The 72,089-nt window shown below is 35.6% G+C and overlaps 4 protein-coding genes and 3 long non-coding RNA genes across 7 annotated transcripts; 3 read left to right on the forward strand and 4 right to left on the reverse strand.

The window, feature by feature from the left end:
• Window positions 1-6,117: 6,117 nt before the first annotated feature.
• LOC120069761 lies at window positions 6,118-8,658 on the reverse strand. The gene is made up of 2 exons (XM_039021556.1): window positions 8,290-8,658; window positions 6,118-6,639 (listed from the first exon to the last, which is right to left on the reverse strand). Exons 1-2 carry the CDS (start codon window positions 8,510-8,512, stop codon window positions 6,500-6,502), a joined length of 363 nt encoding a protein of 120 aa, XP_038877484.1. The 5' UTR covers window positions 8,513-8,658; the 3' UTR covers window positions 6,118-6,499.
• Window positions 8,659-9,610: 952 nt separating this feature from the next.
• On the forward strand, window positions 9,611-10,576 carry LOC120069774. The gene is made up of 2 exons (XR_005479691.1): window positions 9,611-10,335; window positions 10,408-10,576. It is a non-coding gene; the product is annotated as an uncharacterized LOC120069774 (long non-coding RNA).
• Window positions 10,577-14,996: 4,420 nt separating this feature from the next.
• LOC120069784 lies at window positions 14,997-16,129 on the forward strand. Its single transcript, XR_005479693.1, has 2 exons — window positions 14,997-15,303; window positions 15,402-16,129. It is a non-coding gene; the product is annotated as an uncharacterized LOC120069784 (long non-coding RNA).
• A 1,603-nt stretch (window positions 16,130-17,732) lies between these two features.
• LOC120069768 (secreted RxLR effector protein 161-like) lies at window positions 17,733-18,523 on the reverse strand. The gene is made up of 2 exons (XM_039021567.1): window positions 18,010-18,523; window positions 17,733-17,764 (listed from the first exon to the last, which is right to left on the reverse strand). Exons 1-2 carry the CDS (start codon window positions 18,521-18,523, stop codon window positions 17,733-17,735), a joined length of 546 nt encoding a protein of 181 aa, XP_038877495.1.
• A 4,925-nt stretch (window positions 18,524-23,448) lies between these two features.
• Window positions 23,449-24,847, forward strand: LOC120069785. The gene is made up of 2 exons (XR_005479694.1): window positions 23,449-24,430; window positions 24,624-24,847. It is a non-coding gene; the product is annotated as an uncharacterized LOC120069785 (long non-coding RNA).
• A 38,113-nt stretch (window positions 24,848-62,960) lies between these two features.
• Window positions 62,961-64,423, reverse strand: LOC120069781 (peptidyl-prolyl cis-trans isomerase FKBP13, chloroplastic). Its single transcript, XM_039021594.1, has 5 exons — window positions 63,954-64,423; window positions 63,696-63,788; window positions 63,545-63,605; window positions 63,397-63,465; window positions 62,961-63,302 (listed from the first exon to the last, which is right to left on the reverse strand). The coding sequence occupies exons 1-5, from the start codon at window positions 64,308-64,310 to the stop codon at window positions 63,238-63,240; spliced, it is 645 nt and encodes a 214-aa protein (XP_038877522.1). The 5' UTR covers window positions 64,311-64,423; the 3' UTR covers window positions 62,961-63,237.
• A 458-nt stretch (window positions 64,424-64,881) lies between these two features.
• On the reverse strand, window positions 64,882-67,033 carry LOC120069780 (pentatricopeptide repeat-containing protein At5g66520-like). Its single transcript, XM_039021593.1, has one exon. The coding sequence runs from the start codon at window positions 66,935-66,937 to the stop codon at window positions 65,627-65,629; it is 1,311 nt and encodes a 436-aa protein (XP_038877521.1). The 5' UTR covers window positions 66,938-67,033; the 3' UTR covers window positions 64,882-65,626.
• Between the last annotated feature and the right edge of the window lie 5,056 nt (window positions 67,034-72,089).

Genomic DNA, 72,089 nt, shown 5'->3' on the forward strand with positions numbered 1-72,089 from the left:
TTTGAACAATTCAAATTATCCAAAATCAATTCTCAATAATCCCTGTTGAGCTACAGAGGGGACCTTATGGACTTATAGATTGAAGTTCGAATGGTATTTGGATAATTAATTAAAATTTTTAATTAAATACTCAACATCCATTACCTGTCGGTCACTAAAGACCGACAACTGCACTCTTCGCACTACAGATATATTTTTGTGTCCATTGAATATAACCAGGTGCTATGACCATTCGCAAATTACTCGTAAGTACAACTAAGCCAGATTTATGGTTTTGCCCTTGTAGTTACATATAACTCCTTAAGTACCACTGATCAATCTAATGAACAATAGGTCATAGTCCAACTATGACCAAGTCTCTCTCGGGTCAAGAGAGAATGTGGTCACATCGTTCAAGCCCCGGAATCAGCTGTTAAGGGAGTAATTTATCTACTTATCCCAACATCAAGGAATAAGTGAAATTCGTCTTGTGTGGTTGTGTTCCCATCTCCCCAATCAGATGAATCACCAAAATGGTAGACATATTAAGTTGGCAATCTGGCCACTCTCACCCATACAAATCAAATGACCGCCTTCATAGGCAGAAGTTCATAACTCACTCAGGATTCAGGTCATGTCACTTATGGTCATCCTGGTGAAATATAAGTTTTTACTATTAACGGCGTTATATAATGAGACTAATCATTTCGTGGTTCGGTCTTATACAAACTCTTTCTATAGGATACCCCGCTTACATGTCTCCATATGAATGATCAAGATCAGATCATTTGTAGCACTTTACAGCACTTGTAACCTCTACAAAGCAGATCGTATCCATAGGGTTACTAGGATAAGGTACCCAGTCTTATCCATCCACTACAAACCGTTAGGTTATCATTTAAACATGATCCACCCGTATGTCTCTACATACATGCTTAAATTACATAAAACAACATAGGATCTTAGTTTACTGGATTGAGTATATGCTCATAAAATAACAATTTATTTATACAATGTTTACAAACTACGAGAATAGAGGAGATTTATGACACCAATCCCAACACTGTATCGTCTATCGTGCATCGAGTATTGAGTATGATGGATCGAGTACAAAATAGAATGCTTACTTTCTGGGTTTTTTTTTTTTTTTTTGTCATTATATGTAATATGGCTAGACAATTCAATATTCATCCCCATGATCATTTCCTAGGCTGAGCGGCCAACCTATCCTCTTACATTGGGACAGCTAACAGGATAGTGAAAGACAAGCTAACCCCTATTCAACTTGCTTTCTTCAAGAAGACAATATCTGAGTTATTTGTGGATATGGACATTATCTTCAATAGTCCATTGGTCCACTCCATTCTATTGAAGGAGGTTGTAGACGATAGGAAGGATGCAATGACCTTCAACTTGAATGGTACAATTGTAAAATTCTCCAAAGAAAACTTCCTGTTGGTGACGGGATTGTGGCGATCACCTGATCCAATAGTTGCTAGTACTAGAGAATCAACACTATAGAGTGTGTTACGTAGAGTAAATGGACTGATGTTGCGCTCTTTAGTTGCAACAAGAGCGTACGGACACGGAATCTCCAAACACTGAAATTGTATGCAACTATATTCTCAAGTGTTAAGGCTGACAATACCATCTAATCCACCGTCCATGACATGAAATCTATAATAATCGATTGGATTTATTCGGTATCGCCTGCCTTTTGTCAAACTCTAACCCATTACTAGATTTACTAGCTCATTATACGTCAATATGCTCGAAACTAGCAACCCTTCAAACGACCTCCAGTATAGTGTTCTTTTTTGTTGTCCCATGTACCACCATAACGTATGAATAAATACTTTTCCATCCTTCAAGAAAAACAATACAGAAGTGAGTAGTTAGGAAAATAGGTTTATGTTAAATACCCGCTCTTCGCTACTCGATGCTCGATACTCGATGCTTGATACTCACCACTCGATACTCGATACTCTTAATTCGATTAGTTGGAAGACACGTGCGATGCACGTGACTACGATTTTTTTTATGATATAAAGTTTTAAGATATAATTTAAATTTGATAGAATATTCATTGAATTAAATTAGTAAATGTTTCACATGAAATTAAATAATTAAATATAAAATTATACAATTGGAATAAATTTTGTGAAGTAAAATTGGTAGAGATCGACATAAGAATATAAATTACTTTTATTATGGGGTAGTTCTTTGATAGTTACTTTTTGGGAAAAAAAAACAAAGAAAGAAGAATATATTTCATAAGAATTATATACCTCCATTAAAAAAAAAAAGTAAATAAAATGTTAATAATTTTGGCATTGAATAAAGAAAAATATATTTGTAATCAAAATTGAATGGTTTTTCCTATTATATTAAGATCCAATCTATCAAATAATTTGTAAAGAATATTATAAAAACTAAATCTTATCATGTTTTTAAGATTTCTTTTTTAACTATTACTAGGATTTACTTTTTTAGTTTGTTGAAATCTGATTTTGATGATTTTTTTTCGTATCCGACTAAGATATGAATTTTTGAAAAGAAAACTAAAAAAACAACAAAGTCAAAAACTATGATTAGACTAAAATGTCTATTTAGAAAAATAAAAAATTACCTTCGTATTTTAATTTATTTATTCTAAAATATGAAATTTCAAGAGCTTTTAACATTGAAATACAATTAATAAACATAAAAACTATTACAATAAATAAAGATACAAGAAGAGATAGATGAATCAAATTAAAATACACAATGTTTTAATAAAATCATTGAATTAGAATAAATTTTATGAAATATAATTGATATGGAAGTGACATGATAACATAAAATATTACTTAATTATGGGGTAGTTTTTTGATGATTACTTTTTAGAAGTACAAGAAGGAATATATATATATATATATTTCATAAGAGGTATATATCTCAATGTCTTGATTAAAGGAAAAATCTCATCGTAAACAAAATTGTTTATATGTAGAACACAGTTTTATGGTTCTTCTTGTTTTGACCCTTTTTTTCTTTGATGATATGGATAATTTTTGTGAATTTTATCTCAAAATTTGATAAGTGAAATTGTTTCTTATCGTTAAGATCCTAATCATATTTTTTTTAAAAGAAAATTATAATAACTAAATCTTCTCCAAAATTGTTTTAGGCTTTTTTTTTTTATTTTTTTTTATTTTATTGTTACTCAAAATTAACTTTTAAAGTTTATTGATACATGATTTTAACCGCTCTTTCTTTGAGTATGCCACCAAGTTAAGAATTTTAAAAAAGAAAAGTATAAACAACAATGTCAAAAACAATTATTAGGGGAAAATCTACCTTCATATTTTAATTTATTTTTCTTAAAATACAAAACTTCTTTTTTTAACATGTAAATAAAAACTAAAAAAAAGACTTCAATATTTCTTTAACAAGAAATAAATAATTTTATGCATCTTAATGAAAATGGTCAATTTAACCCAAATTTGAGCAACTAAATTAAACATTAAGATTAAAAAATCAATCAAATAATGCTCACAAAAAGAACGATGTATACGATAATAATAGAAAAATGAATTTGAAAAATTGAATTTACTAATTTTAAAAAATCAACAAAAAAAAAAGGACTAAATATATAGTGGTAGATTGAACTAAAATATCTACAATGATGGATTGGGAATTGAGAGTAGGAAGAATCTATAATGCCCATAGAAAGAACTATGTGTATAAAATAATAATTTGGAAATAAATTTGAAAATTTTAACGTACTAATTTTAAAAACTTTACAAAAAAAGACGGACTAATTTTATAATGGAAGATTGAACTTAAACATCTCTAATAATGGATTTAGAATTGAGAATGAGAAGAATTTGTAATGCTCGTAGAAAGAACCATGTATACAATAATAATAGGGATATAAATTTAGAAATTAGCCTTTACATAGAAAAATAAAGAAATAAAAATTGGATTTGGATTTATATTAGAGATTTCACAAACTATTCAATTTCAAATCACGAAAAGACAATTTACCAGGAAGTTTAGACAATATACAAAGGAGGCCAATGCTATGCTTCACCATCCTTACGATTCCTTTGAAGATATTTGAAGGAAAGGTTTGGAACATGTTGTAAATATGGAGAAATTAAGTGGGTTACCAATATATAACAAACACAATCGTAACAAATAATCACATGAAAGGGTGGGAGTAAATAAAATTTGTGATAAGTAAGAGATGGGAGGGTAGTAACTAAGAGATGAGAGGGTATAATAGAATTTTGCTTAAAGTTGAAGGGCAATATGGGAAGGTAAAAATCCTCCAATATGCCCTCATTTAATATAATATAGATGCTTACGGTTTCATAGTTTTCTCTCCCATCATCCTCGCTCCAGTGGGAGCTACTCGTTTGTATCACTGGGCACACACAAACTCACTCGTTCTCTTTGCTACGTTTGTATATCTCACACAATGTCGGAAATGTAATAAAACGTGAGCAAAAAATGAGCAAAAAATTAGCACATTTACTTACTTGAGGCGTGAAACTAGTTGTCTACAATGATATGAAAGCCTTTATAACTTGATTTCGGTCAACAAGATCAGGTTTTGTGAAGTGGATTTTTTGGATGGAAAGTGAGCTCGATTTTCTCTTTCGTGTTTCAATTTTGTTTTTTTCTTTGTTAATAAAAAAAGATATACTTCACTTTTCAAGAATTGATTTGAAAGAATTTTGAGAATTGTCAGAAAAATTTCCAATTTGTGTATGTTTGTACATGACCATTAATGGCACGAATCGAGTATGACGTGACATGATAAAGTATGATGGATATAGCATCATGCATCAGGTATCGAGTGACGAGCAATTGAAGACCGAGTACCTTAGTCGTGGCAGGTGCACAAGGTGCATCTTAGGGGCAAAGCAGTAAAATCACATATGAATGATGCAAGCAAAAGGCCACTTTTCATCTCTTTTTTCAACAGGTTACCATTTTTCATTTGGGCCTCCTAATCCAATTGAGGCCGTCCATACAAAAAAATCCTTTTCTCAAATGATTCCGATCGAGATTGCAGATCGGGATCTATAGGAGAAGTTACAACTTAAATTTGGAATCAAAGTGAAACGACAAAATTAGCTCGAAGGTTAAAACTGAAATGCTCCCTTATTTTTTAAGCGAATAGTTTCAATTTACCCCTACAACTAAAATCCTCGAGCGTTTTCCCTAAAATTTGAAGTCTCCAAGTTCCGTTGCTTTCATTCACTTCATTAGTACTTGTTGAGGTATTTCGAAAAGCTATGATTATTAATTTGATGACACAACAATTTCCTAATCAGTTTAAGCTATATGCCTCTGATGAAGAATAATACTTACCTCTCACCCTATCACTATTAAAAAAAAAAAGACTGGCTTAGTAGGAAGCTTCGCATGGACCACCATTAAAAAAATGGAAGTGTATACATGTATATTTTCTATTGCATTGATCTCTCTTAGTTGCAAAAACAAAATCATAATTTATAGTGGTAGGATGAGAGGTAAGTATTATTCTTCATCAGAGGCATATAGCTTAAACTTTGATCTTCAATCTTTCACAAGCCACAAGTGACTCTCACAATCACAACACAGTTGAATTAATTATTCTATACACACCCTCCTCACTCTTTATCTTTTCTTAATCTCTATAGCGTTGGGTTCCTGCCGCTGCCATAATCCACATCTACTATAGAATCCCTCTCCTTTCAAAGCCAATTTGTAAAAGGATTGACCAACTCAGAGCCGGAAAAGGTAGACCAAGACGTAAAGGATGGGATAATTTGACTATTTCACTTCCAAACCAAAGCTGAGACTTTCGTCATAAGAAAATTAGAAAGATCAAACATCAATGTGCTTTGAACAAGATAAGATGATGAGACTCATCCAAATCACCCTCTTCCCTACCTATTCCATACAAAATGCCAAAACATGATAGTTTACTTGTCCTATAAAATCATAATTTAAATCACAATGTCATTATCATGTCATGTATTAAACTATCATCGGAGTTGGTGTCTATTTTAATGGAAAAAAGGATAGTTAAAACTTTTTTTTATTAAATAATGAAACTTGAGTAAAGATGAAGGTTGTATCTGAATCAATACATCAACAATCTAATAAAATGGGACGTAGTTTTTATGCTCAAAAGGAATTATCCGCCACCATATAATTTCATATTTCACAGCAGGCCTCTAGCTCGCAATACATAAACAAGTTCCTAATCGTGGACTTGTAAGTCGGAGGTCAGTTTGCGTTAAATATTGGGCAACTAGTTGCTACCTTCTTTGACCAAGTTTCATCCTCGGAATTTCAACTATTTCGTCTACGCGAAAGCCAGATAGTACAACATTAGGTAAGCCTCTAACTCGGAATTTAGATCCAAAATTTCAAAATTTCAAGTGTGACAAATTAACTGAAATAATATAATATAGTACTATTCCAAGAGACTATCTATACTGGCCACGGGGGGAAATATTCCCCATACATCTATCAGGGCTTAAATGTGTCGATTCCTCTTGATCTTGCACTTACCCCGGCGCTTCGCCTTGCCAACCTTGAATTTTCTTTTGGATTTCTTGCCAATTCCACCTACAGGCTTCAGCGTGTTGCTTCGACTGCAATCATCCATCTCCACATCTGCAAATGACAAACAAAGAAATGAACCCCTGGATCAGTTTTATTATCAAATAAATCAAACAAAAGATAGAAAGGTCCAATGGGAATAAATACATCTGCACCACCAGAAGGCAGAAATAAGAACTGAACGTGTACACAATGAAGTCAGGTGATATTAAAATTCCACTTTTGCATGAAACTCATGCAAACAAACTTCGTTATATTCCCTTTTACCAGAAAGATGTCCATTTAGTAGTTCAAATTAATAGTTTCAACAAGTACAAAGGGTCAATCATAAATCATTTGTCAGTTTTCAGTAGGAGCCATTATTGGAATCGAAAGACCTTGTGCAGATTTCTTCTCAAAAAACCCCCGTCAATGAGTAAATGAAGGACACAATATTAGGACTGACAGCATCTACCTCTTCCAAAATTTTAAAATTGAAACCTAAACTCTCACACACAAGCACATAGGAAAGAACAATAGAACGATAGCATTGTGTCTTAGAATGGCACGTCATTTTTGTTTAAAAAGAAATAGATGGATCATAGTGAGAAAGAGAAAAGGCTAAAACAACTCCAACTTCTCGAGAGGAAATATTTTTATAGTTCATTCAGGACCTCTTGTTACACTTTAATATGCAATAGGAAAACATACGGTAACTTTCCCTTAAAAATTTTTAATTAACAAACTTGGATATTTCTTATAGGGAAAGTTTTAAAACATAAAAACAATTTTCCAATTATTTGTCACATAACTTAAACTCGCAGTCAAAAAACTGGAGGGGGGAATACTAATAACGAGAAAGAAGTAACTAGGCACTTGAATTAACTGAACAAATACTATGGCTCATACAAGATTAAAAAAAAAAAAAAACTGAATTCATCTGCCCCTATAGCATAAAATATGAGTTGAGTAACAAACAGGAAAAAACCAAGTTCAGACTGTCAAACGAAATTTCACAAAACATTTTGATCTTCATCAAAAAGGGAAAAGAACAATTGTATAGTGAAGTTGGGCAACAATCCTTCCATATTACGCCACTATGTTCTCTATTTGATCAAATTGAAGGAAATACAAGTTTAACATCTGAATCCTAATAATTATATGTATATTCAATCTGCTATTTCGGTCGCTTGCTTTCTGTTTAGTCCAGTCCAGTGATTCTGTTAACCTCATGGCTTAATGATTAGCTCAAATCTTCTGAGAGGCTCCCTGTGTCCTAAATATTCTTATTCGCGCACAATTAATACCATGAGGAACTACAACTTATCGCATTCAAGTTTTAAGGTTAGGCATGTAGACTAGTCCATGAAGTGGATCGAAGCAAAAGCCACAACATATCAGGCCAAAAACGTAGATTGCACGAACTTAATTCAGGGGTAGGCTCTCTACGCCTCTCTCCCTCTCACCCCTCTTTTAGCTATACAAAGAATTAAGAACAGACGAATGACAAAAAAATGTGCATTTAGGTAACAGAAATAATTTCTGTTACGAGATTCGAAGTCGATTAAGTGAACTAAGCAAAACGGGGCAAGAATGAAGTTTTTTTTTTCTTTTTTTTCATATAATGAGATGAAACCACAAAAATGAAATCCAAATAACCAAAAGAAGGAACATAGCGGAGCAAAAAGAAACATCTGCAAGTAATAGAAGGAACAAAGGGGGTACCCATAGCAGTGTCGGCGTCGGTAGAAGTAGAGGCTTGTGCGACGTCCATAGTAGAGACATTGGAGGTGAAAGGAGAGGAACGCACGGGAAGCTTAGGGGCAGCAAGGGCAGCCTCTTGAGCAGCGAGCTTCGCAGCGTCTTTCTTGTCGTAAAAAGGGTCAACCATCTCTCTCCTAATGGCCCTCAGCCTCTTCTCTCTTTTGGATCTCATGGATTTCGCCATTTTTCTTCTCTCCGATGAACTTCCTCGCGCTGAGTCTCGAGTTGCTTTGATTGCGTCGCCGACCAAGTTTAGGGTTCTGGGCGAATTAGGGTTTTCTTAAGAACCTTCACCCTCTTAGTGCCGAAAATGCCCCTCACTCCCGGACTTCACGTGTATTTGGGAAATTGCCAAATGTAGTTATTTTCTTTTCTCATTTTTTTCTTTTGACAAATATAATTGAATAAAAGATATTCGGGAAAAATATTCCAAACCAAGGGATTATTATTATTTTTTTCTCATTACTTGAGATTTTTTTTTTGTCTTTAAATATTCAATTGTCAAATTTAGTTTTTTAAATTCTGGTCACAGTTTACCAATCCATAATCAAATTCGATATAATTACAATGAGATTTCATTCATGGATTAATCATGATGGATCTCAATCGTAAATAAATTGGATTGCTTTTTATCATCTTTACCATTTTATAGATGTAATTTGATTACTATTGAACCTGTTTACTTTACATTATTTTTATACCGTTACATTTTTCCTTGGTTTTTCATAAAAGTAGTGTGATGCATGCTGTTAAAATTTTTCTGGCATGAATTTATATATTAAATTTTAAATTGCGATTTAACTGTTATTTAACATAAAATTTTGATTCAATTTTTACTAGTTGAATTAGTAAATACTTTATATGGAATGAAGTAATTTCAAAATAGTGTGAGAAACTATGTATTTCTTATTTCAAGTTAGTTTATCATGGATATGAAATATTTTTAGGGGGACTTTTTAAATATAAAAAAATATTTAAAAATATTAAGTACTTTTAAAACTTTTTGTTATAAAGTGTGAATATTTTTAGAATTTTTCTATTTATAAGAATTTTCCTACTTTTTTTAATGTGATTGAAAATTTGTGATATCTTTTCTAAGGAGAATAGTCTTTTTGAATGAATACTTATAAATGAATTTAAAATTTAAATGGTTGGTATGAAATTTAGAATTATAAAAAAAGAAAAATATATAAAAATATGTGGATGAATAAAATTAAAATATGATGTTGATAAAATTTGTGAAATAAAATCGACAAAAAGTAACATAATAATATATCTTAATTATTATTTAATGGAGTAATTCTTTTCTAGTTTTTCAAAGGCAGTGCTACTTTAGGAAGGGAAAAAGCAAAGAAACGCCAATTCTTTATACAAATTTTTAAATGTTTCTTGTTTAAAGGAAAAAAAATTATTGATTATGTAACGTCCCAAAGTTGTTTAAAAAAAAAAAAAGGAGGAAAATATTGGTTATTTTTAAGAAGAGGAAAGTAGGGTTTTTAATAGGCCTTGGATACGTGCAAATAGGACAAAAAAAAAAGTTTTTTTTTTCTCTTTTCCTTCTTCTTCTTCCTCCAGCCGCCCCCTGCTACTGTCGTCCGTTCGGCCTTGCTCCTCCGTGCCAGCCCTTCGTCGGTCGTCTCTCCGTGCGTCGACAGGGTGCATAGCCAAAGCCGCTCGCCTCCTCTTCCGATCCGCCCGCCGCTTGACCCGACGTAGCCGTCCGTCCCAGCCGCGCGAGCCCCTCCTTTCGCGCCGCCTGCTTCCGTTCCACGCGAGTCCCAGCTGCACCGAGCTTCTCTTCCGTGCCGCAGGCTTCTGTTCCGCGCCGAGCTTCTCGTCCGCGCGAGTCCTAGCTGCGTCGAGCTTCTCTTCCACGTTATTGTTCGTCCGCCGCACGTCGATAGTCGAAGCCCAACGCGCGTCAGAGCTCACCTCGTTCGTTTGCACACCAGAACAGTGTCGGTTGTTACCGATTCGCGGTTGGTTTCGCCTGATCCTACTGTTCGGGTAAGTTCCGGTCCCCTTTTGGCAGCTCACTGTATGTTGGGGTTCTTGGACCTAATTTGTTGTTGGTTTCAGGAAGGTGTGTCTGAAGGGAGTTCTCGAGTAGAGTAAGGTCTTGTTTTGGGACAGTGAGGTAGCTGGTTGCCCTAGGATGTTGTTAGGCCTGTTGAGAAATATTTTTTTTTCATATGTGAAACTGTGATGAAATCTTTTATGCTGAATTTGACGTGTTAAATTTGAAGTATTCTTGCTGTGATGAATTTGGATGTAAGGATTAAAGGATATTGTGATAAGATTGATGTGTTAAGTACTGATGTATGAGTTATGGGTACTGATGTATGAGTTATGGGTACTGATGTATGAGTTATGAGTAGACTGTGAAAGTATGGGGAACGGTGTGAAAGTTTGATGTTGAATCATAGCCTTGATTGCATGCTTATGTTTGAGATGTTTGTAAGCTTATGTCCATATGAGATTTTAGTGACCGTTAGTGTACCATTGGGCCATGCACATCGCATGTGTGAGCCTTCGGGCCACACCCTATGCTTATGTATGGTGTCCTTTGTGGGATCGCCACTTATAATTACTTATGAAAGCGTGCCTTCGGGTTCGCCCCTTATGCCTATGCCTATGCCTTTGTGCATTTTTGGTCCAATAGATAAACTAATAGGTCATTGAGTAAACTAATAGGTCATTGAGTGGGCCCAGTAGTGGGCCACTTATGAGTATATTTTTATACTCACCCTTTTCTCGAGTAATGACAGTGCATGATAAGAGAGATTCGTGACCTAGCCATTAATACGATTCACTGCTTCCGCATATAATATTATGTTTTGAAATCTGGGTTAGGAGTTAGGCGTCTTTCACTATTATGCAAAATATATCAATTTTATTATTTGACTATTTAGTTTCAAACATTTGTTTTGGTAGAAATTATGGGTACCCCGACTGGTATTTTATTTTATTTTGCTTTAGTTTATTTATTATTATTTAATTATGTTTTCCCATCCTTGCTCATTTGAGCATTATTAAATAAAATTTTTGGCTCTTTAATTTGATGATTTAAAAGAAATTGTACGATTGAGCCTATGCCTATGCATGCATGAAGTAGCATCCTAGAATGTTGTAGGAAACTAGGATCGATACAGATTATTTATTTATTTCTATAAAAATTTATATTTTATCCTCTAATTTCTCATTCACAAAATCGTAAAGAAACAAGAGGAATAATTAAAATATGAGAAAACATACTTTGTATTGGGGGATAATCATAAATTTATTTTATTTTATTAATTAAATAAAATGGAAAAAGAGTATAGTAACAAGGTATATTTAAATATTAGTTAAAACCATAAATTTATTCCGTCGGTAACAAATAAAAGAAAATTTACATTATAAAATGAGATCTTGAAAAATAAAGAAATTAGAGGATTAAATTAGTATTAATAATCTCTCGGTAAATATTTTCTAACTTCTCTATATATCTCAACTTTCCCCTAGTTATCTTGTCCATATATCTATTTTTAGAGTTTTCTCTATTTTATTTTGTATATGGAATATCTCTGATAGAGAATAATTGAAAAAAATATTAGTTTTTAAAGTACATGTCCATTCTTATTTTTTAAAAAAATAGAGTTTGTTTAATATGTTGATAAGACATTTTTACAACACATGCAAAAAATTCCTCGATTGTATTTGATTGAAAAAACCAATAATAAATTTTTAAGACGAATCATAAATTTCAAGGAAATATTTACAAAAATAAAATAAAGTAAAATAAATCTCAAGTGAACACTGAATAGTAGTTTATTTTTTTTGAAATGTAGATTATTGAAATCTTTAGATGTCCGAAATTATAAATGTCTGATATTTTTATATTACTATGTTTGTTTTATAGAATTTTTTTTTTCAGATATAAGGGAGTATTTTGATAACTGTGTTTGTTTTGAATTTTTACTCAGAAATGTCTTAAATTTATATAATGTTCCAATAATGTCCCTGCGACTATTTATTAATTTATAAGTAATTTAATATAATTTGAACTTATATAAATATTTGTTTTTATCTATTTGAATTTCTTTTTTAAAGTAATACAATTTTATAATTTTAATATTATTTTTATATGTTATTTTTCTCTCAACAAAATATTATATTATAATTTAAGTATTTGTTAGTAAAACAAATATTAATTTAAATTTGAATTCGAATATTTGCTTAAAAGTTAAGAACTAATGATATGACAAAAAAAAGTGATATATATGGTTGACAGTATTTATTTCAATTGTATAATACATATGAAGAGTGATGTGTGTGTGACAGTATATATAAAAGATAAAGGAAGGACAAAAAAGCAAATTGGAGTCTCCTCAACTTGAGAATATGGAAAACCCATATTTCAGGAGGGTATCCAAAACTTTTGAGATGCCCTCGGGTAAGGGCATCCTAAAATGCCAGAATCCCAAAATGCCCGGACATTTTAAATATCACAAAATAATGTGATAATCTAGATGCCACTACATAGAAATCTAAGACTGGCCCCTAAAAGGGAAAAGATTACAAAAGTATTCTATTTTATTTAATTTAAGAAAATGAGAAAATGGTTTATTGACATACCCTTATATTTGTCTGTAAACCCATAAATTATGTCAACAACCAATAGAAAGGAAATTTTATATGAATAAGTATGAATATACAATAAGATTTTGAAAAAGAAAACACTAGAATATTAAATTAATTTAATATATATTTATATCATATTTTCTAACTTATCACTCCATAATCTCCATCTTCCCCTAATTATCTTGTTCATTCTTTCAAGGTCCCGTCACTTCGGTGAATCACTTGAGTCCCGATACATTTTTGATGCCAATGATTACACTTTCTTAAAAGGATGGCTGCCTACAAGCCAACTCCTGGTTGTCGATCTCTCGCCTTAATTTCTTAATTTTTTCTTCATCTTGATTCTCACTTTGTCATTGTGATTGGAAGAGATAATTAATATATATATAATATATATATATATATATATATATATATATAATATTTTCATTATGCCAAAAATAAGAAATAGGGGAGAGAGAACTTACAACAAATACAGATAAAGTATATGAAGGATTTCCAAGAACTCACGGAAAATCAACTTACATAAGAAAATAATATTCCCTCTTTCAAGAGTGTGTTGCATTCCCATATCTTACCGTGCAATTCCTCGAATCTCTCCATCCTCACCTCTTTACTTATCAAAGTAGCAAGAAGGGAGAACAAATATAATAAACCATCTCAATCTCAACATCTATATTTTGGGTACCATCCATAATTGAAGCCTCCTTACCATAGAGTTACAAATAGAATAAATTTGAGAAGCAACCATCATAAACATATGTGGTGTTGCACAAAAAATATCAAAATGAAAATAAATACAAAAATTGGTGATTACCTTGATTATTAGAAGAGATATGACCTCTTTGTAGATTTGCACAAAAGTGTGTTTGTTGAAAATAATTTTGTAACATCCCGAAATTTTTAGGAAATTTTCATTAAAATATTTTGAATTATTTGGGCATTATTTTGTTAAAATTGAGGCTAAAAAGTTGAATTTGGGAGGTAAGATAATTAATTTAAATGATATTTGTAAAAAATTGAAAATTTGAATCTAAGTTAAGGAAAGTTGGATAAATTAATCTGGAGATTAGGAATTTTTTAAGGAATTTAAATTGATTGGAAGAAAAGAGGGAAAAGGAAATGTATGTGTGTGTGTATGAAAGAAATATGTGTGTGTGCGCGCGCGCATGTGTGCATGTAAAAGAAATATGTGTGTGTGTGAGAGAGAGAGACTAAAAATAAAATAAAAGAAGAAAAGGGTCTTCTACTTCGTGAAGTACCAACCCTAAATCCACGAACACGACCACAAACGTTAGCAAACACCTCTATTGCCATTCTATTGTCCAGTCGTCGCGGGGTGTGCCTCAGCCATCAGTCGTCGGCATCTTTGCGCAGCCCACGTCACTGTTTGAAACAGAAGCCCAGTGCCATCGGTCTCTCGTTCCAGTCTCAGTTGTCCAGATCTACGTGTGTGTCCACACATTTTCACGTCCGTTGGGCTTTTTGTTTCTGTTGCTTGTCGTTGGCCAACTCCGTCTAAATCTCATCCATGCGTCAACCAACGTTGTAGGTCTCATGCTCAATTCCTTTGGTCCACCGCCGAAATTGGTTCTTGTGTCTCACTGTAACACCCCAAAATTTTATTGTAATGTAATTTTGGTAATTTATATTAATTGAGGGTGTTTTTGAAATTTTGCAAATTTAAAATGTAGTTGCTGAAATTTAATTGTTGCAAAGAGAATGTTTCAATTTAATTGTTTATCGAATGCCTATTGTGGAAATTGGACTTTCTATGTCGCATAATTCAATTTGGAAATTAATGGCAGGAATTAATTCAATTTGGAAAAGAAAGAAATTTAATAGAATATCAAATGGAATAGGCAAAGAAGTAAAAAAAAAAAAAAATTATTTATTTAATTTTATTTTTATATTTTTCTTTATTTTTCTCCTCTTCCCCTAACCCATTCTCCCCTTCTCTTCTAGCCGCTGAGACCCCACCCCCAAATCTTAATCTTTCTTCATCTCAACCGCTGTAGGCCATATCCATCGCCGACCACCCCCCTCGCGTCGATGTCATCTGCCGCACGTCCAGCCCAGCCACACGCATCAGATCTGTTTGGTGTCGTAAGTTCTAGCCGCTGCGTGCTGAGCCGTTCGTTTAGGTCGCTGTTCGAGCCAGTCTTCAGCCTGATGTCGATGGTCTAGCCTCAGCCCTTCGCATGTCGTCTCACCCTCGTCTTCCTCTTCCTTGCCGTCAGTCCCGCCACATCGTCTAACCTGTTCTACCGTAGATCTCTTTGTCGCCGATTTTGGGTTGTCATCTGGCCACCATTCAACCCACCTACACTTCTCAGAAATCTTTATTTTGGAGTAAGATCATAGTTTAAATGGTGACATTTTGGCTTTTGGTTGAATGGCCACTTAACTTTTGGATTAAATCTTACTTGCCCACGATATTTTGATTGCAGATTTCAGTTGATGTAGAACTAGTTTGCTGTTTAGCGGGTCAATTTTTGGTGTTTTCGACACAGTTTGGGTAAGCATTTGGGCATTTAGAATTTTAGGGTTTTCATCAAAGGTTGTTATAAATTAGGTATTGTTTTTGTGTTAAGAACGTTATTTCAGGTTGTCGTTGGTGTTTGATTGCTTAAGTTAATTTTGGAACTTCGATTTGAGGTAAGTAATATTACTACTGGAACCGTCCTAGGACCAGACAATGATAATTATGATTTATTGAGGATTATTGGTTAGCATGATGTTTATGTATGTCTTCATTGACCAAGGTTTGAAAAGACTAGAGCCAGGTATTGATAATTATGGTTTATTGAGGATTATTAGTTAGTATGATGTTTATGTATGCCTTCATTGATTGAAGTTTGAAAAGACTAAATGCACATAAATATGTTTGATTGCTAGCATGATTAAAGTATATTTTATTTTATGAGATTATGCTTGATTTGAGGTTGATGAGTTTTACGTACATGTATGTTTTAGAACCATGTTATGATACTTGTGATGTTGAGATCGCGATGGTGTCCTCACTGATTAGTTAGATACCCACTGGAGGTTGTGTGTCCTTCGGGATTTACTAGAGGTGGTGTTGGGATTGGTGTCCTAATTTTTCCAGTGGTCTCGTAGTTTGTAAACTTTATGTATACACATTGTTATTAATAAAATAAGTGTTATTTTATATGCATTTACTCAAATCCAATAAACTAAGATCCATGGTTATTTCATGTAACTTAAGCATGTATGTGAGACATACAAGTGGATCATGCCTTAAATAATAACCTAAATGGTCTATAGTATAAGGATAAAGGGGATACCTTATCTTGATGACACCACGGATATGACCCGCTTTGTAGATGTTACAAGTGTGCTACAAATGGTCTGATCCTGACCATTCATGTGAAGACATGTGAGCGGGGGTATCCTATACAAAGGCTTTGTATAAGACCAGATCACGAGATGATTAGTCTCTTTATATAACGTCGTTGATAATTGAGACTTACATCTCACTAGGATGACCATAGGTGACATGACCTCAATCCTGAACAAGTTGGAAACTCCTACTCATGAGGGCGATCCTTTGATTAGTATGGGGGAGAGTGGTCAGATTGTTAACTCAACAAGCCTACCTTTTTGGGGATTCGTCTGATTGGAGACCTGGGAACTCAGCTACACAAAACGGAATTCACTCCTTCCCTGAAGCAGGGGTAAGTAGATAAATTGCTCCCTTAAGGACTGATTCCGGGTCTTGAACATAGTGGCCACACCCTCTCTTTGGAAAAGAGGACTCAGTCATTGTAGGACTATGACTTATTGTTCATTAGAGGAATCAATGGTACTTAAATACGAGTCCAAAGGCAGGGTAAGAAAGGGTTTAGCTAATGGAGATATTATCTCTTCCGGGAACCAGTAACGTATAAACCATGTCAAACCAGGACCGATCAATATCCGAACGAAACGGATTCGAACTTCTCCTAGAATAGTTTCCGGTGCGAAATGAAATTCATAGGATATAGTTGAGTAATTCAAAGGATATATATATAAAGATTTGATAGGTTTCGATTCATTTTCATAATAAACAAAAACAAATAGGATTGATTATGTATAAAAATTGCATCACTACATCGAAGGTTTTTTTGTAAATATATTGAATTGATAGCTTGGTACCCAAACTGTATCAATGATTATGATCCTCATTGTGTACATAATTCATGTTAGGATCTACCAAAGAAATTGTTGGGGTATAGGGCATATAACAATAAAAAGATTTTCCATTTCATTTCGATAAAAAAAAAAAAAAAAGAAAAAGCAGACAGGAACCGTTTTCTAAGCAAGCTGGTTTTGAGTTATTGTTTCAGCACCCTAATTCTCTTGTTGGAATCTCCTCCCTGGTAAACTGAGCTCACTAGCTACAAATTTATGCCCAGCTCTTAGTTTGAAAGGATTTATTCTATTACGAAATCGACAATTAAAGAATACAAAAATAACGTAGAGATAGAGAAGATCGACACACAGATATACGTGATTCACTAACAGTGTGTTAGCTACATCCACGGGCAGAGGGAGAACAATATTATTAGAGAGAATGTTTTCAGAAATTACATCAAAATGGCACCTCTTGGGTTAGAGAGTTAATATAGCGAGACCCCCGTACTTGGTTGTTCGAAGTGCCAACAAACAGATTCAAGGCATTTCAACAAATCTCCACCTTGACTTGAATTCTCTCCCAGATAACAGATGTACCAAATGCAACATAAATCAATATCGCCAGACGTACCCAGACTTCTCCCTCATGCCTCAAAGTGTCCCACAAAAGGGATCACTAACAATTCAAAACATTCAACAAGTCCAAACAATGTTGGAACTTGCCTTGTGGAATTGGTTTGGTGAACATATCAGCAGGGTTATCAGCAATACCAATTTTCATCACTTTAACTCTCTGCTCACCTCTTAAGAAGTGATATCTTACATCTATGTGCTTAGTTCTCTCATGATGAACTTGATCCTTGGCTAGGCATATTGCACTCAAACTATCACAATATACAATAGCTTGGTCATGATGCAAACCAAGATCACCAACTAACCCCCTCAACCATATTTCCTCTTTAGCAGCTTCTGTCAAGGCCATGTACTTTATTTCAGTAGTAGACAAAGTAACTGTAGGCTGTAAGGTTGCCTTCCAACTAACAACAGAACCACCCAGAGTGAACACATAGCCAGTCATAGACCTCCTACTGTCGACATCTTCAGCATAGCCAGAATCAGAATAACCGATCACCAAACACTCTGTACAATTCCCATAAATCAGACCAACATCAGATGTATCTCTAAGGTAACAAAAAATCCTTTTAACGGATTGGCAATGCTCCTTCCCAGGTTGACCCATGAACCTACTGACAACATTAACAGCATGGGCTAGATCAGGCCTAGTACAGACCATAGTATACATCAAACTTTCCACTGCACTAGCACAAGGAACTCGAGACATGTACTCCTTCTCAGCTTCAGACTGTGGTGAAAACACATATGACAAATGAGCATTTACAGCACTAGAAGTATCTATAGGCTTAACTGATGACATACCAAATCTGGACAATATTTTTTGAATATATCATTTCTGTGACAAGAAGAGCTTATTTTTATCTTTGTCCCTATAAATCTTTATACCCAGAATTTTCTAAGCAACACCCAAATCCTTCATATTAAACTCAACACTAAGAAGATTCTTCAATTTTAGAATATCAGACTTGGACTTTGCAACTATGAGTATACCATCTACAAATAAAAATAGATAAATCATCGAACCATCATCAACTTTGTTGTGATATACACAACAATCATACAGACTCCTGTTATAGCCAAGTCCAATCATATAGCTGTCAAATTGTTTGTACCACTACCTTGGAGACTGCTTTAACCCATACAAAGATTTCTTCAACTTGTAAACATAATCTTCTTTACCTGGACATTGGAACCCATCTGGTTGGGTCATATAAATCTCTTCCTCCAACTCTCCATGTAAGAAATTTGTCTTCACATCTAGTTGTTCAAGTTCCAAATTCTGATGTACTACTATAGCTAGTAACACCCTGATAGAAGTATGTCTGACTACTGGTGAGAAGATCTCATTATAATCAACTCCTTCCCTTTGTGTGAACCCTCTAGCAACAACTCGAGCTTTATATTTAATGCCCTCTGAAGGTGATATTCCCTCCTTTTTCTTGAAGACCCATTTACAAGTGACAATTTTTCTCTCCTTAGGTCGTTTAATTAATTCCCAAGTCTGATTTTTGTCAAGAGATTCCATCTCATCCCCCATAGCAGCAAGCTATTTAGCAGACTCACCACATGACACAACTTCTCTATAGGTGGATGGCTCATGAGGATCCACCTCTTCAGCAACCTGCAACGCAAAAGTTACCATATCTTCAAAACCATACCTCACAGGAGGTCCAACACCAACTCTTCTAGTTCTATCACGAGCTATACTCGATTGATCTACTCGTGATCTAGAATTCTTAGGCAAAGCAACTTCTGACGTTCTAGGCACATTAATTTCTGGTTGCACATCAGCTTCTGTAGTAACGTGTTGATCTTCTCCACCTTAATGTTGTAATTCATTCACAACTGAAGTGAATTTCATCTCCACCTGTTTATCAACACTACTACTTTCTCCCACATCAGTAGACGTCACAAAAGGCTTTGTAGTTGAGTTAAGCATGAAAATTTCATCCAATATCACAGTCTACTAAGTATGACTCTATTCTCAGAAGGTGACCAGACTCTATATCCCTTAACTCCATCCCCAAAACCCACAAATATACCCTTTTTAGCTCTCGGTTCTAATTTACCCTCATTAACATGATAGTAGACAGTATGACCAAAAACTTTTAATAAAGAATAATCTGCAGGCTTACCATACCACACCTCGTAAGGTGTTTTACAATTAATAGCTATGTGAGGTCCACGATTGATCAAATAACATGATGTATTTAGTACTTCTGCCCAAAACCTTCTAACCAACCCTGCATTAGAGAGCATGCATCTTGCTCTCTCCAACAACGTTTGATTCATACGTTTTGCAACCCCATTTTATTGTGGAGTATTCCTAACAGTGTGATAGCGAACAATCCCTTCAGCTTTACAGAACTCATTAAATTTGGATCCACAGAATTCTAGACCATTATCAGTTCGTAGCCTTTTGATCTTCTTCCCAGTTTGATTTTCAATCAATATCTTCCACTGCTTGAAATTCTTGAAGGCTTCACTTTTATGTTTCATCATAAAAACCCAAGTCATTCTTGAGTAATCATCAATTATAGACAAAAAAATACATACTACCTCCAATAGATTCAACTTTGGAAGGTCCCCAACAGTCTGAATGAATATAATCAGGTGTCCCTTTTGTACGATGAACACCTCTTAGAAACTTGCTGCGATGGAGCTTCCCAAATACACAATGTTCACAAAATTCAAAATCCTGCACCTTGTGCCCACAAAGAAGATCTCTTTTTTAAGGATTTTCATCGTTTTTTCACTTATATGACCAAGTCTCATATGCCATAACATAGTCATATCATCCTTGTGAACGACCGACGATGCAACAACAATACAACCTGTTATCGTGGAACCTAATAGAAAATACAGTGTTCCACGCTTTATGCCTTTCAGAACTACCTCAGAACCCTTATAGACATACATTGTTCCACTTTTACCTTCAAAACTGTAACCCTTGCTATCGAGTACACTAAAGGATATCAAACTCTTCTTCATTAGTGGAACATGCCTAACCTCTTTTAAAGTGTAGAAGGCACCATTATGTGTTCGTATCTTGGCTGAGCCGATTCCAACTATCTTCCACACAACACCATTAGCCATGCTAACATTCCCTCAATCTATTTGCTGATAAGTTGAGAACCACTCTCTATTTGGGCACATATGATAAGATGCCCCAGAATCAAGAACCCACACATCATCAGAATGTGAATGTTCATTCACAACTAAAGCTAGATCTCCTTTAGAATCGATCTCGACTTCTTCAGAATCTAACTCAAGTTGATCGCAACAGAGGTGGATGCTTCCCTTTTATCACTCTTTTCCTTCTTTTCCTGATTCCTTTTTATCTTAGGACATTCGGTTTTCCAATGCTCCTTTTCTTTATAGTAGTTACAAATATCATCTGACCTAGAACCCTTTGACTTCGAAGACTTTTTATTCTGGTTCGACTTCTACTTACCAGAATTCTTATGTCCCTTGCTTCCTGTAGCAGCTAACCCAGATGCCTGACTTTTTGTAATTAAACTTTCTACATTTTGACGATCCTCTCTCATAAGCAACGTGGACTTTGTATCTTCTAAGGTCATAGTTTCTTTTCCTCCAATATACGAGTCAACGAAGTTCTCATATGACGGGGGCAAAGATGTCAATAAAATTAGGGCAGCATCCTCATCGTCAACCTTAACCTCTACGTTACACATATCTAATAAAATTTTATTTAATTGATCAAGATGGTCTCGTAGAGACGTACCTTCCTGCATACGTAGATGATACAAACGTTTCTTCAGAAACAACTTCTTGGTTAAAGATTTCGTCATGTAAAGACTTTCCAACTTCAACCAAAGACCAGCGACAGTTTCTTCATCTGTGACCTCGATGATAACGTCATCAACCAAACATAGCATGATCGTCGAATAAGCCTTCTCCTCAAGAGTCTGCCACTGTTCGTCATCCATGGCAGCCTTTTTTGACTTACCTGTCAGTGGTGTCCACAGCCCTTGCTGCTTTAGCAGGGATCACATTTTGATCTGCCATAAACCAAAACTGTTCCTCCCGGTAAATTTGTCGATCTTTACATTCACGCCAGACATCTTTAATTGTCAAACAAATGCAGAATTTCGAAAAAACCCTAACAAGGCTCTAATACCAGTTTGTTACGAAATCGACAATTAAAAAAAAATACAAAAATAACGTAGAGATAGAGAAGATCGACACATAGATATACGTGGTTCACTAACAGTGTGTTAGCTACATCCACGGGCAGAGGGAGAACAATATTATTAGAGAGAATGTTTTCAGAAATTACATCAAAATGGTGCCTCTAGGGTTAGAGAGTTTATATAGCGAGACCCCCGTACTTGGTTGTTCGAAGCGCCAACACACAGATTTAAGACATTTCAACATATTCAATATGATAAGGTAACACCTGAAAATCTGTCAAGAATGAAAAAAGACTTGTTAGACTATATGAAGCAGGATATCCTGCTACTTGGAGGTGTAATGCAAAAAGCACAAGAGATATATTGGAAGGAAGCTGTACACTATTGACATAGAATGCAAGATAACCTTTTCTTCCCTTGTTCTAAGCATCTATCGTATGAAATACTACGATGTATCTAATTGGCCAATCCACATCCCAACCCAAAATGAAGACAACTTTATCAGGCGTGCATACTATGGTGGTCGTACAGATACATACATTCCTTATGGAGAGAACCTTTACTACTACGATGTGAACTCTCTCTATCCCTTTGTAATGAAGGAATTTCCAATACCTGGTGGTGTTCCTGTTTGGCATGGTAATCTGGAAGGCATGGAATTAGATAGCATCTTTGGGTTTATTGAGGCATATATGGTATGTCCGAAGACTCTGAAGAGGTCCTTTCTTTGCTATTGAGACAAGAATGAAACACTCATCTTTCCAACCGGGGAATTTGTTGGAGTCTACTATAGCGAGGAGTTAAAGTATGCAAGAGATCTAGGCTACACTGTTCTCCCAATCTTAGGCTACCTCTTTGAGAAAGAGGAAAGCCCATTCAAGAACTTTGTTAGTTCACTTTTTGAAAGCAGGTCAGAGGCATTCGAACTGGTCATATTTCTCTTTCGAGAAATCGAAGAGGCTATACAAGGATTTTTGTCGGGCCTGCTTATATGATGGAACTTACCTAATCCTTTGATATCTCACTCAGCTAAGTAATTATATGACACCGGTATGAATTTTGTTCTCTCCGGTTCAACTAGGACCAGAGGAAAAAGGGTAAATTGGCCCAACTGTACTTACGAGCGATTTGTGAAGGGTCATCACACTGTTAATTGATCATATGGACACAAAAATATATTTGTAGTACAAAGAGTGCAACTGTCAGTCTTTAATGGAGTGACCAATAGTTAACGGATGATGGATCTTGTGATTAAAAAGTTTAGTCAGTTATTCACGTATCGTTGAGCTTCAAGCTACAGGTCCATGAGGTCCACTTGGTAGCTTAATGAGTTCAAGTTGAGAATCAAATTTTGGGTTGATTTGAAGTATTCAAATTAACAAGAGGAAATTCAATCATATGTGATATAATTGATATGATGTATTAGATACATTAATTGGAGGAATTAATACAAATATGATTTATATTAATACCATAAAATAGAAAAAGGAATATGATTTATATGTTTCATATGATGAAATACTAAAACTATAGGTTATAAATATAATATGATAAGTTGGTTATCATATTTATTTATAATATATTAATTATATGATAATTAATTTCTTTTCTCTAATAACCGAATTGAGTGGAAGGTCATTGAAAGTTATGGTAATCGTGAGATAAAAAAAAGGAAAATTGTTTTCCAAAATTAGCAGTCGATTCTTTCGGAAAAATCACACACAAAAGGCTATCAAGTAAAAAGTGTTTTTATTAAGCGATAGTGTTGAGAGTCTAAACGATCGAGCTAAGAGTTGACTATACGATAGTTACTCGTTTGATTGTTGCTAAACGACGAGTAGTAAAGTCTATACGATAGGCTTCATCTTCTAAACGATCGAGTTAATTGTCTATACGATAGACAGTCTTCATCTCCCATTTACCCGATCGTTTACCTCCTGTTTTCCTCAATCCAAGATCATATAGAGCCCATAACTCCTAGATACCAAGATAACACTTGTGGTGGTGTTCTAATTTCGTTCGTGGATTGAGTTGGACTCGATTGGGTTCGAGGTGCATCCAGTTGTTCGTGTTGTTGGTTGTTCTGTTTGTTGCGTTCGAGTGGATCGTTGGATGCATGGGACATTGAACGAGGGATACTTGATGAAGAGTTCTTCAAAGGTATGCATACTCTATCCCTTTTATCTTCTTATAGCATGCTGTAATTTTGATTTATGCATAATCTATTCGTTTCCATTTTGATTGTATTTGTTTGTGTTCGTTCCGAATGGGATTTGGAATGATCCACTTCCACTGCTCATAGAGATCTCTGTTTAGATTTCTTCAGACGGTACTTTCCTTCGTGATTCACCAGAGGTTGTGTGTCCTTCGGGATTCACTAGAGGTGGTGGTTTCCTTTGGATCCACCAGAGGTCGTGTTTCCTTTAGGATTCACTAGCGGTGGTGCTTTCCTTCGGAATTCATCAGAGGTTGTGTTTCCTCTGGGATTCACTAGAGGTGGTGTCTCCTTCAGGGTTCATTAGAGGTTGTGCATCCTACAGGACTTACTAGAGGTAGTGGGTATACTTAACTATAGTAGGATGAAATGCAATAATTCATGTATGTATGTGCCCTATGAGGACTAGAGAAGTTTATATGCTCCACCAGAAGTAGGCATCTAGAGGACATAGATGCCTAGCCTGACCCCAGTGGCGGGGTTACTTACTAAGTATTTTATACTCACCCTTTCTCATGTTTATGTTTCAGGTAAGGGCAAGGACGCACTGACAAATGACAAGAGGAATCATTGAACGAGCCACTAGGGACCAGTTTTAATCTTCCACTCATGTTTTAAGATTTCCTTTATGTTTTTATTCACTTTTAGTTTTGGTATTTGGAATTTACTGTTGAGATTTGTTTTCAGAATTATTTATTTTCGTTTATGACTTTTGGGTACCCTATCATTTGAATTTAATGAACATCTTCTAATCTACCTTATTTATTTAGCATTTATTTCACTATAAAAAGGATGGCGTTTTAACTTCAATGCATGCATGCGTTTAGTAATGATCTAGCTTGAGTCCTAGGGGGTCGGGTCATTACAGTTGGTATCAGAGCCCATGTTTTGGGTTTTGAAGACTGACTTACTATGTAAGACTAGATAGTCCTTGTGGCTCGTAACGGATTCCTCATCATTGCCAGGTATGTCCTACTAATGAAAATTTTCAGTACATATATGAGATTAGTGATGTAATATTTCAGTAGCATGTCTTTTTGAGAAAGACCCAAAGATAGAGAGCTTATTTGTGAGTTCATGATAGGACATGGTACCTAAGCTCATAGCAAGAAAGACTGTTAAAGGAGGGGTTCATGACCCCCAAGTGCAACATCCATAAGTTCAGGATCATTCCCCTTTAGGGGTGCAGAAAAAGGGAGTCGATGGTAACCAGACCGTCCCTAAAGCTCCGAATCGACCTATAACTCAAGTTGATCTCTATAGAGGCTATGAGAGCAGAAAGATTCGTCCAAGATTTAAAGGATAGGATACGAGGTTTTGTGTACGTCTTTAAACTGACCACTAATACAAAGACACTTTGCTTGGCAGTTGAGATGGACTTCTAGTTAGAAGGCAAGCACTTAAAGTCGTTTAGGGCAGGACTTTAAGTGCTCGCCCTCTAACTAGAAGTTGAGTATCTTTGCCAGTGTAGTTGATACCAGAGAAGATAATTCGCCTTGACTTCCGAGCCAGTGGTAAGGGACTATGCAGATATTTTTCTAGAGGATCTTTCGGGTTTACCACTGTATCTGAGATAGACTTTTTATAAAATTGGAGCCAGGTACAACTCCTATATCGAAGGCTCCTTATAGAATGGCTCTAGTAGAGTTTTAGGATCTCAAGATCCAGTTGCAAGAGCTATTCAACAAGGGTTTCATAAATCCAAGTGTGTCACTTTGGGGCACTCTAGTATTTTTTGTGAAAAAGAAAGATGGTTTGTTACGCCTTTGCATTGACTATAGAAAGTTGAATAAGGTCACCATCAAGAACAGATATCCTCTTCCGAGGATTGATGACTTGTTTGATCAATTACAGGGAGGTACAATTTCCTCCAAGATTGACCTTCGAACAGGTTACCACTAGCTGAGGATTAAGGATAGTGACATTCAATTTGCTTTTTAGTCTATATATAGACACTATGAGTTCGTTGTGATGTCGTTAGGCTTGACTAATGCTCATGCAGTATTTATGGACTTGATGAATAGAGTGTTCAAGGAGTTTTTTGACATCTTTTTTATAGTTTTTATTAATGATATCTTGGTTTATTCCAAGATGGAGGCAGAACAAGAGGAACATTTACGAAAGGTTTTGGAGATTCCGAGGTTGAATAAGTTGAAAGACTGTAAGGTCCATAGCGGAAGCAGGGATCGTTACCAATTTTCAAATTTCACATAATTAAAATACATAAAATTTTAATATGCATTCTATAGAATTTTGCAGCATACTTATAGAGATTGAACAGAGAAGATGAGTTAGGGTTTGGATCATACTTACCCTTAAAGCCAATAATTCTTCATGATCTCTTCTCCACGAGTGTTCATGAACAGAAAACGAAAATGGTCACCACCACAAGATTTTCCTTTGTATTCTTCGTAGGGGTTGAGAATTAGCAAAAATGTATGGGCTTTGCTATGATTTTGGTAGAGAGGGAGAGGAAGGATTTGAGAGAATTTTTTCCTAGATTGTTTCATGGAAGAGATAATATACAATACAGACACTCTATGTCTTTTTGGGAGAAAAATCACAATAACCTCCCACTTCCATCAGAAGAGAGAAACCAGGGGAGGGAGTTATAACTCCCTCCTTAATTAAATTCAAAAAATTAATAAAATATTTAACATATATATATATATATACACACACACACATAATTACGACCTTATCATATAGTATATATCAAACTATATGTTAATATTGGATATATTGTTGGGGTTAGTACCCTAAATCTCGTAGGGTCCTATAGTTTTTAATTGTAATGTACAAACATCTTATTTATTTAATAAATATATGATGTCTAATTGTTGGATTTTATGTCCTAAAACTCGTGGTTTGTAAAGAATAAACTTATTCTGTTCTCAATAAAGATGTTAATGAGGTTTTATTCAATAAAGTTGTTATTGAATATATGCATTGCTCATTTCGTTTTAGAAAGAACCTAAATCCAATAAACTAAAGATCCATAGCTATTATATGAATACTTGAACTTTATGTGGAGACATAAGAGTGGATCAAGTTCAGTAAATAGCCAAAATGGTCTATAGTATACAAATAAGGCTGAGTACCTTATTCTGGTAACATTATCGGATGCGACTCACTATGTAGTTGTTACAATTTGTAGTAAAGTGCTACAAACGAAGTGATCATGATTCATTCATGTATTGACATGAGGAGCGGGGGCGTCCTATGCAATGAGTTTGCATAAGATCGAACTAAGAAATAAGTCACTCTTACTTTATAATGAGAGGCAGCTGATTCTTCGAACATTTTCTATTGGATTCTAATGGGAACGTTGTTTACTATTTAAGGCTGACTGTTTTAAAGCGATGACCTAGGTAACTTGACTTTAATTCTGAGCTAATTATGAACTCATGTTTATTAAGAATTATCCTTAGATTTACATGGGTGAGGGTTGGCTCAACAGCGCCAGCTCAATAAGCTTCCCATTTCAGTGAGGTCAAATTCTCATCAAACTTAAAGTTGGCATTTTTGAGTGTCAAGTTCTCATCAAACTCAAAGTTGCATATTTTGCATGAAATGGTCTTTAAAAGGAAGAGTTTAATGAATTTTAAGCTTCTTGGCTAAAGTGGATTTTTATGAGATTATTTGATAATTTCATAATTATTTTTTCTTAAAGACTTAACCTTTTCCTCTCCAAATTAGTCACTCACTAGATCCCACCATCCCGTTCTAAGGCCGGAGAATAGTCGAGAAGACTCTCGTGATGGTCTACGAATTATTTGTGAGAAGATTTGAGCTAATTTGGAGAAGACTCGAGTCTACAAAAGTTGAATCTCTTCTTTCCCCTTTACTTGTTTTTAATTGCATTCTTATTCTACAAAATTAACCTAATTATAGTACTTTAGATCCAATTTTCCTTCCGCTGTGCATGTGTTCCATCAATTGGTATCAAAGCATGCTTAAAGTACTCAATTTTGGTTAATTTTTGCATATGGTGGGTTTTGATTCATGTGATGAATGTTTGTGTGCTAAAGTGGATAATTTCGGTTTTGGCATCCAAATTCTCTCTTGGGTGTATTAATTATTGTAATTGCTGGATGTTCTATGAGCTTTAACGTGTCGTGAAGGGTTTGTAAATTTTTTTGAGTCATTAGAGTTGTTTTTAGGCTGTAATTGCTCGGTTTCAGAAAGAAGACAACTCCAAATTTGGTGAAGAAATTCTCACAGACCTGAATTCAGCTGCTAGACCCGGTTNTTTTAGGCTGTAATTGCTCGGTTTCAGAAAGAAGACAACTCCAAATTTGGTGAAGAAATTCTCACAGACCTGAATTCAGCTGCTAGACCCGGTTCGACAATCTAGGCGCAAAGTCCCGCATGGCCCATGATTGCGTCAGCACTCCAACCCAAGCCGTCCCATGACCCGCGACTCAGCCCAGTTTGACCCACTTCAGCGCCTGCTCTGTCTGACCCGGGCGTTCGGTTTGGTGGCTCAGTCGGTCCAGATGGTCTAGACCGGTCTGGTTCAATTGGTTTGACCGGTTTTGGGCGATTTTTGCTGGATTTTGGGTTTTTGAAGCCGCTTCAAGCATTCTTCAAGTGATTTGAGCTGGTTTGAAGTGTTCAGAGGCGATTCGAGGCTGTTTTCTATTTTTGTTGTAATAATTTTAGTTTTTAGCTAGCTTAGGATGCCAAAACCGGTCCATTTTAGTGTATTTATTTAATTGTGCATTGTGAATATATGAATTAAATAATTTATCTATTGTGTGCATATTGTATGCCATGCAAATTTAAAATCTCATCATAGGTAAGCTTGTAGCATGCATTGCAAATATTTTATAAGTGTTATAATGTATAGTATGAATGTGTAGGACTCCATTTTTTTTATATACGTTGTTATATTAATGCATGAAATGAATGTTTATATAATTATTTTGTAAAGCATATTAGATGCTTGTTATAGGTTTATTTTCTTTTTATAAGTGTTATAAAAGGAGATAGACTTTAAAATCTATAACAAAGATAAAAGCATGCTCACGTAGGTTAACCACTTGTTTTAATAGTTAAAATAGGTCGTTGTCTTATAAAACTTGGGTCATAAACTCAATCAATATATAATCCTGTCTAAGGATGAGGGTAATTAAGTTGACAGTCTATGGAACACCTTCTACCTTGGGATTATGGGTGAATAATTGAGCGTTGTTAACCGGTTTTATGAGCACACGTGAGTGGTGTGAGGTGTTAAAATTGGTTTATCATCTAGACGTCATAGGTTAAATCCAATTATAAATGTTATACTTGGATAAACCACATGGACTTAGGTTGTTTAATTAGCCAGAACTTTCCTAGGTAAATATTTACCCAAAAATAAATACAACATTTCAGTAGGAAGTTAATAACATAAACGATATATTGTTCTTAGCACTCACGTCCCTACGAGTTCACACCGTGAGATCCATGCAACGTTTCGTGTCACCCTGGGAGTGACCTCCACTCGAAAAATGTTTGCATGAGTCAATAGCAAGGTGTATAGGGGAAGTAGTTTATAGTAAGTGGGTGAAGGATGTGTGTCAACGTGTCCTGTGGTCTCTTCCAGTAGTTTGGACCATGAGATTCCTATGTTGTACCTGCTTGTCGTCTTTAAGGCGGCATTAGCTAGTCGCTAACCACGGCTGTCCCCTCGAAGGGTTTTAACATAGGATTCAGAACAACTCAAACTCCAGAAATGGATAGGATTTCTTAGGTCATTTCCCAACTTTGACTTTCCAATTCAGTAGCATCGTTGGGGCCGCTAGTCTCTGAGATCTAAAACCTGAGGGGTTACACATACATAATTACTAAGTGTTAGTAAGTTCTTGACCGAAAATGGTAGCAAAATGATTATCGAAATATGAGTTATTCTGGAGATAGTATTTAGTTAAGAATGTCTTGCTTTAATGAAGGAATACTTGACTACCCCTCGGTAGCACTTATTCTGAGTCACTATAGTATCGTTGCAAATAAAATAATGACATTTGGGTAGATTATTACTTTGCTAAAATATGATTGGGTTTAAAAAGTAATTTATTTATAGAATTTGTTTATATTTTCAGCATGTCTGACTCTTTAGTACAATTACTTGCTTTCGAGAAGCTTAATGGGGACAATTATGCTACATGAAAATCAAACTTGAACACAATATTGGTAATCGATGATCTTAGGTTTGTTGAGCGGCGAGCTTGTCGGATGATTTATTCTCAAGTTTGCTTACCACAGTTGTAAGTTGTGTGATTTGTGTGCCCAAGTTTGAGAAGCCTTGCCTAGCCTCTTGTTGAAAGGATTTGATGTCTTGTCGAAGTTGTTTTGTTTTTTGTTGAAGTTGGATATTGTCCTTTTGCAAATTGTGGAGTTCCTATTGAAATTTTAAGGAGTGGTCAGCAAGGGATTTCACTACATCCTCTAGAGGCATACCTGAGGAGCTTGAAGAAGATTGGTTTCAGTTCTTGTATTACCCTTGAGATCCCCATTTGAAATTAAGATGGTCTCGCCACCATTGGTAAGTTTTCCCATGGGGGTCGTACTTCCTCTGAAATCCTCCAATGACATTGACTTGGGCTTGTGGACTGTTGGGAATGTCCTAGAACTTGCAGTCTGTGTTAAACATTTTATTTATCAATAAAATATTATTGAGTATTTTATTCAATAAAGCTGTTGACTTTGCATTCTATTATGAAAATCCAATAAACATATCCATGACATAGTATGAATACTTTAACTTTATGTAGTGACATAAACAAGATCAAGTTAATAGCATATAACCTAAATGGTCTAATAAGTATATGGATGAAATTGGATGTCTCATCCTGGTAATACTGTTGGATGCAACCCATTTTGTATAGGTAATAAAAATGATGTAATCCACAGATTATATATGTAGAGACATGTGAATGGGGGCATCCTATGCAATGAGTTTGCATATAACCTGGACCACGAAATAGTCACTTTTCTTTATAACAACTATTTATTGTTAAAACTGACTATTTCATATTTTAGTAACCTAGGATAACTTGATATTAATCCTGAGCTAGCTATGAACTCCTGTTTATTCGGGATTATCCTTTTAATCTGCATGGGTGAGAGTAGTCCAATAATACTGCTCAATAAACTTTTCATGTTGGGGATAAGACCGATGAATAACTAAGGACATAGCACTGTAAGATGAAATTCACTCCTACCAATTTTAGGGTTAGCAGATGGGTTATTTTCTTAAGTACTGATTCCAGGTCTTGAACAATCGGGGCTCCCGCCTTCTCAGATAGAGAAAATACTTGATTCATAAGTAGTATTATGAATCGAATTGTTCATTAGAGGGTCAATGGGAACTTAAGGAATGAAATGTATTTATAGGGGTAAAACGGTAATCTTGACCTAGCTGTGATTATGAACAACCTGTGAAAGATCGACTTACTAATTATGGTTTATATGGACAAAAATATATCTAGAGTGAAGAGAGTGCAACTATCGAGCTATAGTGGTGTGTCTTGATAGTTAGCGAATAGAAATTAATTCGATTAAAGAGTTTTAATGAATTAATTACAGATTGTTAGAGTTCATGATCTGTAGGTCCATTAGGTCTCTCTACTAGCTCATGAAATTGGAATAAAAAATTGAATATTGATGTATCAATTTAGGGTTTTCAATTGATCATATATGATACAATTATAAAAGTTTATTTTAATTGAAATTAAACGAAATTGAAAAATCAATTAATATTTAAATTATGATTTAAATATAAAACCGATTTATTGGTAATTTTAATATTTAGATATTAAATTAATATTATTTAAAAATCAATTAAAATTAGTTTTATTTAAATTAATTTTATAAAATTAATTTAGGTAAAATGATTTTATGAAATCATTTTATGTGAATGGATCTTAGGAAAAACCCACTAACATGTATTTTAGAATATCACCAAAATCCATTACTAGTATTCAAGCTGGAGCTGCCCAACATGCAACCTTATACATTTGCATGGGTTTTACCTATATATAGAAGCTCCATGCATGGAGATTAGCGAGAGATTGAAAAATATAAAAGTTCTAAATTGATAACCTTGCTCTCGTTCCTCATCAACTCAACTTGTTCAAGTGTTTCAACCACACATTTCAGCTTGAGCATAATAGAGAAGATCTCGGTGGTAGTCCTCTCAGTGATTTAAGCGAGATCTTGGTGTTTTTCAGTTGATTTTGTGAAGGAATCTTCAAAGGTAATATGTATTTCAAACCCTCTTTTGAATATCATATGTACAACATGCTCAAAACTCAAATTAAATCTAGTTTAAGTGCTTATTGATTCTGTAATCTTCCGTTGCATGATATTTCGTTCCTTCAATTGGTATCAGAGCATGATATAAGCGCTTAACTATTGTTAATTTGAGTTTGGTGGGTGTTTTTCCATGAACTGCATTAAATAGTATACTGATATGATTTTTTCCCAGTGTTTTGGCATTTTAATCCTTTCAAATATGTTGTTTCTCTTGTAATTAGCTCTTGTTTGATGAGCCTTAATATGTGTTTAAGAGTCTGTAATCCATATGGAGTCATTAGAAGTTGAAATTAGGATGTATTTGGAGAAAGAAGTGAAGAAGGTCAAGCTGCAGATTCCAGTTCATCAACTTCTTTTTAAATCTCGTTGTTGAAGTTCAAGCGAGATATCCCTTTCCAGCGAGAGCGAGATGTTTCTTATTAGCGAGAACGAGATATTGATGTAACTTCAAGCGAGATTTCATTCCAAGCGAGATTCTGATGGAATTTTCGAGTGAGATTTCAAGTTCAAAGGAGATTTTGAATCAAGTTTGAGCGAGATTTTATTGGAATTTCGAGCGAGAGGTCGAGTTGAGCGAGATTTCGAATAAAGTTCAAGCGAGATTTCGATGCATGAAACGAAAGATTGAATTTGAGCAAGAGTTGAACCGAGCGACACTAAAACTAGTGAGAGCAGCCGGCTCGACCGATTTTTTCTTGAGATCTTTTCGGTTCGACCTCGAACGGTTTTGGCTGGTCTAGCTCAAGTTGTTTGGGTTTGGTTTGGAGCGGTTCGAGCGGTTCAGAAGTGGTTTTGAAGCTATTTTATAATATTTAGACTTTTTGTTCACTTTAAAAATGTCAAAACCAAAACTAAAAACCATATCAATATGTGTTTAATTGTTTATGCATGTGGTGTATGTAATAATTAAACAATTCTTGTATATGCATACAGTATACCATATAGATTTAAAATTCCGCCGTAGGAAGCATGTTACATGCATTGAAACTATGTTATAAATTCTTATAATATATACTATGCATGAATAGGGCTTTCTTTTAATATAAATGTTGTATTAAAATGCTTTTGATGAATGTTATGGATGTTTAGCATGTCTAATTTTTGTAAGTTGTTATAAAGTTGTATTAGACTTTAAAATTCATAACAAAGAGACACAACATGCTCACTTAGGTTAACAACTAGTTTTAACCGTTAAAATAGATTGTTACCTTATAAAATTTAGTTACAAACTCAAATCAGTTCATAAACTTGTCTAAGGCTGAGGGTATTTAAGTTGATGGTTTACGTAACACCTCTTAACTGGGGATTATGACCGAAAGATTGAGCATTGTTAACTAATTTTATGAGCTTGCGTGAGAGGTGTGAGGTTTAAAACTGGTTTAAACACTTAGACATCGTAGGGTTATATCCAAATATAAATGTTATACTTAGATAAAAATGATATAGACTTAGATTGTTTAAAAGTTAACCGGTTTTAAAACCTAATAGATACCCAAACATATAGAACACTTCAGTAGGAGATTAACAATATATTCGATATATAGTTATTAGCTCTCACGTTCTCAAGAGTTCACACTGTAAGATCTATGCTCGGCTTCATTTCGCTTTTACCACGACTACTCCATTCGGAAAATGTTTGCATGGATCAATAACAAGGTGAATGAGGGGAGTAGTTCATGTAAGTGGGTGAAGGAAATGTGTCAACATTGTCCTATGATCTCCTCCATTAGTTTGTACCGTGAGATTCCTATATTGTGACTGCTATCGTTTTTAGACGGCACTAGCTAGTCGTTAAACATGACAATCCCCACGGAGGGTTGTAGCATAGGATTCAGAATAACCCAAGCTTCAGAAATGAATAAGGTTTTATGTTCCGTTTTGGGTATTGTCTTCCTTTTCGGGGGCATATTCATACCGTTCTATAAAATCTGAAAAATTGTAGGTCACACTTACAAGAATTGCTAAATTATTAGTAAATATCTTGACTGAAAACGATAACCAAAAGATTTGTAGGAGTAAAGAGTTATTCCGATATAGTATTTGGTCAAGAATTGTCTTGCTTTAGTGAAAAAATTATTGACTGCCCCTCGATAGCAACTGTTCTAAATCACTAAAGTATTATTGCAAATAGATAAAGATTTATTGGGTACTTTATTATTTTGCTAAAATTGAATTTAGATGCATAAAGTCTAATAAAATTTGTTTAAATTATTTGAGCAAATGTTGAATTCAATCATACAACTATTAGCTTCCGATAAATTTAACGGTGAAGAATATTCAAATTGGAAATCCAACATCAATACAATATTAGTTGTGGATGATTTGAGATTTGTGTTGACAGAAGAATGCCCTCTGGTTACCAGTACAAAAGCGAACCAAAATGTTCGGGACATCTATGATCGGTGGGTAAGGGCTAATGAGAAAGCTCGAGCCTACATCTTAGCAAGTATATTTGATGTACTTAATAAGAAACATGAGATAATGCCCACCGCCTGAGAGATAATAGCGTCACTTCAGGAGATGTTCGGGCAACCGTCATCCTCTGTTCGACATGAAGCCATTACGTATATCTACATTACTCGCATGAAAGATGGAACCAACATTAGAGAACATGTTCTCGATATGATGGTCTATTTTAATGTTGCTGAGGTTCATGGGGTGATGATAGATGAAACAAGTCAAGTAAGTATGATATTGGAATTTCTCACGGAGAGTTATATGCCATTCAGAACCAATGCTGTTATGAACAAAATTACTTATAATTTGACCACGTTGTTAAACGAGTTACAGACGTATCAGTCTATGATGAAACTTAAGGAGAAAGAAGTAAATATTATTTTTAAACCCAAGAAGTTTTTTAAGGGGTCAACGTTTGGAACAAGACCCACTGATAACAAAAAGTCTGTTCCTTCTTCTTCGGAAGACAAATCCGTACAAATGAAGAAAAAGGGTAAAGGGAATAAGAAAACTACTGCTAAGAAAAACAAAAATAAAACTCCCAAAGGAAAATGTTTCCATTGCGGAGAGGATGGGCACTGAAACTGCCCAAAATATTTGGCGGAAAAGAAAGCAGAAAAGGCGAAACAAGGTAAATCAGATTTACTAGTAGTTGAAAAATGTCTAGTGGAGAATACTCACCTAATCTGGATATTAGATTCATGCGCCGCTAATCATGTTTGCACTTTTCTACAGGAAACTAGTTCTTGGAGAGAACTTTCTGAAAAGGAAATGACTTTCAAGGTGGCAACATATGAAGTCATGAAAGTCATTTCAGCTCATGCAGTGGGAGATGTCAAGCTATTTTTTGGAGAGTCTTTTATCTTACTTAGGAATGTGTATTATGTACCTAAGATGAAAAGAAACTTAATCTCCATTTCTTGTCTACTAGAAAATATGTACATAATATCTTTTGAATTTAATGAAGTGTTTGTTTTTTCAAGAGGTGTTCATATTTATTCTGCAAGACTCGAAAATAAGTTGTACGTATTAAAACCAACTGAAGCAAAGGCCATTCTAAATATAGAGATGTTTAAAACGGCTGAGACTTAAAATAAGAAACGAAAAATTTCTTCTAACGCCTATATGTGACACCTTAGGCTTGGTCACATTAATCTCAACAGGATTGAGAGATTAGTAAAAATCGGTCATTTAAGTCAGTTCTTTACCTCCATGTGAATCATGTCTTGAGGGAAAAATGACAAAAAGATCTTTTTTTGACCAAGGTCTTCATGCCAAAGAACCTCTCAAACTTATACATTCAGACCTATGTGATTCAATGAGTGTAAAAGTACGAAGAGGCTATCAGTATTTTGTCAGTTTTATTGATGATTACTCTAGATATGACTACATTTACTTAATCAGTCATAAGTCTAAAACTCTTGAAAAGTTCAAATAATTTAAGACCGAGACAGAAAATTTGTTAAGTAAAAGAATTAAAACACTTTAATTTGATCGAGGAGGTGAGTATATGGATTTACAATTGCAACTATCTAGTAGACCATGGAATTCAATCTCAACTTACAGCACCTGGAACACCACAACAAAACGGTATTGCAGAAAGGAGAAATCGAACCTTGTTAGACATGGTCCAATCAATGATGAGTTATGCTCAGTTACCTCAATCCTTTTGGGGGTTTGCAGTATAGACCATTGTATATATTCTAAACGTTGTTCCTTCAAAAAATATTTCAGAAACACCGTATGAATTATGGAAAGGATGTAAAACAAGTATACATCATTTCCGTATCTTAGGTTGTCCAACACATGTGTTGGTATGAAATCCTAAGAAACTGGAAATACGTTCGAAATTATACCTTTTTGTAGGATACCCCAAAGAAACAAAAGAAGGATTGTTCTATGATCCACAAGAAGACAAAGTATTTGTATTTATTTGTATCGACAAATGCTACATTCTTGGAAGAAGATCATATAAAAAATCATCTGCCATGCAGTAAACTAATATTGAAAGAAATGACCAAAGATGCTATAGAAACATCAACAAGAGTTGCTGATCAAGCTAGTCCATCAACAACTGTTGTTGTCCCGTCACGTCCATCTCAAGATTTGAGTATGCCTCAACGTAGTGGGAGGGTTACACGATGATGGTTTAGAGGATCCATTAAACTTTAAAAAGGCAATGGAAGATGTTGACAGGGAACAGTGGATAAAAGTCATGGACATTGAAATGGAGTCTATGTACTTCAACTCTGTATGGGAACTTGTAGATCAACCACATGAGGTTAAACCTATAGGTTGCAAATGAATCTACAAGAGGAAACGAGACCAAACCGGCAAAGTACAAACCTATAAAGCCAGACTCGTGGCAAAAAGTTTCACCCAAAGAGAAGGGGTTGATTATGAAGAAACTTTTTCTCCTGTTGCCATGATAAAGTCAATTAGAATATTTCTATCCATTGGCACATATTATGACTATGAAATATGACAAATGGATGTCAAGACAGCTTTTCTGAACGGCCATCTTGATGAAAGTATTTTTATGTCTCGACCAGAAGGGTTCATCGAACAAGGACAGAAATAGAAAGTCTGTAAGCTTAAACGATCCATTTATGGATTAAAACAAGCTTCAAGATCCTGGAATATAAGATTTGATACTGTGATTAAATCTTATAGTTTTGAACAGAATGTTGATGAACCTTGTGTATACAAGAAGATAGTTAACAAAAATGTAGCATTATTAGTTCTTTATGTTGATGATATCTTGCTAATTGGGAATGAGAAAAGCTTCCTTGCTGACATAAAGAGATGGTTAGCAACAAAATTCCAAATGAAAGATTTGGGTGATGCTCAATACACTATAGGAATACAGATCTTTCGAAATCGAAAGAATAGAACCCTAGCACTATCTCAGGCATCTTATATTGACAAGATGTTGTCAAAATATAATATGCAAAATTTCAAAAGAGGTATGTTACCTTTTAGACATGGAATTCATTTTTCAAAGGAACAGTGTCCTAAAACACTTCAAGATATTGAGGAATTGTCAAGAATTCCATACGCATCTGCAGTTGGGAGTTTGATGTACGCAATGTTATGTACACGCCCTAACATATGCTTTGCAGTTGGAATCGTCAGCAGGTTCCAATCCAATCCAGGACATAGTCATTAGACTGCTGTAAAAAACATCCTTAAGTATCTAAGGAGAACGAGGGACTATATGCTTTGGATCTAAGAATTTGATCCTTACAGGATACACTGATTTTGATTTCCAGACTGACGTAGATTCAAGAAAATCTACTTCAGGATCAGTTTTTACTTTTAAAGAAGGAGCAATGGTTTTAAGAAGCGTTAAGCAGAGTTGTATCGCTGACTCTACAATGGAAGCAGAATATGTAGTCGCATGTGAAGCCGTTAAAGAAGCAGTATGGATACGCAAATTCTTGGCTGACTTAGAAATAGTTCCAGATATGCTCCTACTTATCACACTATATTGTGATAAGTTATTGCCAACTCGAAAGAGCCAAGGAGTCACAAACGTGGAAAACATATTGAAAGAAAGTACCATCTCATCAGAGAGATAGTACACCGAGGAGACATGATCATGTAAACCCCGAACTTAGGTTCCCTAGATAAGCATGTTTGGCCAAAGAGATATTATATTACATATTTATTAAGTAGAAATTTATGTTGTTTATGGGATTATGAAGGAAAGGAAGGAAAATATATTAAATGAAGAAACTCAATCATTAGTCTGGCTGGAGACACTAAGTGTGGGGTGACGTGGCAATCTACTATTTGAACTCAGGAAGCGACAGAAAGATTAAAAAGGGAAGTGAAACTTCAAAAGCATGGTTTCGGCAATTAACAAGAGCAAATTTAGTGAATTCGGTGCCATTTGACAGCTGGGAGAATCTAGTTTTCAAGGGTGTCCTGTTGGATAAAGATTGCAAGAGGAGAAGAGCAAAAGTGGAGAATTTGCAAAAGAGGCAGAACCACGGATTAATCAGGGCTCGAGGTGAATTTTGGAAGTTTCAAGCCAAACTATAAGGAATTCTGCGCTGAAATTTGAAGGTAAGGAATTAACTCAAATCTAAAAAAGTTTGTAGAAGGAAGTTTCTTGAAAAGAGCTCTGGATTTTGAGTTATGAATTTTTGAAGTTATAACAGGGAATTGGTGCATAAGCAGACAACTACTTGTAAAGAACAAACAAACAGTTCATCGTGGAGAATTATAGTGAGAGTTGGGCATGGGGATCTCGCTTATAAAGGAAATCACGCTAATTTTGTAAGAAGGATCTCGCTCTGGGGGAAATCTCGCTAGGAATTGAGGTGAGTATCGCTAAGATTTGATAGGAAAAGCTTGATCTCGCTCTAGAAGATCTCGCTGGCATCGCTCTAGAGGATCTCACTGGCATCGCTCTAGAGGATCTCGCTAGCATCGCTCAGGGGGATCTCACTAGCATCGCTCAGGGGGATCTCGCTAACGTCGCTTAGGGGGATCTCACCAGTAAAGCTATCTGTATTGATGGAAGTTCCTTTAATAAATGAATTATTTGAGGTATTTTACTAGGAATTCTAAGTAGTTTAATCGGGAATTATATCTTTTCAGGCCAAGAAGAGCTAGGGGAAGCATATAAACCAATAAGAGCCTGACGAACTGTGAGTGACTAAGTAAACTTAAGGTTTCCAATACTCATGCATATATAATCCAGTAAAGTACAGTGACATTAATGATGTATTTATACTTCCTCAAGCAACAAATGGTTGGAGAATAACTTAATGCATGTTTCCCCGCTTGTATATGTGTAACACAGGCCAAGGTATGTCATAAAACCATTACAAAAGCTATATTTCTGATTTTGATATATGTTTCCTAGAGGAAGGCTGTGAGAGAGTGAGTCCTTGTGTAAATAAGTGGCAATATAACAGCTCTTGTGTAAATACTAGGCAATGGAACTTAATTTGATGTTACAAAATACACATTTGATACCGAAGGACGTTGAGAAGGTATCTAACCAATTTGGTATTGAAGGACATTTGAGAAGGTACCTGACCAATTTGATACTGAAGGACATTTGAGAAGGTATCTGGACAATTTGATACCGAAGGACATATGAGAAGGTATCATAGTAGCTCGATACTAAAGGACAAATTTGAGAAGGTATTCGAGCGGAAATACCTAAAATATGATGGTACTTAGTGTGGCCACGTGCAAGTAGGCAGTTATGAATGAGAGACCGGAGTATGGGTCTCTTGGTCGGTAATAAACGTTTGGGAGCTAGAGCGTTTATGCTCATTCTCAACTAGGGAATAATAATGTTTAATGATGTTTGAGAATGGTTTACAGCTACATTTAGAGACAATTATTTGAGTTTACTCATTGGTATATTTACATGTTTATAGTGATGCTACGCTTGTTGCTTTACGATTCTATAGTCACTCACTGAGCTTCTAGCTCACAGAATTTTTGTGTTTTCCCTTCCCAGGTAGCGGTCAGTTTCCTCAAGGTTGATCCTACTGCTGCTTGCCACCGAAAGACTCGGCTTATTAAAAGACTTAGGTTGATGATCTATTTATGTACACATATTTTGTGAGGGACTAAGGCTTCTGTAGGAATGTTTAGGCCACCTGTGAATATTTTTCTATAAAAGTAATGTCTTGGCTGTATGCATGTATTTATGTAATCTTTGTAGAACCTTAAGGGAGGTTAATTGTTTGCGTATATTAATAATAAGCTAAATAGGTTGGTATTTAGATTAGAAGGATTGGGTGGCAAGTACTGGTAGTAGGGCTAGTAACTACCACGGTCATATCCTTTTCCAGAATAAAAGGGTAATCTGGGAGGGGGTGTGACAAGTTGGTATCAGAGCGTAAGATTTTGGGAATGAGAGGGAAGTTTATGCATAAGTCTAAGTCCCTAACATGTGTACATTGTATTAGGTGAAATGCCGAGGCAATGTGGCAGTCCGAGTAAGCAGACAGGTGGCGGGAACACTGACCCTACCAATAGGGGCTCGGAGGTTGGGGAGAACCCACCGGGTGGCAAAAAGAAGGTGAATGATCCAGTGGGTCAGGAAACGATGTCTGAGGGAGAGTCTAGTACTCCCCAAGCAAGGGCAGATTCACAGCTAGAAGATGGAGTCTTTGACATGATACTGCAGAGGTTACCAGCCAGTGTGGGCTCTGCACGAGCCGACCCAGAAAAGAAATATGGTATTGAGAGGTTTAAAGCCCTAGGGCTGTCTCTTATACACATCTAGATGTGTATAAGAGACAGGATCCAGTGGGTCAGGAAACGATGTCTGAGGGAGAGTCTAGTACTCCCCAAGCAAGGGCAGATTCACAGCTAGAAGATGCAGTGTTTAACAGGAGCTGTCTCTTATACACATCTAGATGTGTATAAGAGACAGCCCTAGGGGCTGTGACATTTGAAGGTACAACAGATCCAGCTGAAGCTGAGTTGTGGCTGGATGTAGTTGAAAAATGTTTCAATGTTATGAGTTGTCCAGAGGACAGGAAAGTGGGATTAGCCACCTTTCTACTACAGAAAGAATCAAATAAATGGTGGAAAGTGATATCCGCCAGACGAGCCAGTACAGATGTGATGTTATGGCCTGAGTTTAAGAAGGCCTTTGAAGATAAGTATTACCCCATCTCGTTTCGGGATACAAAAAGGGATGAGTTCCTCAGATTAACACATGGAACGATGTCGATGGTAGAATATGAGCAGAAATTTACAGAGTTATCACAGTATGCGCTGCCGATTATTGCTGAGGAAAGAGATAGATGCAGGAAATTTGAACAAGGTTTGAGGAAGGAAATCAGAACTTTGGTGACATTTACTACTAATTGGCTAGATTTTAACCAGTTAGTAGAAACAGAAATATGAGTCGAGCGGAGTTTGGTAGATGTTGAGCAGTTGCCAGGAGGCAGTAATGCTGTAATAGGGCCTAGAGACAAGGGATTCCGAACTTCAGTTGCAACCCAGACTAATGGAAGCCATTTTAGGGGAACCAATTGGCAGAGATCTAAGAAAAGGAAAACGAGACCCTCGGCTAGTGCAATTAGCCGATCAGAGATGCCACGAGCTGGTGAATCGGTAGCCAGCATAGACAGGAGACCGACATACCCTAGTTGTGGCAAGAGGCATTTTGGGGCATGCTATAGTGGCAGAGGTGCATGTTTCCAATGCAGACAAACAAGGCATTTCAAGAGATACTGTCCCCAGATGAACAAGGACGTTCCAACAGCACAACAGCCGACCTCCCAGACAGTTAACCAATCAAAGAGTGCTGGAAATCGGGGCGAAGGGTCAAGTGGTGTCAAGCAGAAGAATGTCGTAGGTCGACCCTAGCAGCAGGGGCGAGTGTATGCCGTGACACACCAGGAGGCAGCGGAGTCTTCAGATGTTGTGACTGGTAATGTTATTTTATGTAGGCAGTTTGCTTATGTTTTATTTGATCCTAGTGCCACACATTCATTTATATCTAGCATGTATGCATCTAGTATAGATAGGTTGGTTGGACCTATGCCTGAAGAATTATTTATCTCTACCTCTTTGGGAGATGTGATAGTAGTAGATAGATGCTATAATCATTGTGAGATACTGATTAATGGTCAGAACTTCTATGTTGATTTACTTCCTTTAGAACTGTTGGAGTTTGATGCTATCCTGGGGATGGATTTTCTAAGTAAGTATGATGCTTTAGTAGACTGTTACAAGAGGGAGGTAGTGCTCAGAAAATCAAATGGCCAAGATGCAATGCTGACAGGAAGAAAACGATTAGTCGCGGGGAATTTGATATCGACAGTGAAATCTCGGAAGCTATTGAGCAAGGGATGTAAAGTCTATCTAACTCATGTAATGGTTGCTCAAGGGAAAGAGCTGAACCCATAAGATGTCCAAGTGGTAAATGAATTTCGGGATGTATTTCCTGAAGAACTATCGGGATTACCACCTGACAGGGAGGTGGAGTTTACTATTGACTTAGTTCCAGGAACAACTCCCATATCGTAGGCACCGTATAGAATGACGCTGATTGAGTTGAAAGAATTAAAGGTTCAGCTGCAAGAGTTAATTGACAAGAGATACATTCGACCTAGTGTATCGCCTTGGGGAGCTCCGGTATTGTTTGTGAGGAAGAAAGACGGTACAATTAGATTGTGTATCGACTATAGGAAGCTGAATAAGGTAATGATTAAGAATAAATATCCGTTACCATGCATTGATGATTTGTTTGATCAACTAAGAGAAGCCACGATGTTTTCGAAGATAGACATGAGATCGGGTTATCATCAACTGAAAGTGAGAGAAGCTGATATTCCTCAAACCGCATTTAGAACGAGATATGGACATTATGAATTCCTGGTAATGCCTTTCAGATTGACAAATGCCCCTGCGGTATTCATGGATCTCATAAACAGAATATTTCATCCCTATTTGGACCAGTTCGTGATAGTATTCATTGATGATATACTGGTGTATTCTGGTAGTAGGGAGGATCATATTACCCACCTGAGGATAGTATTGCAGACATTGCGAGATAGGCAGTTGTATGCTAAATTCAGTAAATGCGATTTTTGGTTAGATCGGGTAGTATTTCTTAGGCATGTGGTTTCAGCAGAGGGGCATTAGTGTAGATACCCAGAAGATGGAAGCAATAGTTAATTGGGAACGACCCACAACTATTTTAGAAATATGTAGTTTCCTAGGGTTGGCAGGTTATTATTATAGGTTTGTGGAGGGTTTCTCTAAGATAGCCCTTCCGTTGACGAACCTGACCAAGAAAGGCATGAGGTTTGAATGGTCGTTGGAGTGTGAATTTCCAGAAGTTGAAACGGAAACTAGTATCAACACCAGTGCTTACCTTGCCTATTTCAGGTCAGGAATTTGAGATTTATTGCAACGCATCCCGACAAGGATTGGGATGTGTGTTAATGCAGGATGGGAAGGTGATTGCATATGCCTCTCATCAACTTATGAAACACGAGGGCATTTATCCCACGCATGATCTGAAGTTGGCAGCAGTTGTTCTGGCTCTGAGGAGACATTACCTATTTGGAGAGCGCTGTAGGATATTTACAAATCATAAAAGCTTAAAATATATTTTTGATCAAAAGGAATTGAATCTAAGACAATGAAGATGGATTGAATTGATTAAAGATTACGACTGTTCCATTGAGTACCATCCTGGTAAGTCTAATGTTGTGGTAGATGCACTAAGTAGGAAATGCTCAAGGCCCAAGGCCATTATTGGTTCAGTAAGAGGAATGCTATTGCAGGAGTTTAGGAATTCAAGAACCGCCTTATCAATGGAACCGTCAGGAGGAATGATAGCTACTTTTCAAATAAGGCCGACCTTAGTAGAAAACCTTAAGCGGGATCAGTTGGACGACCCTGATTTTCAGAAGATTGCTAATGATGTGAGTAAGGGCATCAGGGTTGACTTTCAACTGGGAACAGACAGTGTACTAGAAAAGGAGGGGAGAATGTGTGTGCCTAACAAGCTACAGCTTAAACGAGCCATTCTAGAGAAAGCACATAGTTCCGCTTATGCCATGCATCCAGGTAGCACCAAGATGTATAGAACTTTGAAGAAATCTTACTGGTGGCTTGGGATGAAGAGAGACATAGCAGAATATGTAGACCGATGTATAGTCTGTCAACAAGTGAAACCTGAGAGACAAAGACCAGCAGGATTACTCAATCCAGTTCCAGTGCCTGAGTGGAAGTGGGAGCATGTGACAATGGACTTTCTATTTGGTTTGCCTAAGACACCCTCAGGATTTGATGGCATCTGGGTAATAGTCGATAGACTAACTAAGACAGCCAAGTTCAAACCAGTAAAAGTTACTTTTACACTAGACCATCTAGCTAAGATTTATGTGGATAGGATAATCAGTTAATATGGAGCCCCAGTGTCGATAATGTCGGATCGGGACTCGAGGTTCACTTCAAAATTTTGGCCTAGTTTACAGAAGGCTATGGGTACTAAATTGCATTTCAGTACGGCTTTTCATCCGTAAACAGATAGATAGTCGGAAAGAACTATACAAACACTGGAAGATATGTTAAGAGCTTGTGTACTACAATTCAAAGGAAGTTGGGATACACACTTGTCGTTGATTGAGTTTGCCTACAACAATAGCTACCATTCTAGTATCGGAATGGCTCCCTATTAAGCATTATACGACTGACCTTGCAGGACTTCAGTATGCTAGAATAAAGTCGGAGAACGAGAATTATTGGATCCAAAATTAGTTCAACAAACAACAGAGAATGTGAAACTTATCAGGGATAATCTTAAGGCGGCTCGCGATAGACAAAAGAGCTACACTGATAAACGAAGAAGAGAACTAGAATTTGAAGTCAGAGAACGGGTATTTCTTCAGCTATCCTCATGGAAAGGAATTCTCCGGTTTGGGAGAAAAGGGAAGTTAAGTCCACGATACATCGGACCATATGAAATTGTGGAACGAGTTGGTCCAGTAGCTTATAGGTTGCAGTTACCGATAGAGCTAGTTCGTATACACGATTTATTTAATGATCGATGCTAAGGATATACGTGCCTGATCCTATGCACGTACTAGCAAGAAAACCGGTATAGCTCAAAGAAGATTTATATTACGAGGAAGAAGCCTTCGAGATTTTGGACAAGAAAGATCAGGTACTCAGAAATAAGACGATTCCTTTGGTGAAGGTTTTATGGCGTAATCATGGGATCGAGGAAGGAACCTGGGAACCTGAAGAGCAAATGAGAAAGAGATACCCTTAACTTTTCAAATGACATATCAGGTAAATTTCGAGGATGAATTTTCTTTTAAGGGGGAGATGATTGTAAACCCCGAACTTAGGTTCCCTAGATAAGCATGTTTGGCCAAAGGGATGTTATATTACATATTTATTAAGTAGAAGTTTATGTTATTTATGGGATTATGAAGGAAGGGAAGGAAAATATATTAAATGAAGAAACTCAATCATTAGTCTAGCTGGAGGCACTAAGTGTGGGGTGACGTGGCAATCTACTCTTTGAACTCAGGAAGCGGCAGAAAGATTAAAAGGGGAAGTGAAACTTCAAAAGCATGGTTTCGGTAATTGACAAGAGAAAATTTAGTGAATTCGGTGCCATTTGAAAGCTGGGAGAATCTAGTTTTCAAGGTTGTCCTGCTGAAGAAATATTGCAAGAGAAGAAGAATAAAAATGGAGAATTTGCAGAAGAGGCAGAACCACGGATTAAGTAGGGCTCGAGGTGAAGTTTGGAAGTTCCAAGCCAAACTATAAGGAATTCTAGGTTGATATTTTAAGGTAAGGAATTAACTCAAATCTAAACAAGTTTGTAGAAGGAAGTTTCTTGAAAAGAGCTCTAGATTTTGAGTTATGAATTTTTGAAATTATAACTGGGAATTGGTGCATAAGCAGACAGTTGCTTATGAAGAACAAGCAAGCAGTTCATTGTGGAGAATTATAGCGAGAGTTGGGCATGAGGTTATCGCTTATAAAAAAAATCATGCTGATTTTGTAAGGAGGATCTCGCTCTAGGGGGAAATCTCGCTAGGAATTGAGGTGAGTATCGCTAAGATTTGACAGGAAAAGCTTGATCTCGCTCTAGAGGATCTTGCTGGTATCGCTTTAGAGGATTTCGCTGGCTTCGCTCTAGAGGATCTCGCTAGCATCGCTCAGGGGGATCTCGCCAGTAAAGCCGTTTGTATTGATGGAAGTTTCTTTAATAAATGAATTATTTGAGGTATTTTACTAGGAATTCTAAGTATTTTAATCGGGAATTATATCTTTTCAGGCTAAGAAGAGCTAGGGGAAGCATATAAACCAATAAGAGTCTGACGAACTGTGAGTGATTAAGTAAACGTAAGGTTTCTAATACTCATGCATATATAATCAAGTAAAGCACAGTGACATTAATGATGTATTATACTTCCTCAAGCAACAAATGGTTGGAGAATAACTTAATGCATGTTTCCGTGCTTGTATGTGTGTAACACAAGCCGAGGTATGTCATGTAACCATTACAAAAGCTATGTTTCTGATTTTGATATATGCTTTCTAGAGGAATTCTATGATAGAGTGAGTCCTTGTGTAAATGAATGGCAATGGAACAACTCTTGTGTAAATACTAGGCAATGGAACTTAATTTGATGTTACAAAATACACATTTGATACCGAAGGACGTTGAGAAGGTATCTAACCAATTTGGTACCCACGAACATTTGAGAAGGTACCTGGCCAATTTGATACTGAAGGACATTTGAGAAGGTATCTGGCCAATTTGATACTGAAGGACATATGAGAAGGTATCATAGTAGTTCGATACTGAAGGACAAATTTGAGAAGGTATCCAGCGGAAGTACCTAAAATATGATGGTACTTAGTGTTGCCACGTGCACGTAGGCAGTTATGAATGAGAGACCGGAGTATGGGTCTCTTGTTCGGTAATAAACAATTGGGAGCTAGAGCGTTTAGGCTCGTCCTCAACTAGGGAATAATAATGTTTAATGATGTCTGAGAATGGTTTATAGCTACATTTAGAGACAATTGCTTGAGTTTACTCATTGGTATATTTACATGTTTATAGTGATGCTATGCTTGTTGCTTTACAATTCTATAGTCACTCACTGAGCTTCTAGCTCACAGAATTTCTGTGTTTTCCCTTCTCAGGTAGCGGTCAGTTTCCTCAAGGTTGATCATGCTGCTGCTTGCCATCGAAAGACTCGACTTGTTAAAAGACTTAGGTTGATGATCTATTTATGTACACATGTTTTGTGAGGGACTAGGGCTTCAATAGGAATGTTTGGGCCACATGTGAATATTTTTCTATAAAAGTAATGTCTTGGCTGTATACATGTATTTATGTAATCTTTGAAGATACTTAAGGGAGGTTAGCTGTTTGTGTATATTACTAATGAGCTGAATAGGTTGGTATTTAGATTAGAAGGCTTGGGTGGTAAGTGCTGGCAGTAGGGCTAGTAACTACTATGGTCGTATCCTCTTCCAGAATAAAAGGGTAATATGGGAGAGGGTGTGACAGATCATCACGAAGATAGCCTCTGAAGACAATCTTGCCGATCCATTTACGAAGGCTCTCTCGGCTAAAGTATTCGAAGGCCACCTGGTTGGACTAGGATTCTGAGCACTTAATCTAGGGCAAGTCGGAGAATGTCTATGGTATTAGAGATGCCCTAGTTTATTGTCATTTTCCTTTATGTTTCTCAACATTGTATTGTATATATTTATTCTCAATGGAGTTTTAGTCCAAGTGGGAGATTGTTGAGAATGTCCTAGAACTTGTGGTTTGTGTTAAACATTCTATTTATTAATAAAATATTATTGAGTATTTTATTCAATAAAGTTGTTGATTTTACATTCTATTATGAAAATCCAATAAACGTATCCATGGCTATAGTGTGAATACTTTAACTTTATGTAGTGACATAAACAAGATCAAGTTAATAGTATATAGCCTAAATGGTCTAATAAGTATATGGATGAAATTTGGTGTCTCATCCTGATAATATTGTTGGATGCAATCCATTTTGTATAGGTAATACAAATGATGTGATCCACAAATCATTCATGTAGAGACATGTGAGTGGGGACATCCTATGCAATGAGTTTGCATATTGACTGGACCACGAAATAGTCACTTTTCTTTATAACGATCATTTACTGTTAAAATTGACTATTTCGTATTTTAGTAACCTAGGATAACTCGATCTTAATCCTGAGCTAACTATGAACTCCTGTTTATTTGGGATTATCTTTTTGATCTGTATGGGTGAGAGTTGTCCAATAACACTGCTCAATAAGCCTTCCATTTTGGGGATAAGACCAGATGAATAGCTGGGGACATAGCATTGCAAGATGAAATTCACTCCTACCCATTTTAGGGTTAGCAGATAGGTTGTTCTCTTAAGTACTGATTCCAGGTCTTGGACAATCGGGGCCCCGCCTTCTCATGATAGAGAAAAGACGTGATTCATAAGTAGTATTATGAATCAAATTGTTCATTAAAGGGTCAGTGGAAACTTAAGGAACGAGATGTATTTATAGGGGTAAAACGGTAATCTTGACCCAACTATGACAACAATCAACCTGTGAAGGATCGACTTACTAATTATGGTTTATATGGACAAAAATATATCTAGAGTGAGGAGAGTGCAACTATCGAGCTATATTGGTGTGTCTTGATAGTTAACGAATAGTAATTAATTCGATTAAAGAGTTTTAACGAATTAATTATAGATCGTTGGAGCTCATGATCTGTAAGTCCATTAGGTCCCTCTACTAGCTCATTAAATTGGAATAAAAAATTGAGTATTGATGTATCAATTTAGGGTTTTCGATTGATTGTATATGATACAATTATAAACGTTTATTTTAATTGAAATTAAACAAAATTGAAAAATCAATTAATATTTAAATTATGATTTAAATATAAAATTGATTTATTGGTGATATTAATATTTTATTAATTTAATATTTAGATATTAAATTAATATTATTTAAAAATAAATTAAAATTAGTTTATAGAAGTACTTGGTTAAGGAAGTTCACACGTTGTATAAAATCTAGGAAGTTCCATTCTTGAATATTGAAATTGTATTTCTACACTTCCATCTTCATTTTCAATAATTTGGGTTAATTTTGGATTTTCGATCGATGGTTTAAAGGTGTCTTCTAAATTCCATCTGGGATTATGAGTAATTTGATTCCAAGATAATTTTTTTGTAGTAAACGTGTTTGAGTATTCAGTATTGGCTTCCATTAGAAGGGTTTGGCCTTTAGGAGAAGTCTTAAGAGCTTTAGGGGACAAATTTTTATGCATTAAATTAGTAGTGTATTCGAAATATTCCTACAATAGATTCCATTTGTGGTTCTCGGTCCATGTTTAGAATTTTAATATCAAGCATTAAAGATTGAAGTATTTGAATCACTTAATGAAACTGAAAAGTTTGGATAACAATTAAAGTAAACTGGTTCTCTCTCTAGACTTGATTCAACTGTAAAAAGTACTGAATTTGAAAAGTTTTTATGTCGTAGTAAAAGAATTGAGGTGTCTAATCCTATCCTATAAAGAGGTTTTATGGCAATTTGAACTAATCCTATATGAATATATTTATATTTTTCTTGGTGTTGAAGAATTGATTGTCTTGAGAATAAATGAAGAATTTCTGAGAGTTTATTAATTGGGACTAATTGTTCTGTGGTTTTGATTCTATAATCTTGAAGAAAGTCAAAATTTTCTATTTGATAAATAGTTTTAATATCTACTTTTGGTATATTCCAATTATGGAGGTTCTTTTCTATTTTTGCTATCTGAAGCTCTTCATTATTGACTATGGAGAGTTGAGAATCATTTGTATAATCTTCAATTATGTTGGAGTCTTTTGTAATATGTGCCTTAGAGAGTATTTTTCCAATTAACTTTGACAATAAAATTTTAAAACTTAAAATCTTATTAAAATTCTAATTATCTATTGTGACGAGTAATATGGATGCCAAAATTCTACAACACTGGAACACCAAGCTTACCAACGGTCTTATGATTCTGCTGCCAGGAGCACAAGGTTTTACTAAAGTGCTATTCAATAGAATTATTAGCAAAACTTGATTACTACCACAAAGGATATTTAGAATATTATAAAACAAACACTTGTAAATCTTTAATGCTAATTTAATTGAACTAATACACTCTACTAACATGTAAGACTCTGATACCATTTCGATGGATGCATGAGGTGGATGCATGTAGCAAGAGGTGGATGTAGTTGGTGGATGCATGCATGCTTGACACGTGGCAATCGAGAGAAATGATGATTGTATGGGATAGTAATTATGTAAAAGATGAATATGTGAGTATTGATGAGATTAAGTTTAATAGAATGGAATTGTAGGAAAAGATGAAGAAAACTCTTGGAAAATTAAAGTAGTTCTTGAAAATATAAAATGCTAAAAAATATTGATATAAATAAAATAGTTATTCAAAATATAAAAATGCTAAGAATTTACTTGACTTTTGGGTTCTGGAATAACAAGATGGAAATATAGAATTGAAAAACCTTTATTAAATATTGACAGAGTACATGTTCTTTTTCTCTCAAGACAAAACACTAAAAAAAAAAAAAAAAGAAGAAAAAGACCTCTGCCTCTCGATCCATACTAAGCTTCCTTTACATACAGATGGTAAGCTTTTCATGCATTACATTAACTGGACACATTTATAATTTACAATGACACGTTATTCTTTACATCATGGATTGTAGGACATGTTTTTACAGAAGATGCATTAAAGTCGAAAATTTCATCAATACAATACTTTGACACAGTGACACATGTACAATACTTTTATCTTCATCTGCAATTTGAGAATTTTGTCTTCTACTGATTTGGATCGGTGGATTGAGTTGGAGCGTAAATGTGATGTATAAAATTTGGAAATTTGTTTTCATCATCTTCTTCTTGATTGTTGGATGTATTTTCTTCTTAGCTGATATTGGATTGAAACGAAATTTGTTGAAGGATATGTTGAGTTCTTCATTTGATACTTGTGCTATTGCAGCCATCAGTCTTGATTTCTGAGTCAAGAATTGTTGACTTTTATTTTTGTAGGTTTTGCTTCATATTGTGGGGATAGACGGAAAACCATTTTTCCACCACATTTTTTTGAGCAACAGTCGGGTTGAATTTGTCCCACCATTTGATTCTGTATGTATGGGAAAGATGGGAGATTCCATTTGATTTTATGATTGAGTAATTCTAGCAAAAGATCCACGCCAGATGAAAATAATTTGAGAAACGTGTAGAGTTAGGTTAAAATAATTTGAGAAAATATTATTTGAAAAATATTTAAAACTTTCAAAAATTGGGTATGGTAGGATAGCATCATTAAGACCAAATTCATAGAATAAACGAGTTTTTTTGTGGATGATTTAGAATAAAATAAAAAATTGACGGAAATGTTTTTTGGATTATCTTAGGAATTGAGTTACCTAGGAATCCTAACGCAAGAGTTGTAATATGGTAAGAAGTAGATGAAGATGGTCAATAATTAAAGGTTTTGTTTGAGGGTAGTGAATTTTGAGAATTAATGTTTGTAATGGCTTGGATGTAAGTGGTTGGAAGAGTGGATGACTCCTCAATTTTGATAGGAGAAGAGTTTATTGTCATCACAGAAGCCTTGAAGGGATGGATGATCCCAAAATTTGAAATTTATTTGATAACGGTATTGTTTGAGGATTTTTTTCCTTTTCGATCCTCCATTACTTGTGATGATTCTCCTTTGAGAAATTGAAACGCCTGAAAGTGCGAGGCTTTGATTTGCAGAGGTGTTGATTGTTGTTGTTGTTCTTGATCACGGTCATTCTTTTCTTCTTTCTTGTAAGTAGAATTCATTCATTTTCTTCTCTCTCTCTTTCACTATCTTTTTCTCTCTTTCCTTGAATAAATTCTCTCGTAAGATAATTAGAAAGGAAGTTTATACTTCCTTTTATAGCTTCAATCTTGAAGTCAAAACAAGAAAGTATTGCTTGCCATCTGGCAAAAATTTGTCGAGAAATCAGATTCATCTGTAGCTTTGCAATCAACACGTATTAAAAAGATTTTGTTGATTAAATCACTTTGAAATTTTTTTGTACATAAATAATTGATAGAATTTCCTTTTTTTATGGTTGAATATTTTTTTTGAGATCCTAGTCAGATACCCAAATGAAATCTAACTAGTTGCTCTTGACCATTGATGGATTGCTTGAGAATGCCATCATATCCTATATATGATGCATCTATTTCTACAATGAATGATGAATGTGGGTTGATAATGGATAAATATGGAAGACTCTTGACTAGACCTTTGATAATTTTAATGATGCATGTATGTTGATGAGTCCATGGAGGGGGACCATTCATGAAAGGGTGAGAATCTAATCCATAACTAACTATTAAATCTATTTCCATAAAAAAAAAAAAAAATCCAAAGTTATATTAGAAGGTTTTGTGATTGATGACTCACCTCTCACAAAGGATGTTTTATTGAAATATTGTAAATTTGAAAACTAATTAGGGAAATATGGTGGTTTTCAAACTATTTAGGGATTTATGGTTGTTTTGCAAGTTATCGTGGTCCTAGATTTAAAGCCATGATCTAAAGAAAAAAAATATTTATTTCTCAATTAAATAATGTACAACTTAATTAAAAGAATAATGTACAACTTTATAAATTATAATAAAAATATTAAATATACAATAAAAGTATCATCTACACAATTAAAATGGTTTTACAAGATAAAAAGTATTAATAATAAAAATCCCTAACTGTCTAGAGCTTGTCTTAGTAACGAAGGACACTTCCTTCAATTATGACCTAACTGATTACAAAACCCACATCATTGTCGAGTGATTGGTTTTGTCCAATCCATCTCGTTATGGTAACGTGAACTCTTTGGTCTACCAGGTTTTCTCAACAACAATGGATCAGCATGTAAAATGGTCATATTAGGGTATGTGATCTAGTAATCTTCATGCGGTACAGGTTGAAATTGAGGAGAGTAACATTCAACATACGTTGACAATTTATAGTAGTTCTCAATAAAATCTTCGTAGTTCATGTTAAAATGTGAGCAAACTGCCATAAAATGCTGATAACGGGCAGAAATGCACGTTATCATAGTGCTAAGTTCTTAAACAATGTTGAATTGCGTTGATAGAATATGTTAAATTGTGTCCATTAAGCATAAATTCTATACTTTTGTGGTCGCATGCGTCCAACGCATTTGAGCAGTTGATCTTTATGTTTTTGTGCAGAATAATGCGTTAACGCAATGCAAAGAATGCGATCATAGGAATACATCGGTCGAGCACAACTTCACCGCAAGACTTTGCGTTGATCTTGCTCGCAAACATTCACCCAAGAAAAATCACCGCAACATGGTGGGCGCATCCGGATGAAAGGACAATTAAGATCGATGGGACAAAAAGCTGACGGCAGTCGGATCTAAATTAAGTTGACAGTCGATAACGGTCACAAGTACATCCAGCTTTATCGATGACAAATATCCGGCGCATCAGTCAGGAATTAAAGCTGTCCCATCTGTACAACCAGGAGAGAGAAGCCGCCTTTCACTTTTGATGCCCTATAAATACTCAGCGCATTCTTCAGAGAAGGGTGAAGCAGTCGATCACTTCATCACCTTTACAAGTTTGCATCTCTGTGCATAGTTTTCTTTACCATTTCACAGCGGAGCTAGAGAAGAGTGGTGACGCCAGAGATCGTCCAAGGCAACTCGAGAGAGAACCTTGGGGCGTAAGAGCAGAAAGCGGGCCGACTCTCGCGAAAGCGAGAATATCTTTAGAGCACGAGTAGAAACAGTGTAACGCTTGGTGGCAAGAAATTGCTTCAGGCTCTTCACTTTACTTGCATTGTTATTCTGTACTTCATCTTATATCTATTCAATGGAAGTTCTATTTCTACATCTGCTCACTCTCTTAATACACATGAATAGCTAAACTAGTTGAATGGGTTGAGAGGAATTAAGCTAACATGACCTAGGAAGTTCATTGCCTGCGATTGTCTTGTTTTATGTTGTGCAAAATACCCCTTTAGAGTTACTCGAGAGAGAATCTAATGTCTCAAGAGAGCTAGGTTAGAATCTGGACTCGAAAGAGCAAGATTAGGCTTGCATAAACAAGAGACATGGACTTAGAGATAAGCTCTGTTTGTCAACTTGCATCGCGTGCATCCTAGGAATATGAATGATATTATGTGGTCGCATATTTATGTGAATGTCATCTCATAAATAGAAATAGAGGTTTATGTGTAAACCCTGTAGACTTATCGCATATTTATTGCATGCATTCTAGCTTTAGAAGCCGTAGCATTTACGCCGAGAGGTGGTTTAATATTGCATGCATGTTGCATGATCGCAAAGCATGAACGCATCTTAGGGAGTGTTAGTCGAATCCCTTCTCAACCCATTCAATATTCATCGCATTTCCCGTTTACCAACTCTTTTCAAACTCTGCTGCATTTATTACTATTTTCATCAATGCAACAACAACCCATCACTTACTATTTACTTGGTTACCACAAAGTTTTCATAAATATTACCAACATAACTATTTTTACAAGTCCCTGTGTTCAACCTTGGACTTACCAGGAAACTTAGAGGAATTTACACTTGGATTCCGCCGGAGAAACTTGAGTGCACAATGCTATCCATCACACATATCACCCATAATTCCACACGTCATAAAAATAAGCATCAAGTTTTTGGCGCCGTTGCCGGGGACTTCGACAAAATAGTTGTTAATGGTAATTTTTGTGAATTCTTTGCAGAATTCTCAATCTCTGGCGAACTACGACCCGAAGATTGAGAGAATATTTTGAAGGAGACTGAGAGAACGCCAACAGCATCCACAATTCGATAAAGAAGAAATGGCGGAGCAGCCTAGGAATGAAGCACCAAACAACAACAATGTCATGGAAAATCCAATTCTGTTGGCAAACAATCGCAATAGGCCCATTAGGGACTATGCATCGCCAAACCTATATGATTTCTCTCCGGGAATCATGAGGCCTGCCTTAGACGGAAGTAAATTTGAAATGAAACCGGTGATGCTGCAGATGATCTAGGCTACAGGTCAATTCGGAGGAAGGCGTGGCGAAGATCCGCACGCCCACCTTCAAAGTTTTATTGAAATCTGCAATACTTTTGTGTTCCCGAACATCTTTGCTAAGGAGGTTTGACTAACGTTATTTCCATTTTCTCTCTGTGATCAGGCGAGGAAATGGGCTTATTCACTCGAACCAGGAGAGATCACTTCTTGGGAGCAGGTGGTGGAGAAGTTTATGAAGAAGTATTTCCCACCTACAGAGAATGCCAGACGAAGAAAGCTTATCACTAATTTTGAACAAGATATGGATAAATCACTTAGCGATGCCTGGGCGAGATTTAAGAGGTTAGTCCAAGATTTTCCACATAACGGGCTACCAGATTGCCTGCAAATGGAAATTTTCTACCACGGTTTGAATCCTGCTTCGCAGACCGCTGCCAATGCCGCAGCAGCAGGTGGTCTGCTTGACAAGATTTATGATGAGGCAAAGAATATCCTGGATCGCATCTCCAAGAATCATGAAGACTGGAGGGAGAGCGACTAGAGATTGAGACTCAAAGATTTGGACGCAAATAACGGTGCTATTGTTTCATTGCAAAACCAACTGACCGCAATGATGAATTTGATTCAAGGAATGATGATCAGTAGCCCAACACTGCAAGGTGGGCAAATCAACGCAATAAGTTAAAACATCGCAAAGTGTGCGACTTGTGGTGATGGGCATGCGATGGAGGATTTCTCTCAAGTGTTTTAAGAACCATCCCTATGAGTCTGTAAACTCCTCATCTGCAAAGGCGAATGCAAGTGGAAGAAGATGCCCGTTCGAATCAACTGATGTAGCAATCAGTAACTTTCCTCAATATTTGTCATACAAGTTGGTACCATCTATCTGAATTATCGACCAACATTTATTAAAAGCTTCTATACAAGGACCAAATGTCCAAAATATAGAAGTTAGGATAATATGGCCTTCAGTAAACGTTTCTTTCACTCTCCACTCTACATGTGTTCCGGGATTGGTCTGCTTAACCATATACAGTCACTTAGGTAACAATTTTTATGACTCATTCCAGTCACTGAACACTTTAACCAATACTTTTTTTTGCCCTCCCACACCCTATAGTAAGGAACATGATATCCAAATTTTGATTTTATGTCGGACTGTAGTTGTCCCACGCTGATAGATGGTTTTTCTCTTACGACATCACAAAACTCTAGTGCAATCATTGATGAATCCAACTACACATGACTTTGACTCATTTCTGAATAAAAACATGTATGTTGCTCAACATATTTACTGATCTCGAACAAGCCATGTGATTTTTCTTTATTGCAGGAAGTCTCCATTAGCAACCTTCTTCCCATTACTTACACCGAATTTCCCAAATCATCGGTGTCGATTCCACAACCTCATATGGTGTGTGACATTTAATAGCAAAACATTTGACCACGTGTTGTAGCATTTCTTTGTCTTGACAAATCATCCCCTTATACAATTGGGTATTATCAACATCCACAGGGGCTATAATTGGGTCGTGTTCTCGAATGCTATCTAGTACATTCATATCCAAATCATTGAATGTATTGAAGGTAACTCATGTTCATGACCATCAAAATCCAACTCTTCAAATTCATCGTCTGTTTCTTTCTGAAATCTCTGTACTAGTTGTTAGTTGTCATATCTTTATCATCACATGGCGATGCAACTGATTCCGGATCAGGATTAATACATTGAGTTGGATCTTCAAACTGACTAAAGGGTGCATTCAAGTTTATATCCAACCCTATCCTACTTACATTTAGATACAAATGCACTAAATTCGGGAGAGGCATCGTGATCGAGAACATCAAGTTCATAACTTGTTCATTCGGAATAGAAAATTGCATAAACCTTATTGATCTTGATGGTTCTAGATGAGGATGTCTATATATTATTTCTAACTAATTTGTTCTCATATCTTCACTAAGTGACATCCCAACCATTTCAATGAATTGTTCAAATATAATTTCACTATTCACATTTATGCTAAAACCCCAATTGGTGGTTGGTCATAATCAACTCCATCAATACCATCAATCATATTACCATTTGTAAACAACATAAATCCCAAACATCTGTCCGTCATTTGAAAAAAAAACAAAGACAAACAATACATTATTAATTGTTTTACTAATTATCAAACTTAAATAAAAACAAAAAACGATAAAAAAAAATCAAATATCATAAGAAATATATTTAAAAAATCACAATAAAATATTAAACTAAACTAAATTTTTTAAACTATTTTTCCAAAGTTAATACAAAAAACTAAATTTAATACTAAAATCACAATAAAGTTAATATTAAACTAAACTATTTTTTCAAAGGTAATAAATTTAATACTAAAAAAATCAAATATCATAAGAAATATATTAAATAAATCACAATAATTTTGTATTAAACTAAAAATAATAAAGTTTCTAAACTATAAACATCAACTTTTTAAACATAACTATAAAATAAACTTTTCAAAACAATTTTTTCAAATTTAATACTAAAATAATCAAATATCAAAGGAAATATATTAAAAAAATCACAATAATTTTGTATTAAACTACTAATACTAAAGTTTTTAAACTATAAACATCAACTTTTTAAACATAACAATAAATTAAACTTTTTTAACTAATTTTTCAAAGTTAGTACTACAAAAATCAAATATTATAAGAAACATATTAAAAAATCACAATAGTTTTGTATTAAACTAAAACTACTAAAGTTTTTAAACTATAAACATCAACATTTTAAACATAACAATAAACTAAACTTTTTAAAACTAATTTTTCAAATTTAATACTAAAAGAATCAAATATCATAAGAAATATATTAAAAAAAATCACAATAATTTTGTATTAAACTAAAAATAGTAAAGTTTTTAAACTATAAACATCAACTTTTTAAACCTAACAATAAACTAAACTTTTTAAACTATTTTTTCAAATTTAATACTAAAAGAATCAAATATTATAAGAAATATATTAAAAAAATCACAATAATTTTGTATTAAACTAATAATACTAAAGTTTTTAAATATAATACCTCAACTTTTTAAACATAACAATAAACTAAATTTTTTCAAATTTAATACTAAAAAAATCAAATATCATAAGAAATATATTTAAAAAATCACAATCATTTTGTATTAAACTAATAATACTAAAGTTTTTAAACTACAAACATCAACTTTTTAAACATAACAATAAACTAAACTTTTTAAACTATAAACATCACAGTTATATAAAAACAAACAATAAAGTATTAACTTTTTTTTATTTAAAACAAACAAAATACTAAACTTGTTAACTAAAAGATAATACTAAAATATAAGATATCATATAACAAACAACAAATAAACAAAATTACTTCTTGATCTTCCATTAAAAAACAATATTAAAAAAATTAATATTAACATGATAGACTAACATAAACATGATATATCTAAAATATTATTAAATTCAGCGTAATATTAAAAAATTATTAACATCAATATAAGGAATAAAAATGATAGATTTAGCATAAACAAATATTAAAAACAAAAAACTACTAATAAATAAAAATTAAAGTTCAACTCACAAATTCGACCGTAGTTCTTTTTTTCCTTCAAAGTGACAACATTCACTTTTTTTTTTTTTGGTATTTGTTATCCGACAACAACTACAAAAAATAAAATAATATTAGAATCTATAACTTATAAAAAAATAGTAATAAACATATACCTCTTTTTTAATATTTGTTTCCCGAATAGTAATAAAAACTATAAAAAAAAAAAAATAATAATATAAGAACAAAAACAAAATTTATAATTATTCTTAAAAAAGTAGAAATCTAGTAGAGTAAATTAACAAACGAGTATAATTTGTGATGAGAAGTGTGGAGACAATTTGTATGAAACAGAAGAATGTGAAATGGAAATGAAAAGTAAAAAATGGGAGGAAAGGGATTCTTGTGGAACGAAGAAGAGGGAGCGGTGAGGTAAAATGGGAGGAGAGGGTTTCTAATTCACGAAGAAGAGAGGTAAAATGGCATCTGGAGTGGGTTTAAAAAGGCATAGGTCGACCCACGAGAAAGTTGGTCATAAAGTCATGGCCAGCATGCTGTGCAGCTTCTGATCTGCATGAAGTGCCCAATGAAGACTTGACCATACAGAGAAGCCAAAGCCATAGGGAAGGCAGGGAATCTTGGCAGATGAGCTTTGTCGAGTGTTGAACTTTCGACCTAAAGAGGTCGAATGTTGAACACTCGACAAACATTTGGTATATGTCGAATGTCGAATACTCGACAAGCTCCATTGTCAAGTGTGCAACCAATCCATTCATCGATCAATCGTTGTATGGCAAGATCGTAACACTGGCGAAATATCTTGCAGACGTCGAGAGGCAGTTGTTCAGCGCACTATCCCACTTCACCCTCGAATACTACCGCTACTTCGTACATCTAGATTTTATGAAGTTGCCAGATTGAGATTCATTTAGTTAGATTGACATCTCATCACAACATTGGTCGAGAGATGGAGGCCTGAAACACATATATTTCATATGTCCATTGAAGAGTGCACTATCACTCTACAGAACATAGAAGTGTTGTTTGGGTTACTTGTTGACGGTGAGCTAGTCTCTGGAGTGATGTATGATGACTGTTTACAAATTTGTCAACTGTACCTCGGTGTAACCCCACCTACCAAGGATCGAGATTAAGTTTAATATGGTTAGGGATAATTTCGTGAACACGTCGATGATGCAGACGAGGAAACTGTCATGAGATGTGCACGAGCATATATACTGCAAATGATGGGTGGAAGTCTGTTTTCTAACAAATCAAGTCATTTTGTTCACTTGATATTCCTACCATTGTTAGCTAACCTCAATGATGCGAGACAGTATTCTTGGGGTGGAGCATGTTTGACATGGTTGTATAGACAACTGTGCAAAGCAACAAAACCTGAAGTACGTGAGATAATTGGGCCTCTGATACTTGTGCAACTATGGGCTTGAGACCAATTTCCATCAATGGCTCGACAGCTACAACATGTAAATGATGCTCAGTTAGCTGGATGAGGCTGGTTTTCGGTATGTTATTTAATTCAATTTAATTTTTATACAACTGATCTAGTTAATTCATAATCTAAATTATCAATTTAAAAATTTAGGTGGAGAGACAAATTTTGTGTGACTAGGACAACCACACATGTAGTCAATCAATATAATTACATGTTTGATCTGCTTCAACTGATCAGGTACATTAATACTGAACCAAATTGATTATTTTATACAGATTTTTATTGTATTTGTCTTTAATGTTTTTCAATACAATATTTTGTGTTTCAAATTATTTGGGAGTTTTACAAACTTGTTATGAACATTTTGCCTAATTTCTGTATAAATGGTCAAAACATATGGCGGACGATAAGTCCTCTTATATGTTTTCACATTGGTGAGTGGCATCTTCCTGTCAGGGTGATGAGACAATTCGGTTTTCAACAGGATGTCCCATCGCCTTGCAATACTGAACCCCTATTGCATGACATTGACTTAAAAACTAGAGATGGTACAAAAAAGTTGCACATTTGGTAATGCGATGACACTATCGTGCAAGGTTTTTGCAGTGGGGGTTTCTATTAAACAGTTTGACAGAGATGTCACTCAAAACTACATCAACTGGTATAATAATATCACAAGGCGCTACATTACTCGTCCGGGAGCAGCTGTGGGACATCTGGTAAATAAATGAATATTATCTAATTATTTTTAACATAAATTTATTTTAAATATTATCTAATTGTTTTATAATTCACAGAGATCGAACTACAGTAGACTCCGTGATGCTACGAATGATCCAAACCAGGTTCTTGCTATATGCAGTGAAAACCAGAGCTATATGGAGGAGATACATTATATGTACGACATACCTATTGTTCCCCCACCAGCTCCTAGACGTAGAGGATCTGTTCGAGCCACGAAGAAGAAGATGAGTTTCGATGAGGTTGCCTACATGTAGAAGAATTGCCCCCTATGATGCAGACACAGAGCCAAACTGATTATGTTAGTCCGATGATGATGATGCTAGCATTTGGTTCAGGATATTATGATTCAGAGGCTGGTCCATTGTCTTCATACGTGCATTGACATGGTCGGGGTCGTGAAGAGCATAATGAATATTTATATTATGAAACGTCTGTAGAGGTACCAGAGCAACATCAAGAGGAACTAGAGCAACCTTAAGTTTGAAGTCGACGACAACAACCAGCTCGAAATCGACGACATCCGTCTTGTGGGACACATTGATTTTTTTTTAATTATTTTTATATAAATGAGATAATAGTTGTATTAATATGAATATTTTAATTTATACTTTATTATTTTTAAATTATGGAAGAAAACGTGAATGAGATATTCTTTTATATGATATTCTTTAGAGTTAAGTTAAGAAGATGGTGATAAAAAATAATAACAAAGGAAGGTGTAATATTAAAATAATAAAATGGAAAATAAAAAAATGGATGGAAGTCGAGTCTTCAAAATTCGACTTAGGCTTGTCAAATTTTGAAGACTCGACATCCTTTGTCGAGTTTACAACACTCGACACACTAAATTAAAAAAAAAAAAAAACACAATATTTTTCTAAATTGTTTTGAAACAACCATATTTTTATAAATAGTTTCAAAAACTACAATATTATCCTAATTTTTCCCCTCACAAAAGTATGAAAATCTAACATTTTGCTTACGTCAAACATCACAGTTTGTTAGGATCATAATTGGATCACAATTTTTCAATTTGTTAGGACTTATTGGTTTAGGAATATTCATGTGTCCCTAGCCCTATGGCAATCTCATTTTTGTTGTTACTAATTCTATGGGAAAAAGTAAATTGCAATTGCGTTAGGACTACCATAAATATAGTCGTCCCAATAAATAGTCGAAAAGTGATAAGTGATAGTGGGATGTGATCTAATCAAAAGATTAGATTTCATATTGGGTCATCAATCATAAAGACTTTTCTTAAGTCATCGGGATAAATTTTCCTTATATTTGGCATATATTTAAGAACCAGGGGCAAAATAGAAAGGTAAAAATTCTCCTCATTTTGGCCGTTTTATATATGGTAGAGATTTCCTCATTCTTCTATTCTTCCTTCTGATTTTTGCCGTCTCCTTATTCGTTGGTGACCCTTCTTTATTGACGCACCTATCTTGTTGCTACCCTATCTCTCTCACCACAGTTGAGAAACGACAGTCCACCAACCCACTTGATTGACTAGCTTTTGTTATATCTAAGATCATTCATTACTTTCAATCGTCGTCTCTTCCTCTTCCCTGCCGGTGGTGGAAGAATTATCTCATCAAAGGTAATACAGGAGTTCAGAGAGGATATTTATACATCTTTTTCCATATCGGTTCCCGTCAATCATCGTGCAATATACTAGTGGTAGAGTAAGAATTATCTCACAATAATCAATTTAAAATAATCATGAGAAATTTTAAATTAATTCTAATAATGATGAAAAGCAGAGAAACTTAATTGATTATAATTATAATTATCTCAAAGATATGTATGAGTACTAGAAGTTTTTTTTTTTTTAAAAAAAAAAAGAAATAAAAGAAAAAGGGAATGATCAGTGATGGAGAGGGATTTGTAGAGGGCCAAAAGATGAGAAAATGGAAGTAGGAAGGAGGAATGAGAGATGAGAGTGCAAACATAATGACAAGTAAAGAACCCTTAGAAGTTTTTGATGTCATGCCTTCCCAATGAACTCCACATCAAATAAGAGAACTGAGTTAGGAGGAATGACACATGATCCTGCATCAGCAATCAAACAAAAACCAGAGTGAACTCAAAACTCATTTCCCAGAGCCCAACTACAAAATGAGTTAAGATTATAAAGTAATTGAACCTCCTTTGCATCCAGCACCTCTTGCGCCATACCCAAGTTTTGGAGGAAGCTTTAGCACCCGCTTCCCTCCTTCACAAATCAGAAAACCAAGTATATGTTAATTAACACCATTCCAATTTCCATTCTTCAGTCTACGTGGAAAACGTACCCGGAAGCATCGCTGGAACTCCTTCGCCCCCAAGAATACCTTCATCCCAACCTTTTATAACCTGTACATTTATTTTTACTTTACTTTCATCAATTAATAGCTCCTTCTCATGTTTCTTTAAAAGTACATATATAATATACATTATATATACCTCACCAACCCCAACTCGAAAGGTTAACGGTTTCCCCCGATTGTAGCTGCTGTCAAACACCTTTCCGCTCTCTAATTTTCCAACATAATGTGCCTACCGATAACCAATTTGTCACTTCACATGGGTATACAATACCACAATACAACATCAATTATATATGCGCGCACTCTTCACATTATTTGCAGATATATTAAGTCTAGTTTCAAATCCTTGAATCTATGGTAGAGAATAAAGGGGTAAAAGTGATTGAAGGAATACCTTGATTAGCTGTCCTTTCTCAGCCTCAGGGCCTGTCCCAATAACTTTATCGCAGAATGCAAGGCCCGACGGAGCTGTTGTGAATTCACATGGTGTGGCTTCAGCAGCTGCAGGCAGTGGCTGTAGGAGAACGTTGGCAAGGCCGAGCAGGAACCCACAACCAATTGCTTCTCTTCTGCCAAATGAAGCTGGTTTCTCCTTCACTTCCAGTTCTTGATGAGAAACGGAGATTTTTGGGGTACGGATGTGGTTAAATTTGGAGACTTGTTTCGTTGTTTGACATTTATCAGGTGATATGTTGTTGGAGCTGAGCGTTCTGGGTGTGGCGGCCCCAACTGAAATTGTCACCGAGCTCATAACCAACGAAACTAGTTTCTACTCTCAGAAGAAGATCAAACAAAACAGGATTAGCTTCCACCTGCACACCGCTGATTTGCCTTATTGCGTTGAGATGGATAGAAGCTAATGGCATTCACTGTGGGCAGCATGACATTGGGCGACGTACCATAAGGCGGGCCTGCTTTGTTATCCCCCAACCTTGGACCATTTTGAGCCGACTTTTAATAGTTTGTGGTAATATTGTTTAGAGCCCAGCCCAACTACAATCTGTAGTTCTGAATATATCTAAAATAGCAACATCTAACCGGATTTATTTTCACAATCTTTTCGGTCAAGAACTCTCATAATCAAAATAAAGATGAGAACTGCCGTTCATACCTGCAAGTGAAGCTAAACAAAGCAGGTATAATTATGAAATAATGAAATTATAGATCTCCCACAGCAAATCAGATTGTTTTGGTATCTTTTGAAGTAGTTTATGCTTAGTTTAGCGTTTCTTCTTGTTGTGGTTCTTGTTCTTCTTTTTCTGTTTTCCCTGTGATTCCATAGCTTTTATTTACTTCCAGCAGATAGAGCATGGCACACGCAATGAGCTTATTAACCTGGCTCGGGATCTTGAGGGACATCAAATTTAAATCATTTGGCCAAATTAACCAGTGACCATATAAATACAATACAAGTATAACAAGCCAATGTATGCTATATAGAAAAAATGATCGATCAAACAGAACAGACAATGTGGTGTTGGTGGGGTGGGGGCCGCTCTGGTTCCACCAAAAATCTCGAATGGGCAAGCGAGCAGCAGATCAAGCCATGATCAGAAAAGTAAGCGCGCCCACATAGCACTAACCATCAGCCAACAATCATCCCTGAGGTTGTGTAGTATTTGATGTCCGCACACAAAATAAGGAGACGCTCTCTTGACCAAGTAAAATTGTCTAGGGCTGGCATTTGAGAATCTATGCAGCGTTGCAAACTAAACATTTATTTCTGTTTGAGGATCCCACAAAAAACAAAAAATAAGATACATGCCTATTCATTTTCAATTGATTTTGAGATGAAATCTAGTGTTTATTTATTACGGTGTAAGAGTTCATGAAGCTTGAATAGGAAATTTAATCTGAAAAAGGTGAACCCAAAGAGTCACCATCCTATGTCAAGGATGGAAACAATAAGATACAAGACCTGTTTATCTATTAATTTCCTTTACAATTGTTCCTCAGAATAATTTGCAAGGAAGCAGATTAGAAAGCACCAGCGAAAATAATTTATAAACCTGACCATTATCAATTACCATTCTAATTCGAAAAGAAGAATGGTGCAAGTACAGCCAACTATAATCCACTTCTGATAAGGCTATAAGCCCTAACCTTCCGCACATTTTGGTTTAGTAAATTCCTTATCTTTTCTGCATCATCCCACTTCTCCTCCAGAACATACAAATCAGATATAAGAGAGTAAATTCCACCATGATTCTCGGGTTCTGTTTTTTTCAATATCTGCTCAATAACTCTCTCGGCCATGTCAAATCTTTTATGTTGCTTACAGGCTGACAAAAGAGAGCTCCACACAATTACATTAGGTTCGAGTCGCATACTCTTAATAACCCCATAAGCTTCCTCCAACAATCCCGACCTGCCCAACAGATCAACCATGCAACCATAATGTTGAATCCTTATTTCTAAGCCATATTCTTCAATCATGTTAAAGTATTTGCGGCCTTCTTCAACAAACCCTGCATGAACACATGCACTTAAAACCCCAGTGAAAGTCAATTCATTCGGTTCCACACCTTCACGTCTCATTGTCTCAAATAAAAGCAATGCTTCCTTGCCGTAGCCATGCTGGGCCATCCCACATATCAGAGCAGTCCAAGTCCTAACATTCTTTTCAGACATAAAATGAAATATCTGGCAAGCATACTTCAAAAATCCACACTTGGCGTACATATCAACCAAAACTGTACCAAGTTGCAGGTTGAGTTCCCACCTATTCTTGACCACAAAACCATGAACTGATTTTCCAGCCAACAATCCTAAAGAGCCCATATGAGCACACCCATTTAAGATTGATCCTATCGCGATCTGATCAGGACTTATACCATTAACTATCATATCTTGGAAAATAAGCAAACCAGCCCTGTAATTGCGATTGTTAACGTAGGCAGTAATCATGGAGGACCAAGATGCCAAGTCCCTTGACGGCATTTGATCAAACAGCTGGCGAGCTGCGTCTACATCCCCTGTCTTGGAATACCGCAAAATCATAGTGTTCCAGGTAACAGTGCTTTTGTGGGGCATTTCATCGAACACCAAGCAAGCAAGTTGAATGGAGTGAAGGACGTATGCATAGAGTAGAGATGTCGCGACAAAGACATGAGCAGTGAAACCAAGTTTAGTAATATGAGCATGAAGATGGTGGAGAACGGAGACATTGTTGGAACGAGCGCAGGCTTTGAGCATGAATAGAATGGAGAAACTATCGTGGGGAACAGATTGGCGGTGCATCTGGGAGTAGATAGCAAGTGCTTTATGAAGGGAGGGAGCATTTCGAATACGTAAAGCCCAAGAGTTGAAGCCTTTGGCGGATAAAGCAAATTGACGGCAAGCAGGTTTGAGCAAGTGACATGAGAGATTAACGAGCATAACTTGCGTCGTCTCGGTCTCGTCCTTCTACCATATGGGGAATGGCGAATTTGGCAACCGCCAGTTCCAAGCTTAGACGCCCCAAAGAATGACTTCATATTTCAATTATATCTATTTTTCTTGTTTTTCCCTAAAATGTCCAAATAAACTTCTTAATTACACAAAAATTAGAATCAAATTGTTTTTTAGTCCCCACCTTATAATTAATTACAAAGTTTTTAAAAATAGGAATTTGAAGATTTTTTCATAGAAGTGCTCGAACAAATATCTTCTTTTAAATTCTGCAATTATAGCATAAATCTCCAATAAATCTTCCATCTTCTGCCTAACCTTCCATCTTCTACCTTTCGCATGAGATTTCAAGAAAAATTTATTTCGTGGAACTTGAACTTTGTATTTATATTAATTTTGTGAAAAGTGATTACAATCTCTAATACATAATATTTCGATACTCTTAAAATAAATTATAGTCTGGTTTGATGATATTTTTGGATGATCGGCCTTTGGGCTTGTTGATATTCTTTGATGATTGGCCTTTGAGCTTGTTGATCTTCTTAGATGATCGCTGGTTGATCTTCTTAGAGATGATTGACCTTTGGGCTTGTTGATGATCGACCTTTGGACTTGTTGATTTCATGGAGGATTAGAAGTTGGACTTGAGTTGGTGTTGATTTGAATGTGGTTCTGTAACGACCCGAATTTAGGAGGGGTACATGAATGAATCGGTATCACATCTGAATTAAAGGTATTCTGAGGACATAAAAGTATGGTTAAGAAAGACCTAAAAGAATTGAAAGTTACTACCTATACCAACAAGATGCACCTTCTTTTTCAGTGCTCAATCATAAGAACTCCAAAGTTAGGCGTGATAACTTAAATTATAAGAACCTAAATTTGATATAAAATTTGGAAGATGCCCAAATTTTAATTTAAGATTTTATCCTTGGTAATTTGGCTTGAGGATAAAAGTATGGTGATTTAGATTTGGGATAAAATTTGGAATATGCCCAAACTTTAATTTGAGATTTTTTTTACAATTTAATTTGAACCATTTGATTTTAAATAAAATTTGGAATATGACCAAATTTTAATTTGTGATTGTATCCACAATTTAAATTTGATTTTGAATAAAATTTAAAATACGTCCAAATCTTAGTTGAGGATAAATCTGAGTACAAAATCTAATAAAATCAAATTAGATAGAAAATTTGTTTAATTTATTTTTTTTATTTTAATTTGAAATTAGGATAGAATCAAATTAGAAAATCTAATAAGAATCTAATATTTTAAATCAATTTTTTATTTAATTTGAATTTCCTAATTTGTTATGGAATCTAGGAAACCTCACCCCAAGTCCCTCCATTATCTGCATCCCCTCCACTTCTTCTAACTTTCCTTTCTCTCATCTTCCTCTTCTTTCAACGTTTTTTTCTTTTGTTTTTTTTTTAATTTGTTTTCTTTCTTTATTTTTCCTTCTTTTTTTCCTTTTAGCAAGGTTTTTTTTTTGCTTTCTTTTTCTTTTCTGTTTGCTTTTTTTTTCAACCCTTTTTTCCCCATGTTTTTTTTTTCTATTTCTTCTTTTTTTTTTTTCAGAAGATTTTTTGTTTTCTTTTTTTTTCTCTCTCTCTTTTTTTTAATTATTTTTTTACTAATTTGCCCCTTTACTATTTTTTTTGTAGGAGTTACAACGCAACCAAAAGAGCACAATAAAATAATTTTTTTAATCTCACCGACTCATCAGTAATCTTAAAGGGTGAGTTTCTCCTCTCATAAGCTTTGTTTCGTAACAAGTTTTTTTTTTTTTATTTGTAGAAATGTCCGGCCGCATGATCGATTCTTTGGTGCACATAAAGACGACCTTGGCATAGTCTGTCTATTGTATCCCTGTTCGTGCTCGTGTTCGTACTTCTTAATTGTCATGGGGGACCCCGCAAAGGCTTACAACCCCCTCATTCGATCACCATCTATCTTGTAGCGCTGTTCGTGCTTCCTGATCGTCATGGGAGGGGCTTCGTGAATGCTTACAACTCTCCCATTCGATCATCCTAGGGAGGATCCTGGAAAGGTCTGCCTTGTAGCACCGTTCGTGCATCCTGATCGTCATGGGAGGGGCCCTGCAAAGGCTTACAACTCTCCCATTCGATCACCCTAGGGAGGATCCCAGAAAGGTCTACCTTATTATGTTACTCCTTGATCAAAATTTGAAGATAAGGGAAATATGTCATCGAGTATTGAAAATGAGGCAGATATGCCATCAAACTTTGAAGATGGGAAGAATATGCCATCAAGCTTTTGAGCGGAGTCAATTCGGTCGAAGTACATCTCGCATATAAGGCAGAGCCGGATGGACCAGAGTTGTCCTTGCATATGAGGTGGAGCCAGACGGGCCAGAGTTGTCCTCGCATATGAGGTGAAACCACACCAACATTTTTGGAGAGGAAGCAAAGCTAAACCAACATTTTGGAGAAGAGATGAGGTTGTACCAACATTTTAGAGAGGAAACGAAATCGTACCATGACTTTGGAGATAGAGTGAAGTCGGGCCATCAGTTTGGAGATGAAGTGAAACCGCGTCATCAGTTTGGAGATGAAACAAAGCCACACCACGATTTTGGAGATAGAGTGAAGTCACTTCATCAGTTTGGAGATGAAGTGAAACTGCACCATCAGTTTGGAGATGAAATGAAGCCACGCCACGAATTTGGAGATGAAGCGAAGCCGCACCAACATTTTGGAGAGGAAATGAAATCGCACCATGAATTTGGAGATGAAGCGAAGTCGCGCCATCAGTTTGAAGATGAAGCGAAGCCACACCACAACTTTGGAGATGAAACGAACCATGCCAGACTTTAGAGATAAAGCGAAACTGCGCCAACATTTTGGAGATGAAGCGAAGCTGTGCCATCAGTTTGAAGATGATATGAAGCCATGCCACGACTTTGAAGATGAAGCGAACCACACCAGACTTCAGAGATGAAGCGAAGCTACGTCATGATTTTGTAGTCATTGAAGATGGAGCCGAGCCATGCACACTGACCATGAACTTGAAGATGGATCAGCATCGATGGAGCCTCTAAACTTGAAGATGGAGAAACATCGACGAGACTTTCGCGTTTGAGTTTGACAAGGCATTAGCAAATCCTACACATTTGAGTCTGACAAAGCATTGACAAATCCTCTGCACTTGTGTTTGAAATATCGACGAATCCTCCGCATTTGAGCTTGACGAAGCATCGACAAATCCTCTGCACTTGAGCTTGAAGCATCGGCGAATCCTCCACACTTGAGTTTGACGAAGCATCAATGAATCTTCGCATTAGGCTCGACTTCACGACTTTGAGCATGAAGATGGCATTGCAAAGCCTCTAGACTTGAGCATGAAGATGAAATATCGATGAAACCTTTGAACTTGAAGGTGGAAGAGCATCCAAGTTTGATTTCGAAGAGGAAACAAAGTGCATTCCAAGTGTGTGCCTTTTATTTACCATGCTAGCTCCTTTCGAAGGATGAACTTCTTCAATCTGTTGTGTTGCCCCCAATAGGGATGAACATCTTCAATATTGGGTGTTCTTCTTTAATGAGGATGATCAACATCAATCTTGTAGTATCATACTTAGGTGGTTGTGGTACATTTTCTAATGGATTAAACTTAAATTTCTTTAGGTTGCCTTCATACCCTTAAAGAAAGGGATCAAATCATGACGTAGTTCAAGGATTTTTTTTTTAACTGGACTGAACTTGAAGTTTCTTTCAAGCTGCCTACGTACCCTTCATAATGATAGGGATCAAGTCATAATGTAGTTAAAAAAGAATGTTTTTTTCTTATGCGCGACTGAACTTAAATTTCTCTAAGTTGCCTACATACCCTTTATAATGATAGAGATCAAGTCGTGACGTAGTTCGTACAAAGATTTTTTTTTTGAGGAGGGGGCCATTCACATTTTAAGCTCATGCGGGCCAGGAGCATCATGCAGTTTAGGCTCTTACGATGAGGAGCTTCTTCATTTAAACTTCAGAAGTTCTTATTTCATCATGGTTTTGATCATCCTCTTCATATGTAGGATTCGTCAATATGATGAGTTTTGGCTTCACTATCAAGAAACCTTCTGTACTTATGTCAATAAAAAATTTTCTTTTCATGCGTGAAGGGACACGACTGTGAATCTTTTCGCTGTTGTTTTCTTCATGGAATGACGTCGCCTTCAAGATTTTCATCCTTCCTTTATGTTGATCGCTTGTTATCTTGAGATGATCAAAAGCAGATGCTGAAGGTTGACTCTTCGTTGATGTGGATATACTTAGTCTTTTGAAGGCTGAAGTTCGAGTAGAAGTAGTTGTTGGACATTGGTCTTCTTCTCCTACCATGGCCATACTCGATCTTTGAAAGACTGAAGATCGAGCACTTGAAGGCTTAATACGATCGAAGACAGAAGTTCTTTGCTTCATTTCTTCTGAGTTGTTGACTTCTTCGATAGTTATATGATTGTTGTCGACTTCCACTATGCCAACAGTGTGACATGCAATAAATTCTGATACTTTCTCTGGATGATTATTGAGAAAGCTTATTGGGAGAAATTCTGCCAAAGTTACCGGTCGTCGGAATTGAGGGAAGTCCTTGTCTTCTTTCTTAGCAGGCTTAGGCTTCCATGTCATCCTTTTGCCTTTATTTTTATGAGTCTTGTTCCTTCTTCTATAACTTCGATAGGAACGCGACTTTTTTTGGGTGTAGTTCGGTTGTCTTCTTTTTCGATGAGTCCCAACTATCCACCCTTCGTTGTCATCTTCAACGAGCTCATCTTTCTTTTTGGAATTTTCTATTTGAATCTCTAGTTGGAACCAAACAACTATAGACTTGAAGGCTCCGAACTGGATCAGGCTTTGTCTTTGAGCATGGGAACATATAGTGTTGGAACACTTGAAGTCGCCGCTACTATAGTGTGATTTGTCTGAGCTACTTCATCCAAATCTAGCTCAATCTTCTTTTCACGAGCCAACTCCAGAATTCGTTCCTTCAGCACGAAACACCTTTCAACTGGGTGACTAACGTCCTGATGATACTTGCAGTAGTTAGGATCATCTACTTTTCTTGCTTGTTCCGGCTGCTTGCATTTTGGCAGTTGAATAAGTTACTTCTCTAGTAGTTGCTCCAACAT

Source organism: Benincasa hispida, unplaced genomic scaffold, assembly GCF_009727055.1.
Source record: "Benincasa hispida cultivar B227 unplaced genomic scaffold, ASM972705v1 Contig587, whole genome shotgun sequence".
Lineage (NCBI taxonomy): Eukaryota > Viridiplantae > Streptophyta > Magnoliopsida > Cucurbitales > Cucurbitaceae > Benincasa > Benincasa hispida.

Coding starts and splice junctions, on each gene's coding strand:
- LOC120069761 (XM_039021556.1), bottom strand. CDS start 8,512: ATGGCGAAATCCATGAGATCCAAAAGAGAGAAGAGGCTGAGGGCCATT. Junction 6,640..8,289: donor CGACGCCGACACTGCTATGG/GTACCCCCTTTG, acceptor TGTCATTTGCAG/ATGTGGAGATGGATGATTGC.
- LOC120069768 (XM_039021567.1), bottom strand. CDS start 18,523: ATGTCATCAGTTAAGCCTATAGATACTTCTAGTGCTGTAAATGCTCAT. Junction 17,765..18,009: donor GGGGTTAGTTGGTGATCTTG/GTTTGCATCATG, acceptor TTGAATTGTTAG/TGATCCCTTTTGTGGGACAC.
- LOC120069781 (XM_039021594.1), bottom strand. CDS start 64,310: ATGAGCTCGGTGACAATTTCAGTTGGGGCCGCCACACCCAGAACGCTC. Junction 63,606..63,695: donor TTCGAGTTGGGGTTGGTGAG/GTATATATAATG, acceptor ATAAATGTACAG/GTTATAAAAGGTTGGGATGA. Junction 63,303..63,396: donor AGGTGCTGGATGCAAAGGAG/GTTCAATTACTT, acceptor TTGCTGATGCAG/GATCATGTGTCATTCCTCCT.
- LOC120069780 (XM_039021593.1), bottom strand. CDS start 66,937: ATGCTCGTTAATCTCTCATGTCACTTGCTCAAACCTGCTTGCCGTCAA.